The sequence below is a fragment of the Onychostruthus taczanowskii genome, unplaced genomic scaffold (assembly GCF_017590055.1).
Source record: "Onychostruthus taczanowskii isolate IOZ18803 unplaced genomic scaffold, ASM1759005v1 scaffold42, whole genome shotgun sequence".
Lineage (NCBI taxonomy): Eukaryota > Metazoa > Chordata > Aves > Passeriformes > Passeridae > Onychostruthus > Onychostruthus taczanowskii.
The window spans coordinates 534,576-586,550 of record NW_024501682.1 but is presented as its reverse complement, the minus strand read 5'-3'; the positions used below and the strand labels follow the sequence as shown (position 1 = coordinate 586,550).

The 51,975-nt window shown below is 41.6% G+C and overlaps 2 protein-coding genes across 4 annotated transcripts; one reads left to right on the top strand and one right to left on the bottom strand.

Moving 5' to 3' along the window:
• Positions 1–5,203: 5,203 nt before the first annotated feature.
• Positions 5,204–30,313, bottom strand: INTS7 (integrator complex subunit 7). Of its 3 annotated transcripts, XM_041413609.1 has the most exons (20): positions 30,212–30,313; positions 29,935–30,064; positions 28,926–29,072; positions 26,350–26,487; positions 25,832–25,878; positions 25,133–25,332; positions 23,909–24,031; positions 21,211–21,328; positions 20,124–20,258; positions 19,452–19,549; positions 18,545–18,784; positions 17,718–17,855; positions 16,781–16,987; positions 13,044–13,238; positions 12,180–12,283; positions 11,731–11,799; positions 10,513–10,645; positions 9,238–9,336; positions 8,256–8,441; positions 5,204–7,371 (listed from the first exon to the last, which is right to left on the bottom strand). In XM_041413609.1, exons 1-20 carry the CDS (start codon positions 30,300–30,302, stop codon positions 7,084–7,086), a joined length of 2,886 nt encoding a protein of 961 aa, XP_041269543.1. In that variant the 5' UTR covers positions 30,303–30,313; the 3' UTR covers positions 5,204–7,083. The 3 variants fall into 3 exon arrangements, 2 of the variants coding, with proteins under 2 accessions (XP_041269543.1, XP_041269544.1); XM_041413610.1 differs by lacking the exon at positions 20,124–20,258 and having other exon boundaries at positions 30,212–30,309; XR_005953340.1 differs by lacking the exon at positions 5,204–7,371 and having other exon boundaries at positions 8,305–8,441; positions 10,535–10,645; positions 30,212–30,309.
• Positions 30,314–30,525: 212 nt separating this feature from the next.
• Positions 30,526–50,756, top strand: DTL (denticleless E3 ubiquitin protein ligase homolog). Its single transcript, XM_041413611.1, has 15 exons — positions 30,526–30,568; positions 30,731–30,856; positions 31,670–31,768; positions 32,099–32,160; positions 32,261–32,381; positions 32,838–32,903; positions 34,060–34,172; positions 34,846–34,919; positions 35,838–35,941; positions 36,855–36,959; positions 38,853–38,965; positions 42,514–42,603; positions 44,360–44,498; positions 48,306–49,165; positions 50,648–50,756. The coding sequence occupies exons 1-15, from the start codon at positions 30,526–30,528 to the stop codon at positions 50,705–50,707; spliced, it is 2,175 nt and encodes a 724-aa protein (XP_041269545.1). The 3' UTR covers positions 50,708–50,756.
• The last annotated feature ends 1,219 nt before the right edge of the window (positions 50,757–51,975 follow it).

Genomic DNA, 51,975 nt, shown 5'->3' with positions numbered 1-51,975 from the left:
TAATGGGGGTTGTGTTCTCCTTTTTCCTATACAAAAAGAAAAATATCCCTCCACAAAACTGAACAATATTTTCTATGACCATAGTGAATTCCTAAAACTCTGAACAGCAAAACAAAGCTGGGGGTTTGAATCGGGGGTTTGAATCAGGGGTTTGAGGGCTGTTGCTATATGGTTTTGTTTTAAATAGGAAAACCAACACAATTGGGTGCTTTTTTTAGGGTCAGGCTGAAATACAACTAAACATACAGCCTTCAAGCTGGTCTTCTGGTTCATCTCTATTGCCCCACTCCCCCAAAAATGAAAATCAGCGTATATTTTTCTTCTTGAACTAATTTACACACACTAACAGAAATACAAATCTCTCCAGTGGATCTGTAATGTGGCTAGTACTACCCAGATGCAGTCAGGATTAATACTCAGAAATTCCTACCCAACTCACAAAGACTTGGTCCACACTAAAACTTAAACCCTTACAACAAGGAAAATCAAGGAAATCTCCTGCATCTCTCTCACATGGCACAGACTGCTGTCAGGAAAACCTTTTCCTCTGCAAGGGTGAAAATGCACATCAATTCACTACAGGTGACAGACAGATTAAGGAAATAAACTATTAGACTTTGTACATTGGAGGGAGGATCAGCTCACTGCTTACATACATAAGCTTCACTGATGAGTAGCAATAATTAGCCTAATTAATTACAACTGCTTTTGCTCCTCCCCTGTGGAATGAGGGAAAGACCTTCTGAAGAGGTGAGACATCTTTTGTCAGTTACTACAACTCCTGAAGTTTCCTCTGTGTTGAAGCGGGTGACCGGCTCTGAGAGGTCTCCATCCACTTCACCCAACGATCTGGTCTGGACACTGTCATTTGCACAAACCAATTTCTGCAAACACATACCTATGAAACTAGTACCAGTGGATAAGGGATAAAAGCCTAGCTTTAGCCAGAATTTGTAAGTGTTCATGTAGGAATATCACTGGTATGAACTGCAATCAGACCTCTGCACGCCTTGGAACTTGGTGAAACAAGAAGTCAGAAGCTGCCATCGCTCACCACTGTGAGCTGCTGCCCACTTGTGCTGCTGGCAAATCAGGACATAGTCAAGCACGCCTCACCTGCTGCAGAGCAGAGACTGACACTCACACAGGCTGGCCCCAGCCACTGCTCCAAAGGGCATTCCTTCATTCCTGGCCTTCTGTGCCTCACTCACTCTGGGCGGTGACTCAGAGCAGGGTGAAGGCCGGGCAGCTGGCTGGGAAGTCTGCAGCGCTCTCTGCCCTCTCCAGCTGCCCATGCAGAAAAGCCACAGTTCAGATGCACATGAACACACAGTTCCCTCCAGACTCCTGCTAAATACAGAAATACACTGCAGGTGCACAGCCAGCCAGTCCAGCAGTACTTCCAGGTACACCACACTCTTCCCTGGCACCTTTCTGGTACAGACTGCATTGACCAAGTCAGACAAGACAAACCAGCAGAAAAAACATTCAAGCTAACTGGAACTGTTTTAAGTGGATAAACTCATCATCTGATCCAAAGAGCAAAGCTGGAGTCAGGAATAAGCACAGTAGAGTGCTTTTCAGCACTGCCATACACCTAGACGGTGTCAAGTGAAGCATGAAGCTGTACCCTGAGGATTCACCCACCGCATTTGGCAGAGTCCATCCATGCACATCACACTCAGTTTATATTTATCCTAGTCTCTTTCAGCTCAACTGCTACTCCTTGGGTTTTATCCATAGTTAGCTGTGTGTTAAGCACGGACAGCTCTTAATTTCACATTAACTGCATTCCTAAATTTAGAGCTTCTGGGAAGCAAGGAAGGCCTCTATAAAATGGATTGCCAGCAAGCCACATACTTAAAATGCTGAGCAAAGGTATTTTAAATCAGCCAACCCACACAAGTCTCTTATTTTATCCTATCCTCCTTGGAGCTTTGTAGTCACCATTGATACCCCTAAAAAACACCTTCCAAACAACTGCTTTTAGTAATTAAAGTTTAAAAAGACTTCTGGAAAACTCCACAATCATATCTGAGGGAATGTGAAAATAAGACTCCTTATCTATAGGGGAAAAGGACGATTTTTAAGACAGTGAAGTAGCTATGGGCAAAGATTTTTATCAACTGTAAAATAAAACAGTTTCAGTATCTCCTTGACTGCTCTAGGGGGTCACTGGTAAAAAAAAAAAAACAAAAAACATAAGCTTTTTACTACAGTTAGGTGTCCAGTGACTAGAAAATGTTTAAGGCATTGTTATAGGCTCTTTCTAACCTCAGAAAGCTTTCCTCTCAAAATTCACTGAACACTGCTCTTACCTTATTGAAGATCCTTGGATCAGAAGGATGAGGCTAAGTGCAAATTTCATTAACATACAACCAAGCTGTCCATAATTTTGACAGCATCACTTAGAGGTGCCCAAGCAAGAGATAAAGACCATATCCTAAAAGCAAGTAAGACCACCAAAGAAATGCTTCCTATTTCTCAGCCAACAATCAGCAACTTTCTGAAGCGTAGACCTGGGATGACTGCTCACTGAAATGCAGCAATCTGTGACTTCAGGAGTGAGTTTGAGCAGCTGCTGTTTGGCAGAGAGATGCTCCTTGGAGTACAAACAACTCAGGAACTATCAGGGGTCACTAAGATAGATAAACTTGTTTCCTGGTGACACAAAACAGCACCTGGCTTAAAGATTCACAGGGGGAGGCAAGGGTAACTGCAACACTGCATAACATGCCTTGCAAGAAAAGCATGCAACTCTCGGTTTTCCTTTGATGTCAAGAAGTGTTTTTGTCTCAGTCAGTCTCTCTGCTCTGGAGGTGGAAATGGCAAGGTTCTGGGTAAGTTTGCTTTTGCTTAGCATCTCAGGTTGTGTCCTTGGAGGCACCTATGTGTGTGAAGCAAGGGCAGTGAAGCATAGTGCTGGACACAGAACTGCAGCAGTCAAGCAGAGAGAACTACCAGTTCTTGGGTTTTACTCAACTCAGAACTGCTTTGAGAGCTGGCAGGGCTCCTAAGTTACCCCCCTCTACCCTCAATTTTTTCCCCCTGCTGTCTTGGTTTGCACAGTGCAGACACCCGAGTACACCTGCACTGCCACAAAAGGAACAGATTGTTCAGAGAAGATGCTGTCAGGAGCTAAAAGGACACGTGTGTAAATAAGCTGACCAAGGACACAGCAAGCACTTTAGGCAAACAGAAAGACAACAAACCAGAAAAGAAATGAAGTTAATCTGAAGGCAAGATGCCTCCATACTGTGCTGTATGAGATCTCTCTTTCTCTATATGCATACACACACACACACACACTGAATATCACTCAAGAGATATTTTAGGAATGCAAGAAAATGCCTTAAAATCCTATGAATTCTTTCAGTAGGTTAGCGGGTTTTTTTAACTAAAGTTGTGGTATCACTAAATAAAATAATTCTTAAATGTTTATGCATATATTTAAAGAACCTTTGAACTTGCTTCTAGACCTGTGCAATTCCTGTGCAGTTTCATAAGATTTAAGTTGAAATACATCCCCTATCAAATACATAAACTTCAGCTATATTAAGGCATATCAGTCCTTGGGTAAAATGAGGGCATATCCAAGGAAACAAAAATAGGAAAGAAGTCTAATATTCCATGAATACCCATGATGAGTGCAACTTCAGGAATCACTTCTGAAATACACTTAAATGACCTTAGCAGGAGATTACACTCCAAATTCCAGGGGAAGGCAGAATCTGACAGTGGACATTCCTTCCCTGCTCTGCATTCAGTTCCATATTGCCTGGAGCAAGGGATCAGCCAGGAATCCAGAAATGACACTTTCTGGACACATGCCTGAGCACATGTTCACAGGAATGAGAGTGGCAAGTACTTCTGAGAGTAACTGGCTACACCATCCGTGGAGAAGTCAGGTCAAATTATAGAGCCTAAGCACCAAACACTATTGTCTTAATGCTGCACTGCGCATATTATCAGCACCTCCAGTCATCTTCATTCCATCATCTCCTCCTGCTCAGCCCAACAATTTATCCAAGCTAGAGGAAGGCATATCTCAATGATTAGGAACAGATCATGACGCAGCTGTCTGCATAAGCCCTTCTGTTGTTTGAATTCTTAGCAGCTGTCTCAGGACCGATGTCTAGCCACTGAATATTTTCTTTCTTCTGCCAGTAAGTGAAACAGATCTGAATTGTCTTCCATTATCAGTGTGCAGCTATGCATATTAATCAAGTTACTGCTTTGTTTACTGAGAAACACTGAGGAGATTTAAGTTGGGTCCATGTCTTAGAAGTGCCTTCCAAATTCTTTGTTGCACATCTTCAAGTACAGGCACCAGAAACTGAATGCAGGACTCAAATAAGAATAACCTCCTTGCTTCCACTAATAGTCAAGGATCACATTCACTGCTGAAAGCTCCAACAGCAGCTTTCTGTATACTGCTGTAACTTTAACACTCTTCCTCACTTCTCTTTAGGTATTTTGAGACACTGTGTGCCATAAAATCCATGGTTTCTGTTTGACAGGTGTATTTCCCAGCTTATTAGGAATAAAAAATACACCATGTTAGAAAACAAACAAAACACACACACACACAAAAATAAACTCACTACAAATCCACCAAAACATAAAACACTGTGCTTACATAAAAGGAGAATTTACTAATAGGTCCAGGGCCTTTCCTGATCACCACACACATATAATTAACCTGCAAATGAATGAGCATGAGAAACTCTTCAGAGTTTGTTAGAAATACAGGTATTTGTACAGCAAGCCACCTTCCTATATAAGGTAATTTCCAATAAAGTAGCAATTGCAATTTTCCTCCCCCTGCAATTTCCCATACCTAGCATCCAGATTCTCAGGGTTCAAGAATTATTTTCTGGGTTTTAAAACTGCTGTAAGTTCTTGGAGTTCTAGAGGCCTCTCAGATAAGGTGAGCAGACATGTTTAAAGAAGGAACACTTTTTTCAGCTGTAGTAGGGTTAATCTCACCAGCTCACAGACAGTTAAGCCTCAGGCCAGAGCAGGGCTCTCTCACTCTGAACATCACATGACTTATGAGAAAAGTTTGCTCCCCAGCATGGAAATGTCTTGTAATTTCTGAGTTGTTTTGGAAAGGCACCATCAAAGGTTTCCACCAACACACTGGTCAATAAGAGCAAGAAACACACATTCATTATGCAGGATAAAAAAACCTCTTTGATCTCTAAGTCTCTCTATTTATTTTTTTTTTTACATTAAAATACATAGACTTTTGTGGTAAAGACACTGATCTATGGCTTTAATGAAAAAACCCAACCGACCACAAAGAGTTCAGATTTCAATCTGACAGAAAGCCTAGACAGCAGCAGGTCAATCACCTCTTTCTGGACCATTTAATGAGCTGTAGCTACAGGTACATATATGCATGCTGTATACACACAGACACACACCAAACTATGGGCATGGAACCACAAAAGTGGGACAGAAACCACCAATTTCCTCAGTCAGCTTCAAAGGTGGTGGCACTTTGTGTCTCTTGCTCAAAAGGAAAAGCATTTACAGAGGATGCTGCTCAACGTTTCAACAATTTTGTGTCTTCAGTTTCAACCTTACCTCCCAGTTACCATTTCTAGTTAGGATTACAGCCTGACCAAGGTATGATATCTAGCATCATCACTTCCAGTTTGTTTGGTTTTTTTTGGATAGTCTCCAGCCAAGAGGAACTACTATGGAAAAACACAGCAAAAAAATTCTTCATCCTGCTATGCAAAAGAAGCCCCAGCTTACAGCAATTCATTATCATATTCTCTGAACTTGAAGCAAGCAAAATCTGTAAACTCTAGTCAGTTCTAGAATGAAATCAGATTGAAGAAATAACAGTATCATGGGATTTTGCTGAGAAAATAACAAGCAAAATTTCTGCTCCAAGAGAGGGATTAACAAGCTGAAGTATGTAAGAAGCGCCAACCCTCCTCCTCCTCCTCACTCAAGTGGATCCTGCTTTCCTACAGAGTGATAAGCAGAGACTATTTATGAAGATCAGGTGAAGGTCATGTTATGTGATCTACTGCCTGTGAGTCTGGATACAGTTCAGCCTTTTATATCACAAAGGAAGTGTGAAAATTATGTATGAAGCAGTGTATATCTAAAATTATTCTGGATCAATTTCTAGAATTGGCAAAATTCTATTCCAAGTCATCTTGTAAAATTAACAATTAAGCTTTGCAAGTTGGTCAAAGAATACGTAAGATTACAAAGTTTTGGTATAAAGGACTCCTTTAAAAAACAGAGCTGTTAACGTGCAAGCTGTCATTCATTTTAATTTCTCTCTTAAAAGAGCAAATAAAAAAACCCTACAAAACAAAAGGTTTCAGAAATACAGATGCATGAAAATTTAAAAACAACATGGTAATAGCTTCCATATAATCTGAGAGACAGTGATTATTCCCACCTGTAAAACTTTGCCTCTTGCAAGACTCCCCAGACAACAATCCCTCAAGCAGTCTCCTCCCTCTGCAGTGATTAGGTATCACAAGTGAACTGCAATGTTTTTCTTCCAGCCGCATGCACTAAGTAGTGCTGAAGAATTTTAATAACATACATACACCAGCCAAATACTGGAACTTGCTAATAAAATGTCAGAAAAAGAATCTCTGGATATTCCTGCCAATTCCTTCACATTAAAAGATACAGAAATGAGTGTAATACCAAGTGTGTGTAACCAGCCAAACAGAAGTGCTTCCCTATGTCCTCTAAGCCTGACATTAGAACCTATGTGCTTCAAAAAACAACAGCATGGAAAGTACCAGTCAACAAGCCTAGTGTCCCCTGCCATTGCAGTTTGTGGACCCTGCTGGAACAGGTTTGTAAACCGAAGTTAGAGATCAGGCAGAAGTTCTCATAGTAAGAGCACAACTCCAAATTTAAATAGCTGCCTCTGCTGAATCAAGTTCAAATTTACTCCAGATAATTTAAGAAGCAACAAACTGGCATCTGAGACTTTTTAGGAGAAGGCTGCAACACAAAATCTTCTAAAAACATTTAAAAAAGAAGTGTCCAAAAAAACTGCAGTACCAGTTGACCTGCTGGAGTCACTGGTGGGAATCAGAAGCGCGAGTACGCGGTTCTCTGCTGCTGCTGCTGCGATGGAGGCTGGCCCTGCTGCTGCTGGAGACGAATCTGCTGGGAGTATGGATCCTCAAGAGACTTCACAAAAATAGTTGTTTTAGGCCCAGTTTTCCAGACAATACCATTTGAATCTATCACAGAGGATTCCACGGTGATGTTGTGGGTGCCAAGGATCACAAAGTTTAGCAGGAACTGAGTGCTGAAGTAGTCGTTGTGCGGTTCCACCCTCTGCTCCATTTCATTGGTCATGTTGTCAAGAGGAATCTGAGAACACAGATGGAAGGTTAAAACACCATAAACCTGCCAAAACTAAGTTTTCAGGTCTCCACTTGAAGAAGAGAGGAGAAAAAAAGGAAAAATCTGTTCGCAATTCTCCTAAACCAATACATGTGCATACTTGACACAGCTTGACAAGCTATCAAGTTATTTTCCACCTGAGGCTCTACTTTTCCACAAAGTAACGCGAGTCAAACATCACACACTTCCTAGTCCTGTTCTTTTACAAGCCATTGACTTTCTCCTATTCTCCCTCAAAAAAACCCAAACAACAAAACAAAAACCTGACCCCAAAACCCACCAAAATGGGCCTGTCACTAAGTATCACATGCTAGCAGAACCTAAACCTCAGGCATGCAACCTTTGATAAAACTGCTGACTTAAATTTAATATGTGTCTCCTCAGATGCTATTTGATTTGGACAGTCTGTCCTCATGATTTCCACAAACAAAATAAAAGAACCTTAAAATGACTATCAAAAATTCTAGAGACTATATGGTAGAGAATAATCTACTCTTGGTTTGTTGTTTTTTTATCCTGTGGAGTTTTATATGATACAAAACTAGGCTGAGTTCTCCTCATCTAGGCAGACTCCTAATGACTTGTTCCGAACATCACAAAGCCTCTTTGTTTGGAAGAAGAGCTGTTACAAAAAGGTATTGACATCTTGCAGACTTAAAAATCCCAGATCCCCTCCACAAGTTATGCTTGGCTCTGGCCAGTGCTTGAATGTCAACTGGCAGGAGTGAAAGGATTACAGAACCACCCCCATTCATCTCATCCTGGGAATTCTGCTACCCAGAGACAAACAAAAGAACAGCAAAACACAGCAAAAAAGCTTAAGACTCCTCCTGGCTCTATTCTATCCACACCTTATAGTCTTGTCCAGATTTGCTCTGCAGCACTGAAGAGACATTCAGACAGACAGACTGGATTTTACGGAAAAGGCCTGGTTTAGATCCATGCTGAACCACTCCTTCCACCTTGAGGGCCAGCTGCTGGTTGTTCTGTACTGCTATAGGCTCTGCTGGGTTCCTTGGGGATGGGGACAGAGCGAGCTGGAACACAAGTAAACAGATCAAAGTGTAATTATAAGACTCCAGAAAGGCAAACAAAATTCAAGGATGAAACAGGACACCTTCTTATAGAAAAATTTCCAAGGACAGGTTGGGTAGGAAAATCAGCAAACGGAAACACAGACATTATCAGAGACTCATTACTACATTATTTAATAAACATCATCAGCAATACCAGATATTATGCTTGTATCAGTTTCATTTACTTCAATTCTTCAAAAGATGTGGAAAAAAAATCTTACACAGAACAGCTGTAGGTATATTAAGCTGAACAAAGAAGCAAAATGCAATAAGAATAAATATTAAAAACTTAAGGCTTTCACTTTTCCCAGAAAAAGGGAGCACTTGAGTAAAACAAAAAAAACCCCATGACCTTAGTCATATATAGTCATTCTTAGTCAGTGAGCTGATATCTAGGACAATTTTCTTCCAAGATAGTGAACACTGCTATTTAAAGGAAAAGGAAAAAAAAAACAAGCACAAGTCTATAAAAGCTGCCCTCCCAGGACTAGCATTATTTAGCTTTGCAGACTCAGAATCAACAAAAATTCCAGCTACATTTTATCTTTAAGGCTTTGCAATCAAAGAACTGAATCTTACTTGCCTAAGTGACAGTTTAGTGCTTCTGAACAACCATACATACATGCTATAACCCAAATGCTATTTGCAGTTATGTATCTTCACTAAAAATCCTTAAGCTCTGTGCCTTCAGTATGGCTTTTCTCATGAAGTAAAGACTTCCTAAAGTAATTTGAGGCCATATTTGAGCAGTACTTACCTTAATACTTGTAGACTGCAGCTTTTGGAAAAAGTACCTCTGAAATGAAAGGGGCACCTTCAACAAGGCAATGACAGCATTGCACAGACAAGCTGTATGCTGCAAGAAACAAGAGCCAAAACAACTAAGAAAAAATATCATTCATGACACAGAAAAAAGACATGTACCTGAGGTACTGAAACAGCAGGAATTTCCATTTTAAGTTCAAAAATATATTAATACAGTCATAGAATTATAGCCACTAGGATTACAATGACTATATTCAGCCTCTCCGTTTATGTTTCTGAAGGAGGTATTCTGCTCTGGAAAAAAACAAGGAGGTCAAGGAAACGAAAAATACAAATCTTTCCAGCCCTAGTGTTAGCGTTGACAGAGCAGGATCTGCTTGAAACACTCCTACACACAAACTCTCAAAAAACAACTCCCCTCCAAGCAAAAAGACTGGCATCTATCACAACTTAATGCAATAATTAATTTTAAGCCTCTTGTCTACTCTTCCTTTCCCTGCTGCACCATGCCTCTGGCTCAGATGAACACAAGCATTGCCACTGGAGTCACCATGCTGCCTTGGTGTGCAGCCAGCCACAACCAAGTTTACAGGGTTTACCTTTGCTGTGGCTTACATGATTTACTCCTCTACTCTACATAAAATTTCTAAGGACTGTTGGATTTAGAAACCAGGCAAATAAATGTCAACCATGCCAAACCACTTTGTTGCCACTAACATGCACTTCAGCTTTATGATGCTCATGAGCAGCAAGAGCCAAAGGCAGCAGCCCTGTAAAGGAGAGCATTATCAGCTCACTGTTTGCACCAGCACACTGTGCTCCCTGATGCCCTGCACTGATAAGAGAAATGCTACACTCACCAAGCACAGTCCTCACCACCAGGGACTAAAGCTAGGCTGCTGTGTGGGAGGAGGATAATTTCTTTGCAGCAAGAACACGAATGAGGAGAATGTGCTCCAGTGTTTGCATGTGAGTGTGGTGAGGGGTGTGACAGAGACCTGACAGAACTTGTAGTGACCTTATCAGCATCTCCTCTTAGGATGGGAATTTTAGAAGTATTATTTTTAATCAGACCAGTAAGGTTACAGATGTTTTAGCAAAACGGTTCTTGAAGTATTTTTAAACAAGTGTCTCTGTAGAGACCATTTGAGTCAGTAATGTTAATTAACTGAGAAGGCTTCCCAGTTTCTTGCCAACCACAGTTATATGGAGTTCTGAGGTTTTGGCCCCTTTCTCTACACAATATACATCTAAAACTGTTACTTGCCAAGTAAGACACAGGAGCATACTTCCTGTTGAGGGATTCCACTTCCTCTAGTACATGATTAAATACAGACATCATTCTTCTTTCATATTCACTTTCAACATGAGCTGTTCCATTTGAGCTATATTCCTGGAAACTAAAAAAAAAAAAAAAAGAAAAAAAAAACACAAAAAAACTTTTCATTATGTCTAACTTACTTTCCTCATCATAACCTGGAAGGCACACTACCAAACAGATGTGACAAGATATTACAACACGAAATCCATCAAGAAATGTCTTTCAAACTGTTTACTCTGTTCTTTAAATTATTTTTCCACTATAACACTTGCCCTTTACATTTAAATCCTTCTTAACTACCATTTATTCACCACTTCTGTCCCCACCCTCTCAGCTGAAGCAGTGACAGGTCTAAAAAACTCAGCATACTTATTTCCCCGGGCTTTTATTTAAGCCTGCAGTGTTTATAACAGTCATGAAAATCTCACAACACAAAGCAAGAATGCAAGTCAGAATTAAAACGAAATCTCCAATTTTATAATCTCCTCCTTTGAATAGAATTCCATCTCATGGACACCCAGCTTCATACAAATTTGACTAATACACCTTCTAAGCAATGCTTAATTCACAATGAGTACTACAGCCAGTTAGGATGTTCACTTTTATTAGCAGCTATAAAATCACTGAGAGATTTTATCCACAGTATTTTCCATTTAATCTCAGCCTGGGATTTTAAAACAGTGATTCAATTCATCAGTACTTCAATTGTAGTACATTGTTTTCTAATGGATTTAAGTTCACTGTTAGGAAAATAGCCAGAGGTGATGGCTTTACATTAAAAATTTGAACTAATTTAGTGCATGTATTTTCACGACTTTGAAGGAAGCTAAGGTGCACTTGCAAGTGCAACCAACAGGTATGGGATCTAACACACAACAACACAAATTAAGTAGCTAAAGGAGAGATTAGAAGTTCAAGCCTATATTTAAGATAACTCCAATATAGTGATCTCAAGAGCAAAATCAATATGAAATGCAGAACCTAAAAGAGAGTCCCCAGTTTGCCAGGTACAGCATAGCAGCAACAGATCCTCAAGCCTGCTCAGAATACACTTAGAAATGTCTACTGAGAAACTTTCTGAACATTCCTTGAATTCCTAGGTTTAAAGCTCCAAGGATTTATTAGTAAGCAGAAAAGGAGTACGCAGTTAACTATCAAACCTACCTTGCAGATTCTGGATCCAAAATCAGAGCTTCTATTGCATGTGAAATCAACAGGCAGCTCTGCTGTTGTCTGATATTAATATTAAGGAGTTAAAACACTTTCAAAGCTGTCACCTAAAGCAAAAAATGCAGTGTATTTGGTGGCACTTTTCCTTGCTTCTGTGAAGTAATCCTATAGTCATTACTCATATAGGGAGCAGAGAAGAACTGTGAAAATACCAAATTATAAGCTGCTCCAATTTCTGTGTCATAACTTGTTTATCAAGTAATTACAAACACAATATGGTGATGTTTATTTTCAAACAGGTTTTAAACAATTGGCAGCTAATTTTTATGTTATTAACTTTCAAAATTACTTTGTGGCAGTCTTCAAAGAAAAGAGGATTCTTCTGCTTCATGCTGTGCACATGAGAAGGAAAGTGGACAAACTCTAGGATTTTTAAAGGATACAGTTCTACATTCCTTAGAGTTGCTGAGTCTGCATCAAAAGATGACTGATAGAGATCTCCATACCGTGTTGCCAAGTTTCTGAATTCCTCCATTGAGTGTTTCATCTGCAGAGACAATGTTACTAGGCAAAAACACAAAGCAAAGCAAAACAAAACCCCATACATCCAGAAAATCACTACACTGTAACATACAACACTGAAGGAATAAGGCGGCACATTGGAGTAAAGTTTATAAAGTTCTTACTTCTTCACTCAGATAATGATTACCAAAGTGACAGACTGTCACTTAAACAGGTACTAAACAGGTGTTTTTTCTGCACCAACAAAATCTCCTTGGGCTAAAAGAATAAAGAAAAAAACTCCATCAACAACCTCCTCCATCCCCTACTGGTAAATCAAACTGCTCTGTCTTTCAATGACCACTCACTGGTTGGATTTAAAAGCAAACCTCCTTGGTATTCCTTATGATACCAAGGCAGTTGCCAACTCTCAGCAAAAGGAGTTGCAGAATCATCCTCAGGTATATATATTCATCCCTCGTGTACTCAGAGTGTCTGAGGTGTTTCAAACCAAGGTGTGAAAAACCTTGTTGCAAGTTTGAGTGTAGCAAGTGCCTTGCTACGTGCATATCCTTGGAAGCTGTGTGCATGACTGAGGAGAAAACACATGTGCAGGTTCAGCTTTGAAACACAGCCTGCTACAGGCAGGTGTTTTCAGAGCTACAGGTAAAAACCAAAGTCCACTATTCAAAAAAATCCACTTCACAACTACTTTTCATTTCATTTGTCAAATATGTTTGCTGAGAAGCAAAATTCAAGCCAGAGTCACAAACATAACGGCACAAGAGTGGAACAGGAGCACATGCCTGGTTGGAGATGCGGCCACATCTCTGGAGATCATTTCCCGACGTCATAGCGATCGTTGTGGCAATAGCTGGGGGTGGACTTGTTTTTAGGCTGTTGCAGGTACAAATAAGTTGAGAAAAAGCTTGCAGAAGGTCAATCCTGAGTTTCACAAACCCACATTGAAAGCTCAGAGGATTAAGTGGCGTACTAGCAGCCTGGAACACAGTAATAGGAATGTTGGCAAACTAGGTCAAAAGGAAAAACGATAAAATTACACTGCAGTGTCACTGAACAGTCTCATCAGAAAACTGAGTCCTCAAGTTCAATTCTGAAAGCTGTTTTTTTAAAAATTACATTTAACAGGTTTGCTCAATTTCAGTCATACTAAATATAAATTACATAGAAGTTACATAATTACTAAGTCATATTCCAAGCATGTCACCCTTGTAACAAATGTGACTTAAGCAGTTAAAAAAAATGTTAGGGCACCTATTTCCTCTTTTTCCAAGGCCAAGCCATCAGGCTTCAAATGATATTAGGCCAGATAGTCTTTACCATAAGAAAAACTACACTGAATTGGATGGCAAACAAGAAACACAGGGACTGAAAAAGTGATTCTCTGCATCAGCCAGAAGAGAAGGAATTGGCTCAAGTTATCCACAGCAAGAGGAAGGGGTGATTCTTTTTGGAACTGTGAAATGGATGGGAACATTATGAAGGCACTGAACCTTGCATTTGATGAAGGCAAGAAACACAGTCTAGTGATGACTAAGACCAGTAAATAACAGAATTCCAGGAGGGTAGACAAGCTGCTATTGTTCAGAAAATACAGTTCTATGAAGCTTTGCTCCCTAATAGCTTATCTGACTTGTAGAAGCATCTGTGACAGCTTAGGATACCCAGGACAGGGGACACTGCAGTACTTGAGGTTTGATACTAGTTAAGCCAAAAATCCACTACCTATTTTTCTTAAACTGTTGGATTTTGAGAAGAACAAGCTGTCTCCAAAAACAAAGCAATGGGACTTGTTCTTAGACTCATGCCGGTCTTCCCCAGCACTTCTTATTCCTCACCAGGTCACTTCTCAAAGAAAGAGGTTATAATCGACCCCAAAACCTTACTAAGAACCATTTCTTTGCTGGCAGAAAACCAGCTAACTGGTTTCTCACAAAGCATCACATCACCTGAGAACTGACCCACTACTGACTAAAGTGGGGAAACATCAGCCCACTGCAACCACTTTAAACTACTGAACTAGACTTCAACTGAAAAAATAAGACTATTTCATAATTAAACCATTTAGCCTCTCTCATCTATCACTTTGCTTTTCCTTCTCCAAGGGCACAAAAAAACCCCATTTGAACTGGAATTGTTCAGTTTATTTTGCAAGGATAGCTTCAGAAAACCCTCTGTGGAAGAGGGCTACACTGCACTGTAATTGCTCTACAGAGACTACATGCTTTTAAAGAGTAAAGTACTCACATCAGAAAGTCCAGACATTTTTAGTAGCACAAATTGGACTTGAATCTTGTAAATGGAAATATAAGCTTGTCTCATTAATACTGCAATTCACCTTATCTGCCACGGGCAATAAGTGAGTTACAATTCTTTCTGAAAGTGACAGAAGTATTTCTTTGGCTCAGCCAAGTTCTTCAAACACCACCACTTGACATATTTGGAATTGGTGCTAACCAATGGCTGTGTAAGTGCTTTGTTCAAGTTTTGTATCTTCTTTAGATTACAGCAGTGGAAAATAAATCCAGGGCTTCCAATGAGACACAGGATCTGTGTCAGAAAGAGCAGGACCCATTCAAAACCTTTGCTAACTCTACAACCAAGCACACAAAGACAGACGGGCACTGTGGTCAATGTCAGGGACTCCCTGACAAGTCCCTGTTCTCCCACAGGGAGAACCTCTTATCCATAAAGCAGAAGGACTTCTTTCCCTCAAGTGCCCTCCCAAGAAAAAACACTTTGCAGTGCAAGACAGAGTTTTATGTTTATCAAGGAGGAATTGAGAAATTTTCCAACAAGGCACTGTCTGAACATTTCATCACTGCTAAACTGGGCTGGCTCAACATCTGCAAGAGATTTACTGACACTGTGTTTTCCAGCTACAAAGTGGAGCAGCTACACAAGGCTCATCACATGCACCACTGGTCTGTGGTACCAGCAGTGCTGAGTCATGCCCTGCACTGAAACAGCAGCAACAGGAGAGCTCAAGTTAGAGGAAAGAAAGCAAAAGCCTTCAGCAGCAAGGCTGTCACGTGCATTTCATGGCATTTTGCTCCCCTTGGAGAGGCTGAGCTCTATAGACAACTAGTGAGTGGCTCTTTTTACAGCTGATACCCTCAAGCATGACTGGGACATTGTCCAGAGTGATGCAACAAGTCAGCAACAGCCAGCACTAAAACACAATTTCCTCCCCTCTAACCTACAAGACCTGTATTTACTCCTCTGGACCACAACCATCCATAAGGAGGGCACCGTGCCCAGAAAAGCACTATGTGCAACAGGAACTGAAGTCAGCAGAAGAGATGAAGACAGGAATCCTTCAACAGAAAAAAAGCCCCAAACTCCATGGAAGGGGTAATTAAATTACTGGATCACAGTATGACCGATTTAAGGATGTTATTTTCCTGCCTGTATTAAATATTGACATCTAATTAGTTGAGGTCCTCCTCTCAATGTCTTCTTGATGTTAGAGAAATCTTAAAAGTGTTGAATTAAAAGCCTGATTAACTCAGCCAACAGTTAAAGACAAACACTTCAGGAATGATGGGTCTTTCAGAGGACAAAAGTAGAAATTTATGCCATTGCAGCTTATTCAGGGACATTTTATTAATAAATAGTAATGTCTGAACTTTATTAAACCCTAATGTCTGAATTGTCATGACCCTAACTGTCCAGTAACTAAAACAACAAAGCAGCTTCACTGAAAAGGCATACAGAAACTGTATGTAAAGATTGCTTCATGAAAACTAAAATAGGAAAGAAAGTATTGTGTGAAGCTGGATCATCTTTGCTGAAGAAGCAACTTTACCATAGGAACTGAAGGGCCCTAATCATTAATGCTTTTTCATCTTTGCTGAAGAAGCAACTTTACCATAGGAACTGAAGGTGCCTAATCATTAATGCTTTTTTTTGTTTACTTTCACAGACATCACACAGCTTCTTGGTATTTCTACCACTTCAGAGAAGGAGAAAGTATTTGCATAAAAGCAGATATCAGTTGGATTTGATGAAACTGAATTGTCTTTCCTCTTCTTACTAGATTGTTTTTAGGATTCCATGAGGTCACATTGTCAAATAGAAGGCAACATGAACTCAGCAGGAGGGAGGAAGACAATTGAATCCTTCTCTATATTTCAAGAAGACAGCAGCCAATTTAGGCCAATTCCCAGCCTCGACTATTACAATAGCTTTTATTCACCCAATGCAAGGAGTGGAAAATTGTAGTATTGTAACTTTAATTAAACAAGATCTGTCACATTTCATTTGACCTGATCAAGGCAGGAAATGAGGGGTGGAGGGAGAAGAAAAAGCAAAGAGATATCTAGCTAATCACACTTGGCTGAGTTACAGGATCTTTTCTCTCAAGATGCAGTGTGTTACTACTGAGATGCCTGCAGAGGAGAACCAAACAGAGACTGGCAGATGCCAGACACATGTAAGAACTTTTCAGAGAGTTAAGAACAGAATGCAAAGAGCCATGCTGCAGCACCCAGAAACATCACCACTAGAGATGTGTGCTGACCGTCAGTGATGCTATTCCTTTGTGGTAGGACTTCAAGGCTTCGGCGATGCCGGAGAGTGCGGAGCTGTAGTTGTCCTCCTGCAGGCCTGCCAGGCACTGCTCTGCATGGGAGAACTCCTTCAGGCTGTTCAGCCAGAAGTAGAAGTGCTCTGAAGCCACTTGGGTCAGCAGGCTCTGGTACAGTTCTCTGGCCATGTCATGGTTGCCCTGTAATGACAAGAATGTCTCTGAAAGGGGATGTGAAAGAAGGCTGGGGATTTCTACAAAATGTACGCAAATAAGAAAACAGGAACATCTCCAGAACTACTCCCAGCTTTGAAACAGAAATAGTGAAACTTTTTCCAATTATCTGATTGCAGCAATGCTATAATAAATAAAAGCACAAGTGCTTTCTTTATAGAAATACCAGCCTGTAAAAAATATAGTATTTATTTACACAAGATAATTCAATAAGATGAGAAAAAAACCCATGGAAATCTACCTCAGCATCTCATACTAGAGTTTCTGTGTAATTCTAACCCCAACTGTGAATTTACTTAAGGGAAAAGGGAAACAGTATATTTTTCTTCCTTTCTTCACATTGAAGAAAGAGAACCATCCATCAGGATGACCTTCACATTCTGAAGAGCAGTCAGACAACAAGGATTAGGTATGTGCTCAAGAAAGTGCCAGGACATGACTTACATCCTTCTCAAATACTTCAAACTGGTAAGTTAAAAATACCATTTTGATGGGATGAATGTCCCAAATATATATATATACATATCTGAATCTGCATTCCAGGGAATTAGGAGGGAAAGTTATTTTTATTTTTTCCTGCCATTCACTTCCTCCTCCCAAGTCCCATGATTTTCCTTATTCCCTTATCAAATTCAAAGAACTCCCTGGCATTCCTTCAATCACAGCAAATCATTTTTCTCCAGGTATGTTCACTTACCATCCTGGAAGCCTGCCTGGCTATCCTGTAGGCTGTCCATCCATTGGAGGCATTCTCAAGCTGCTGTTTGATAACAGTTTTGATTTCTGTGGACAAAGCTTTCTGACTGGAAACAAATATCACTGTGGCAAGAGAAACCTAGCAGAGAGTAGAGGAGTGAGAAAAAGTTATATTTCAGTAACTAAAGAAAAGAATTTTAAAAAGCCATTTCTGTTTTATTTTGGGCTCGAAACTATATAGAAGATTACATATATATTTTTAATTGCAAAACTTCTCAGTTATATATCTTTTAAACAGTTACAGCAATCCAAGTATTTCTCGTAGATAAAAGTAACTTTCATTTAAAAAATCTCTACTCTGCCTTTTAGCTGAAATATTTCAAATGCTCCAAGTAAATGAACAAAAAACTTGTAATTTATATTTTAAAATTCAAATTCCTTTCCAAGTATATGTGATGAAAGCATTTTTCTCTCGTACAATATATGAAGTCATTTGCCTCAGAGCACCCCATATAAATGGAGCTAGCTGCCATATGGCCTTTAAACACTACTTTAGAAGTACCCCAATAATTTCAATAGCCAGGTTTACCTAAGCAGTGCCATCTACTGGAAAATCTAATGGAGTACACTGCACAGTACAGGTCCATCTAGGACATGTTTCTACACTGAACACTGACATAAAGAGTCGGAAGTTAAACGAAAATTTAAACTAGTGGCTACAGAGACTGGCACATCAACCTGGACACATAACAAATGCCTCAGCTGCCTTTAAAATACAATCCATCCCCAACTGTCTATACAGACTTTATCCATCAAGGGAGGCCTTACCAAGAGTTCCTGCTTTTTATCTGTAGCAGATTGTCCAATTAATTTATAGAGGTCCATTAGGTCTCCTAGCATCCCATCCGCCAAGACAGGCAGCTGCATGGCAATGGCTGCCAGGCAATGGCACATGAGGATCCTGGCATTGTCCTGGGCACTGTGCAGCTGTGCCAGCAGGGATTCCACCACGGACTGGCTCAGGTGAGGGCGGCACTTCACCAGCTTCACCATGCACGTCAGCGTGATCTGCAACTCACACAATCCACAGGTACCATCAACACAATGGCCTCAAAACCAAAAAGCTAGGCACACTTACTTAGCTGCAAGCAGGACTGCAGAAACACAGATCTGGGGTTTTCAGAACTATGTACTCTACTAAAGATGAGATTTTTCTAATAGCCCAAGCCTTTGTCCCTGAGCTACCAACACTAAAAAACATCACAAATTCAAGAAATATTAGTAACCCCTCACACCACCAGCCTTTAAGGCAAATAACTAGAAAAATTACTGATAGTTTCTGAAGTGGGAAAATAAGAATAATAATTCATAAAAATATTGTGGTAATGTACATTACATCTCCATCTCCAAAAAGCAAGTTGTCTCCAAGATTCTCTTTGTCCTCCACAGAAACCTCCATCCAATGTTCATGTTTTATTACAGCTGTTCCTCTCAGAGGAATGCTCCCTGCCACCCGCAACAATCCTCTTATCCTAGAGCTGAGAGGAGTTGTACTATGGCTAAGCTCAGTTTCTCTGCTGCTCTGAACTCTGATTATGGGCAAACCAGAAAAATCTTCCTTTCCCTCCAGTCTGTTATGCGCCTACCAGAGAGGATCTGGTGCACACCAGCCTCTCTGTTACACAAGCTCTTATTATAACTAACAGCTGTGAAGTGGAAACAACACTAATGTCACCTTTAAGGTTGCCTGAGCTCCTGGGCTGTCATCTTGACTACAGAGAACAAGAAGAGCTTCTAAGCCAAAAACTGCATCTTGCTCCAAAGGCAGAAGATCTACGAAAAGAAAAAGAGTTAGTTTGTTCTCTGTTCTGTTCTCTGACCATAGTTGGTCTAATGCTTGCACTGCTGTTGTAGTCATGACAATTAAGAATCTTCCTAACACTTTTGTTTTTCCTTACTTTGATGACAAACAATTCTGCCATTCCATATCGTGCATAACTATTCAGCAGCCCCACTGACACTTGCAAAGCATGCATTAATCTTGGGACTAAGGCTTCTAAATGCCCTGTTATTATTTTGCAACAGACTCCGGGCAAAGGGCTTCCAAGGGTTGACCAAAATTCACTAGTCTTACAGCAAAGGTAAAACAAGAATGACTGCCCACAATAGCACGAGGTCTATTGTGGGCAGTCATTTTCTCTAAATGAGACAAAAGACGGACTCTTCCCGACCATTCATAAGGCCATACAGAGTACTCCCTACTAGATTACAATCCCCATTCTCCCTAACCAGCATGAGGGATCAGACAGATTTACAGCCAGGTTCACAGTCAGGACGAGTTAATCCGTGTTAAGTGCATCAGCCTGACTGTTAACAGAGCCACTTCACTACCCTTGCTTTCCCTTACCTTTTTCCTGGCAAGAGGCTGAAATATTGGTCAGAATTCTCACTCCATGAGCAGCAATGCCACGGTTAGTATGGTAACAGCACTCCTGTGCTAGTTTTACCAAATCAAATGACCTGGCAGTTGTAGCTGCTGCTCCTAAATAAAAGCAAGGCAAATGGAACATAAAACTGCGCAGCCCATAAATATACCACAGATCTTTAAGTACATTTCTGCAAACCATTATATTGATTTGGGCGTTTTTCTTATGTTTAAACAATTGGATGAAAATATTTTTCTCTCTTCAGACAAACCCAGAGACTCTCTCATTCTTGAGCACCACACAAGTTAAGACACATGAGAAAGAACATTTGGAGCTAAAGGCTGATGTTTCAGGACTCAGAGAAATATTGGCTGAAGAAATATTATGTCTGATTAAAAAAAAGCTAGTGAGTCTATTAATTATTAAGCCATGCCAGAATGAGTGATGAGGATGCACTATTTTTTTTCCATTTCTGAAGCCCATGTATTTGAGCTCATAACACTCATTAGGGCAGTTTGGCTTTCAAGAAGAAAAAAGAGCATTATGATAATTTTGAGAACAAGATACCTTGAATCACTTTTAAATGTCTACTTTTTCTACAATTTCTCCAGAATATTGTCACAATATTTTGGTGACACCTGGTATTGCTGCAGGTGAAGCCCACAAGGGTGGAAGACTAACATGCCAGTCCACTCTTACACCATGAAACCTCCTTACTACTCAAAAATTATGCAAATCCATGGTTTCAAAGCACCTTAAGCAGAATGCTGGTCAGCCACTTGAGAGGCAATAAGTTTCTTCACAAAATAAAGAAAACTTGAAGACCCAAAGGAAAAAACCTTTTTCATATATCACAGTACCCACAAAACAAAACCAAACCATCATTACTCATGACTGTACAGTGTCCCATTTTAAGCTGACGTACGATGAACACAGTCTGACTCTAAGGGTTATGAAGTTCAAAAATAGTTTTAGAAAATGCTACAAAGTGTTGAGATGAAACTGATCAGCAGCAGAAAACCAAACTATTAAAATGCCAAAGGTAACTAGCTAATCCAGTTTTCTTACCTGGAGCACTGCTGAAGTACTGTTTAATGGCAATGGTCCCTGATAACGTGGAAAGAACAGATAACATGCCCATTTTCAAGCTGTCATAAGGAGTGTTAAGAGCAGATTCACAGAGTGCCTAAAAATCAGCATGAAAAAAATACAGAGATAAGAAGTAGCATGAGCTATCTGTATGAAAAATTTAGTTGCACTTCTCTGGAAAGTTTTAAGAATCATGATTTTTCCCACAGAAAATACTGTACAAAAATCAACAGCCAAGTCCTCAAGCATCTGGTTCAAAGGACTGAGGATGTGGCTTGCAGAAAATTGACAGTGGGTCCTATATACTAGGGAACATAAATTTTAGGTCATTAATTAATTAAAAATCAGTGGCAAAAATATTATCTGGCCTCATTGATCCAAACTATAAAAGATTTTAAGACAGTTTCAGGCATACTGATTATCTTGCATTGTAACAATCTGCAAGGTTCTATATAAATATACATCTCTGAGGAGCAAGGTTTCAAATGTCCTTTCTTTTAGCAGTCCAACAGGAGTAAGGTTCTTGATAAATAAATTAAAGTGTATTTTATGTTTTAACTCATTTGTAGTACAGCTCATGTCTTATTTTTTTGCCTTTTGCTAGATCTTATCACAGGTCTTATCACATTTAAGTTTGAATAACTATTCAAATGCACATTGTTCTCAATTCCTTATGCCAACTTTGCTCACAATTTAGTCATTCAGTGGTTTTGGATGCTTTTTTAGTCAACAGGAGGGACAGTAATATGAGACATAAATAGAAAATATAAGTATATTCTTCTTTAGTGTGTGCCTAAACTGAATGACAAAGAGCCAGTAATGGAATAAAGAAAAACAACACAATTAGTTCCATAGAACATACAAAAAAGCCCACAGTGTTTTTATCAGGTATATGTATTGTGTAAGGGTTAAATTCTAAACATACCTGTGATTTGTACCAATTAGTATTATGCAAATCCACTGAATAGAATGGCATCAACAGACAGAGGAAGTTCTAATGATTGGGGTAGAAAATGAGTCTTGATGTCTCCCAAGACACTGATGCTTTACTCCAGTGCTATCAGATCAGATCAGATGCTCTCAGGGCATATCTCAAACAGTGACTGTGAAGACTGCTAGGAGCACAGGCAGGATGTTAGCAGGATGTACTGCTCTAGGCAGCAACAGCTTCTGAAGCTGATGTCCAGAAATCAGTGAAGCCTCCACAGTGCAAAGACCAAACTTCTCAACTGACCTACACAGGGCAGACTTCAAATTCTGAAGAGACTAACCAATGTTTGTTGGTATAAAGGTACAAGAGGCAGGCCTTGCCATGAGAAAAGGAGGGTCTGGCTCCAGTCCTTTCTGTATAAACATAGTATTTTATTTATATGATCTCCAATTGTTGGGAGAACAACTTCCCAACTCAAAATGGCAACCTGTTATTTCAGAAGTCAGAAAAACTCTTATTTCTGCATGCCATTCAGCTAGCAGTAGCAAGCTTCAGACAATTAGTTTTGTTTTCACGTAGTCACTGGTTGAGTTCTGACATCAGTGGAACTTTTCCCTATGCATTTTAACCATCAGGACATCCACTTTACTTCAAAACACTACATGACAATGAAAGCACATTATCAATGCCTCTCACTTGTACTGAGATTACTATTGAAATATGGGATAAAGTAGCATTTTCTCCACAAAAAATCCATAAATCCATAATTCCTAAAAATTCCTATAAGGAAATAAATTTCTGGAGTTAACCCATTATGAAGAATAAATCAGTTCACTACAGCAAAAAGCTCTGCACACTCCAAACCATCATCTCCAAGAACTGGGGACAAAGCAGAACCTGCTTTATTTCTCACATGATTGTTACCAAAAAACCTGCATAGTTTTTCCTCCCAGCTGCCTTATGTTCCAACAGGACAGGATCCAAGTAGCTTCCAAGAGTAACAAAAGCAAAGAAAAAATGACCCAGGAAAAAGTAGAGCTGTAACCCTCTGCCATTAAGTTCTTGAAATATTTACTTTCCCATTAATCTAAACTGAAGTTATTTTCCGTAGTGACTTCTGCCAGAAAAAGGGGAAGGAGAAAAAATTCATATGTAACTGTGACTGAAAGGCAGCAGCAGTAATATCTACAGCATAACACAAGTTTCCCCAAATAGCACAGGTGCACTATAAACACCTTCTCATTGATACAACAGGAGTCACAAAGCTACCATTGCAAAAACCCCATTAATTCTAAGAAATTAAAATCAAAATTCCATTTGTCCTTTCAAGTACACCTTGCTGGATGACACGTTTTCGCAAATCCCAAAGGCTCCGTTTTGCACCAGAGCATTGGTGTGTACTCATTGTGGTAAGATAAGTGTAAACATTCAGTTTGTAACCCATTCTGTTACCTGAAACGGGTTTGTCAGATGGAAAAGCCATTTCCTCACAGTACAAAAGCCTCCTACATGGCACATGCCTTCTCTCTGTAATAATGCTTCAACTTTAATCCTTGAGTTTCACCTTATCCAACTGAAGACGTTCCATGAGCTGCACATTAATGCTTGGCTAGTCTGCTTGGCAGAGTAACCTAATTTAACGGTATGGAGACGCATGTTACTCCTTTCTTTACCTCCCAAATCATTCCTCTGGAAAGAATTCTAAAGTTTCATAATAAACTTTAGCTTAAAAAAAACCATACAGACCTGAATATTTTCTCTGCTCCATGTATGTGGTGTCTTGTTGGCCAACAACTTCAAATCCTGGATTGCAAGCCTCTTCACAGCCTTCCTGGGGTCATTTTTCAAGTACTGCAACAAAAGTTGAATCTGCAAGAAAATAAATTCATTGTTTAAGAGTGATGCTACTAGAAGTATTTTCTAAGGAAATATTTTCTAAGGAAGTATTTTCAAAAGCACTCAGGAAGAAATGCTGAGCACACAGAGCCAAAACTAATTTGAAAAAGTCTGAACATGCCAGCCAATGTTTTAGTCTCCATCTCCACCCTGGCTACATCAGTTTTATGCAGTATTGGCTGTTGTGCTGCAGTAATACAGCCTAAATCTCCACGTTTACTGCCATTAAAAAAAAAAAAAAGCAGCACATTAAGCGTTCTAATGTTGTTTCAGTGGACTTAGGTTCAGCTCCATCAGAAGCATCATCTGAAATACAGAAGTGAGCAACAGCAGAGAGTTTCAGACAGATCAATGCCATTATCTAACAGGCACAGACAGTACGCTTGTATGGCTGTACAGGGCTGAAAGAAAGCAAATAGATTTTTGTGACTCCTTTACAAAGATTAGCTGGATGAGTCTCATGTGACATTGTGTTCAGACCTGCTCTATAAATCACATCCACAAAGCTCATTATCAGAGCATAAAAAGCATTGTATTTTTCCATCACTGCTTTCCTAGTACTTGGTTTATAGTCCTGAATTTAAGGAAGCGATTGAAATTCCTCAAAATTCTCCAAGAAATACACTTTAAATGCATTAAATATTCACATGTATGAAATAAAGGCAAAAGGCAAACCCACAATCCAAGACAATATACAGAAGTGCAAAGTGAAGCCTGGCTTCCACAGGCAAGTTGAAGTCTTTTCAGAAAAAGTCAGGGTGTTTATTTTCCTGTATGCTGATCTATTCTTGTTGATTTGAATCCCATTGTTGATCTGAATCCCTGATTTAGAAAGACATGTGACTAACTGTAAAAAAGGTGTAGTGTGTTTGATACAGTCACCTGGAAATGGAACCAGAAAAGGCAAAAAATATGAAAGCAGCAGCAGTTTTCAGAGTATTCTTCCTTGACAGCACACAGGAGCAACCAACCCAGCACAGCCATCACTGTTTATTCTAATTAGCAGGCAGAATGTGAGGGCTTTTAAAATGCACTTTGTACTTCAAGAGGAAGGCATGCCTTAGGAAGACTTACCTGCTTGGGAATGTCAACCAAAGAAGAAGCAGCAAGCAGAGTAAAGGTGTGCAGAGTGACAATGACCATCTTGGTGGAGGGGTAGGATGTCACCAGCTGCTGCAGCAGCTGCCGGGAGCTGGAGGCCAGGCTGGCATCGTGGTGCATGTGCTGCAGAATAGGGATCAACTTCAGCTTCAAGTCCACAGGTGTGGCCAAACCTGCAATAAGGAAAGAAACACAGCCAGAGTAAGTCCTTGGGCTGGCTTTTTTTGGCAGTTCTGAGGCACAGAGTATGTCTGGGTTGCTAGCACTGCTGAAAGAAGATTGTCCAAACACCTGCAGTGGCTTCAAATAACTCATGTTGTAGCTAGGTGTGAAATGACAGCACTATCAAGCACCTTCATGGTTGTCTGAGAAAACTGCTCCTTGCTTCCCTGCAGGTAACACATAAATTAACTCATCTGAAGCAACCTGTGAGAGTCTATGCAAGTTTATTCACCACACTATAGATGGGCTTTTATTCTGAACCAAACAGGTGCTTCGAAAACTTAAATTTTAGGAGGGTTTAAGATAACCAGACAGATTATCGGTCAGCTAATTTAAAAACTGGAATCATCTAAGGGCAACATTCTGATATCTAATATATAAATATGAATAATAAAGAATTTTCAGAGAAATTAAAGTTTTTCCTCTTTATCACTCAACATACACATGTACCTTGAATCATCTCGCTGATTTTATTACATATTCCGACAGCAAAATCCCTGTGGAGAAAAGAAAGCAGCAGGTGAAATGAAAAATAAAAAATTAAGTCATTAAAAATAGAAAAAAACCCCAAACAAACTACCAAACACTGTGTTTTAACAATTAAAAGTTACACAAAAGAGTGCCTGCCGAAACCTAAGTCTTTTCAGAACCCCTGCGCACAGGCATGACCAAATGAGAAAATGAAAGCTTTCAAAAATTGACATGCAGCACTACACTTTGCTAATATAATTTCTGTCAAATAATTCATGATTAAAGCTGCTATTCCAGTTCTCAATGTCATATTTGAGCTTTCCATTTTAGAAAAAAAAATCTGCTGAACTTGTATTCAGATCTCTTTAGATCGTTATTGCACATAATTGTTTTGCTGTAAAGGACAGCACAACAGAAAACAGTAAAGTTTATGAATGTCAGTGTTAATGGAGTTTCCATTCTCTGTAACATGAGAAAGTGAAAAAAACAGTTCTTACTTAGATTGTGCAGAAAAGTTGGCAGCAGCAAATATAGCAGCTTCAACTTCCACATTATCATGGGAATCCAAACTCTGGCGAATGCTGTGATGTGCATTCTTCCTTTCTGGAATGATAGATGCCATGCTGCCCAACATCCTACAGAAATAAATCACAGCAAAATCAGGACAAACAGTGATCATGAAGAAATAAAAATGCAAAAAAAAAAAAAGGTTAAAAGGCTATGTTTATATAAATATGTGCTCTTTCATGACTATTACAGAAATAAACAAATACTAAAAGTAAGTACGTAGCTAAATTTAACAGATTTTGTCTGTGGGTTGTATCAGTGGTTTGATAAAAATTTACTTACATTTTGATATCTTTTAGCTTGAAATTGGCACAGTGAGAAACTTACCAAAAATTCTTTTAAAATTAAGAGTTCACTACAGCATGATTTATTTCCAACATCTTTCACTGATGTAAGATAAGGTTATTAGTGAAAACAGTGCAACACTTCTGGTGCAACTGCTAAAAAAGCCTACACTTTGCCAAAAATATTTCAACGATACCTTTCAGGCATATTTAGCATAATCCCATTAAAAGAAGACTAAATGTAGGATTTATACTGATGGTAATTTTAGCTAGAGTTCTGTGCAAATATTTACACAGTTATCTAGCAATAAAATTCCACAAAGTTTTGTTTAAGCAGCTCTTTCTTTCAACATGTTCTTCCTTATTGACACTATTCAAGGAGGAAAAAAAAAATCAACAGAAGATTTTAAACTGAAACTTCTGAACCAACAGCTATTTTAACATTTTATTTGACGTATCCTGTGAATTTAGTAATTTAAGTATTTTTGTATACTGAGAGGATTCCTGGGACTTGTAACAATCTGTGAAGATAACCCTCAATGCCAGTCAACAACTGCAATCTTATATTAGAGGACTGAACAGGAACTACAAAAAATCATGCAGACATATTGTATTTACAGATTTCTGAGACACAAAGGCAAGAAAGCACAATCTCAAATGAAACATCAAGAAAAAAAGAAAGGGATATATGACCTAATCGATCAAAGGCCTGTCAATGCCTCCCATCTCCCACTAGTGAAATCAGTAACAGTTCTAGATGGAGGTACAAAAAGAACATAAAGAGAGAAAGACAAATGCTCTCTTCACATTTGAATTCACCCGCTGGAAGATGCAGTTAAGAGGATCATGTTGGATAGCATTAGAGACAAAGACACCAAACCAACAGGACAGTGACATGAAAGACAGATTAATTTTATTTATTTATTTTCCCACTTGATTCCCAGAAGTTCAAAGCAATCCATAATATAAGAGCATTTCCTTAGAAGTTATTGATCAGAGATCAACTAGCAGTTCCAGCTAGGACAAGGCTAAATGAAAAATAGGTGCAAGCACAACCAGGTTCGTGTAAGTTTTGGCTGCAAGTTAGCAAAAACCATTTTGACACAAAAGGAAGCACTTTCACTTGGTCTAAAAATACCCTAGGCGAAATACATATATTGCCTATAGCTACTGTCTGGTTTATGCATAGAACAGATTCAGTTTTCTTCTCTGGTGTACACAAAATTTCAACACTGCAAATTCTGTCTTGTCTGGGACCATCCATAAAATTCTCATCATAAGTGGTTAATAACCTTGTTCTTGTTATCACTAATCCTTATCATTCATGCCTTTTAAAGACAAATGTCTCTGTTTCTAACTCTGTGAGGAATGTATAAAAAGCCTCCTTTATTTCACTCACAGAATGGCCTGGGTTGGAAAAGACTTTAAAGACCATCTAGTACCTTCCACTTCATCAGGCTGCTGGAAGTCCCATCCAACTTGGCCTTGAACACTTTCATGGATGAGGCATCCATAATTCTCTGGGCAACCACAGAAGTTCCAGTGCTTCACCACACTCACGATAAAGAATTTTTTCCCAATATCTTATCTAAATCTACTTTCTTTCAGTTTGAAGCCATTCCTCCTTGTCCTGTCACTACAGGCTCTCCATTGTTCTTGTAGGCTTCCCTGAGGTACTGGAAGGCCACAATTAGAACACCTTGAAGCCTTCTCTTCTCCAGACTGAACAATCCCAATTCTCTCAGCATTTCCTCACAGGAGAGGTGCCCCATCCCTTTAACCATCTCAGTTGCCTCCTCTGGACTCCCTCCAACAGGTCCATGTCCTTCCTGTGCTGGGGACCCCAGAGCTGGACACAGCACTGCCAGAGGGGTCTCACCAGAGGGGAACAGAGAGGCAGAATCTCCTTCCTTGGCCTGTTGCCCAGGCTCCTTTTGATGTAGCCCAAAACACATTTGGCTTTCTGGGCTGCCAGTGAACATTGCTGGGTCGTGTCCAGCTTTTCATCCACCAGCACCCCCAAGTCCTTTTGGGCAGGGCTGCTCTTGGTCTGTTCATCCCCAGCCTGGACTGATACCAGGCACTGTCCTGGCCCAGATGCAATGCTTGCACTTGGTCTTGTTATTCCAGACAAGCACATTGATAGCTACCTACAGGTTTGAAGTGAATCAGAATCATTCATCAGATTTGAAGTAAATCAGGATCACTCATGCCGTACATACCGGAGTGTAATAGCCCGAGCAACTGGATCATTGCTATGGATTACTGAGAAAACTCTCTTGACAAATTCATCCACATTTAGGATCTTCTCTAAGTGCTTCTCACTCTGCTGAGTAACTTTCAGCACACACAGCCTCAGGAAGTTGTTGCTGTTAGAAAATACACACATGTCTTTGTCAGGCTATTTTGAAACAAAAATCCAAGTACTTTAAATACTAAATTATTTAACTACAGCTTTTGGAAAAAATTAAAACCGGGAGATATCTGTGCATTTCAAACATTTGAGTAGACTGATAGAGTAAAATATTAACATACTATTGCTTTATTTTCTAGTTCACGTAATGTCAAACTAAAGCCCAATTCCAGGGAAATGAACCTGCTAACACCAGTGAGGAGGGGTGTAAGCAAATGCCTGTTTTGTGCACACATACAGATTCAAATCTGCTGGAAAAACACATTCAAGACTAAGACAGAGAAGACTTAATTACCACTGTCAAGTGCTGAGCAAATTTATTTTCCTCCCTGAAGACAAGAGTGAAGATTCCACACCATCAGCATACACCTTTGTAAGCTTTTAAGAAGCAGCTTTGATTCATATACATAAGCATCATATACTCCACTTAGACCGCAATCACTTGGAAAAGCTGTACTTCGAGCTTTATTAGAGATTACATTTGCACATGTGATCATCCATCCATTTACGAGTTACGATTTGGATGTGCTTATTCAAAACAAGCAAAACTTACACCAGTGAACTTAAACCAGTCAGGGAGAGAGTCCTCAGACCAGGACAAATGGAAAGGAACTGTGTCATTACCACTCGCAGCCACTCAAGCCCACTAAAGAAGTGGAACGCAAGTTCCAATCAAGCACAACCGCAATAGACTGGGTACCACAACGGTGCCAAGCAAGCACGACACGCCAGACTCCACTGCAGCGACAGTCCAAGGCACAGTGCGCTCCCAGGATCAGACTCGAATGGGCAGGACCAGACCTCGGGGCAGTACTCACCCCACTCTGAAAACATCGGCCAGCTTTAGGAACGCCGAGTTGATGAGAATGGGGAACGGGTATTTCTGGAAGAGCCTGGGAAAACGAACGACAGCTTCGCACTGCTCCCCGAGCTTGCCAGACCTGAGGCCTAAAGGAGACAGCAGGAATTACCGCAGGTACCTCCAGCCCCGGGTCCTTCCTCCGCCCCCGCCCTGGATAAAGCGGTGCCAAGCGGAGCCCCCACCCCGGCCCCGCTGCCCGGGCCAGCGACAGCTCCGAGCCCCCGCTGGCTCACCTTTGTCCAGCTCCATAAGGGCGGAGTTGGCGTCCAGCTCCTGCTCGCCATAGCCCGCGTCGGCCAGGAAGGACTTGCCGCTGGCCGCCATTGCTGCCGCCGGCCTCGCGCACGCGCTGCCGCCCCGCCCGCTTGGCGCAGCCGCGGGAACCGGCCGCGGGAACGGGAGGCGGGAGCTGCCTCCAGGCCCCGCCCAATAGAGGAGGTGGGCGCCGCGCTGCGCGACCAATGAAGGCGCGCGGCGGATTTGGCGGGCTGGTGGTTTGGCGGGAGCCGGCGCAGTGCGCGCCGAACGCGAACGTGTCTCCGTGGCCATGCTGTGCCGCGCGCTGCTCCGCCGCGCTGTCGCGCCCGCCCGTGAGTGCCGCCGGCCTCGCCGCCACTGCCGCGCCTTTCCGCACGCCCTCCCGTCCCCGTCCGTCCCCGGCCGCCTGCACAGCCGCGGCGGCCGCCTCGCCGCTCGTGGCGCCCGAGCCTCTGGTGTCTGAGGCGCTTAAGGGTCTGTCTGTCCCCTTGTAGGTCGGTCCTCAGCGCTTCCCCTGCATCATCTCTTGGAGAGCTACCAGTGCAGCCAAGAAGATGACCACCTGTCTTACGGGGAAACGGGAACGCCGGTCCCTCCTTTCGGCTGCACTTTTTCTACAGGTAAAGTCGCCTCCCGAAAGACCTTTGGTGGGGCCCAGGGTATGGGCTCTGTTGTCTGCAGTTTCTTGTTTTAAAGTGAGCTTACTCCTGCAGTGTGCTTGCTCCTCACGTGATAAACTTTGGATCGTGGTGAACCTACATACTGGTGGAATACAAAGAAGCAACTGTAAAGCATTTATTTTAGTGTCTCTTTGTTTCATCTGTGTGTGTTTCAAGGTATGTCCTCTTGGTGACAGTGTGAGGCTACACAGGTGAAAAACTGGGCTTTGTTCACAATATATAAAAGCTATAATAGGGTGGAGAACATTAGGTAGAAGTCAGAGGTGAGTGGATGTTACCAGGCAGTTACACACAGCATTTCTCCATGACGGGGGAAAGGAGTAAGCAATGAAGCTCCTGGATCTTTAGGGCAAAACTTCTTCATTCATTGTACTCTCGTTTTGGCATGACCTTTTATATTTCTCTAAGGTGACTTCCTGCTTTTTCAAGTCAAATCATGGAAAATGCTGGAGGCTGGAGATGATAGATATTCTAGATACAGAAAACTATTATAGCTGGTGAAAGAGGGATCATCTCAAAAGTTGCTTCTGGAGCCATTTGATTGCCCATGTATACTCATTCCTGAATGGAGCATCTAGAAAAAAATGCTTGCCAGTATTTCTGTATTTTAACACTTAGGTTGCTATGTAAATACTGTTTATTTTACAGTTTTGTGTTTGCGGCATTCCCTGTTTAAAGCATCTGTGGCTTTCACAAAGAGCATGGGCATGATTTTGTGTTAGCTGCATAACATATGTTTCCATTTCTTTTCAGCCCCAGATTTGGAGCACGTCCTGGCAGTTGCAAATGAAGAAGGGTTTGTTAGACTGTATGATACTGAAGCACAGACCACCAGCAAGCTCATCTTTAAGGGTAAATGTTGTATAGAAAGTGATCTTCATTTGATGTGGCAAATGTGGGATTTGCTGGAATCAATGAGAGCTTTTTGCAAGTCCTTAAAACGTAAATTGTAGGCAGTACTTTATTCCTTCCACAAACTTTGCAGAGTCTTCTTTACAAAGCAGCAGCCTGAATGCACTCTTTTAAATCAGCAGTAGTAGATGCATTATTCTGTATTGTCTTTCTTGCCTAAGGCAAACTGTTGACAAGCTTTCTGATTTCAGTGTCTGATGTCATTTAGTCTTCTGCAAAATACCATCCTGTGATGCACAGAACTAATCTTCATTTTTGTTTTCCTGTTAGAATGGCAGGCTCACTCAAATGCTGTATTTGACCTTGCCTGGGTGCCAGGGGAACACAGGATTGTAAGCAGTCTTTTGCCATCTGACTTTTTTTTTTTTTTTTTTAATGCTTTGGCAACTGTGTACAGAAAATGACTTAAGCTTTTTATTTTTTCCTCTGAAGGTCACCGCTTCAGGAGATCAGACAGCCAAGGTGTGGGATGTGAGAGCTGGCGAGCTTCTTGGTGTATGCAAAGGTCACCAGTGTAGCCTCAAGTCAGTTGCCTTTTCTAGATTTGAGAAAGGTAAATGTTGATATTACCTGTTGTCTGTTTTTCCCTTCTTCTTTACCCCGGCAAAGTACTTTAAGGGCTAAAAAAGGGCTTTGGAAGGTGACAGGTACCAATAGCACAGGCCTGAGCAGTGACCCAGCCAGGAAAGCAAAACTGTCTAGTTGGAACTTGATGGGGTCCTGACGCTAAAATCTGCACATTTCTGGTCTTGGGCAAAGATAAGATAGGATATCTGCTTCCATACCCAAGTTTGTGAATATGCTTTCCATAAGCTGGTTTCTCTAGTGGGAATAAGAAAAGGATAGTAAGAGTAAGGAAACAAGTCAAAAAGCATGGCAAAACAATGGCCTGAATTTTGTATTTCCAGGTGTTGGGACAGAAGAGCCAGAAGTATATAGATGGCATTGTACTGCATTCAGTTAATTGAATAAATGCTTTTGGAAGCTAATAACACTTTTTTTCTCTCAGCTGTTTTCTGTACTGGAGGGAGAGATGGAAACATCCTGGTTTGGGATACCAGGTGCAACAAGAAAGGTAAATAAACTTTCAGATATGTATCAAAAAAGCTTGGTATCTCATGTAAAAGGACTGCTCAGATGGGCTTGTTGGGCTGATGCTTTTGATTACAATGTAGGCAGCAGAGGATTCTCAGATAACTGTAGTGCTTTAGGTACTGCAAGAGGATGGAATAGGTATCTCTGCTATCTATGTGTAATATATTTCTCCACTTTGCAGCAGTCCCAGATGTGCAGCATTAAACCACAGGCTGGTTTGATAATTCCCTGTGTGTAGGTCAGGAGGTGAGGCGGTATGAATGAGAATGCATTCTGCTAGAGCAGTGCAAAAGCAGATGAGATAGGAGAGATTGCTTAGGTCACAGACATCCAGAGGGGTGAGGGAAAGCTGGAAAGGCTCCTGCCAGAGTAGGAAGGAAGGCAGAAAGTGTAGAAAAAAAGAGCTTGTGAGTGCTGGTAGCAGCTGAAGATATTGTGAGAGCACCTACTATAAATATGTGAGCTCATTCTACCCTTCTGCTTCCTGGAGCTTTTCCTTCTCCAGGCCCTTCCCCTTATACCATTTCCCAGTTCTCTGCTCTGCCACAGCAGTTTCTTTACCTGAACAATGTCTTGCTCTTCCATCTGTATCAGGTTCCCTGGTTTTTCAAACAGGCAAGTGAAGGAAAAGTTGACTGACTCCACATGATTGAAGTGGAAGGTGTAGAGGAAAAAAAGTACAAAAGTTGCCTTACTCCATCCAGTAAGACAATATGTTTTATAAGGTAACAAGAAAAAAAGCCAAACTGGAAATTATAAAATAGAGTAGAAAATTATAAAATAGAGTAGAGTAGAAGTCTTCCAGTGAGCACAGTTCTGCTTGTGATGAGGTGGGTTGAACACTCCAGACCAGGATGCAAGTGAAAAACAGACCAAAGGGTAACAATTTCCAAAGGCAGCCTGCCTAGATCCGTTTTGGTTTCATTGTCCATGCTACACTGACCTCTAGTTTTTTGCACTGTGTTCTTCTCACTGGTTTTGTATGGAAGTAATTTTTGTTTTCAGAATACAATAATGATTTTAAAGGTTAACCTAAGCCACCTTTTAAGTCTAAGCCCAAGCTGATGCCTGTTTTATTAAAGCGATAGCAAAATTGCAGGTAAACTGCTAATTGAGATGTCTTTGATTTCTTTCAGATGGCTTTTACAGGCAGGTGAATCAAATCAGTGGAGCACACAACATGGCTAACAGGCAGACTCCTTCCAAACCAAAGAAGAGGCAGAACCTGAGAGGACTTGCTCCCTTGGTGGTGAGTATCTGGGCAACAAACAAAATGTCTCTTCTGGGGACAGTGAATTCACAGAATTCTTCCTAAGTAAATATGGTGAGAAATATGTGGCTTGTATGTGGTAAATGCTTCCATTTATCTTTGCACAGGTAGGGTTTTTTGTCATGGTCATTTGCAATGGCTAATTTTAGACATTGTTTAGTTGCCTAACAACCCACGTGCCATGAAAGCCAACTTTGGGCAAATGCTAGGTGAAAATACATCTTCTTTTCTCCCGCCACCCTCCCCCAGGGAGGAGCGGAGTGGCCAGCATTCCCTTTTGGAGGGGAGAGATATGGAGTTGTGCATTTTTTCCTGTCCTTTTTTTCTCCTTTAATTTGACCAGGCACATTACTGCCTTACTGGAGTAAGACCTGATCATTTTTAAGCTATGAAACTTTTGGATGAAGGCAGCTCTCTTATCTGTGAGCTGAAAGATGTAATCTCAAACTGCTGCCCAAACACTTATCTCTCAGTGGCTATTTCACTGGTAGGAGTGTACAAAGCATTGCTGTGTCCTAAATGACATCTGCTGTTTCTATGTTCTGCTGCCTGGCTAGAAGGAGGTTTTCCTGGCATTCACATGGCCTTGAACTAAGCAGCAAGATCTTGCTGACCTTAAAAGAAAATAAAGTTCTTTTTTCTTCTTTTTAAGGATTTCCAGCAGAGTGTAACTGTGGTGCTGCTTCAGGATGAGCATACTCTTATCTCTGCAGGAGCTGTTGATGGGTAAGGAGGGAGGATGCCTGCTTTCCTGTCTATTCTGTGTGCTCAGTGGCATAAAAAGATTGGGAGATTTTTCTCTCTATGATGGCTCAGTGGCCAACAAGGCCTAGAGCTACTGCTAGGTGGAATCAACAGCTATGCTGCCAGCTTGCATTGGCTTTACTTCCTTACTGGAGATTGCAGTACTGGACAAACTGTGGTATGTGGTAAATGCTCATTTTAGTCTTAGCTATGGGGCAGAATTAGAGCAATTCTTCCCTCTCTCACTCTATTCTCATGAACCTATGAGACCACACATAGACTATTGTTAGAGAGCCTTTATGGATGTGAGTGGGTTGTCAGGGCCTGGACATGCGTAGGCATGCTTGAGAAAATGTTTCTTTGAGTTACAAAAGATGCATTCTCTTAGGTGCCAGATCCCTTGTAGCATCTTGGAGCTTGAGCAAACTGTCTTATGATCAGCATGGAAATGATCCTCTTGGACTCGATTCTTTAGCAGGTTCCATGTGGTCAGAGCCTTTCTGAGGCAGATAAGATTGACTGTCCTACCTGTGGTTCATGACAGAGACTTGCTCGCAAAGAGCAAGTAAAAAAATTGGAAGACTTAATTTTTAAAACTACAAACTAAAACTACTTGTCAGAAGTAAAAGTGCACCCATGTGTTTCCTTTTACTAGTTGGCTTCTAGGCTCTTGTTCTGTCTCGAGTTGGTTACAGAAGGCAGTGCTGCCTCCTCGCCCATGGCCAGCAGAGCAATTGTTTAGCTTTCAGTACGGCTCTGCTCTGCTCCTGCTCAGCTGTTGTCTCCTTAGCACTGGATACTCCTCAGTCAAGAGCAATTGATTTCTGTGCTCTTTAAAGGCTTTATCAGCATGGAAAGGGAAATTAGGAAGCTGAAGACACTTGTGCTTTTCTATTCCAGTGTGATCAAAGTGTGGGACTTGCGCAGGAACTACGCTGCTTTCCGTCAGGACCCGCTGCCCGTCAGATCCTTCTGCTACCCTGGAACCAGCACTCGCAAGCTTGGTAAGCACTGGACATGGATTTGTTACAGTGCAGAGTGAATTTAAGAAGTACTATCAGTGACATTTCTTATCTTTATAGCCAATTGTTAATCAGACTGGCAAACTCTGCGGGGTATTTTGATTGCCAATATCAAATTTTCAAGTTGAAGAGTGAACATGCCTGACTTTTATATCACTGCACTAATGATAAAAATGTGCAGAAGCTTCAGCAGTGCATTTTCATAAACAGAGTGGAGGAACAGTAGAGCTCTTGATGAGGAATTTAACTAGTCAATTTGATACATGAGTAAAATTCAGATTGAATTTTCTTTGCATTGTATCTTGCAAAGACAACAGAATGGACTGGGTTTTTATATTATCACCTCTTGTAACTGTTGTCAAAAATGATAGCACACTTGTTCATGTTTCTTCTTTGTACCTTTAATGTCTTACAATGCCATGATGCAATGCAGTAATTCCTGATTTGTCTGATCAATGTGGTAATGGTCAGTGTCACTCCCAAGAAGGTAGTTGTGAAATAATTTGCCTGCAGGGAAAGATTTTTATTGAGCCTGAATCACTAGCAAATCAGAGAATGGCATGTTCTACCAAGGCATGAGGGTTTCTCTTTATTTTTCGTCTCTGCTTCTACAATTTGTTGTTCCTGTTATCTTTGAAACTGTCAAATAAATCACTTGCCTGTTCTGAAGGTGCAATTCCTTTCTAAATACCACCCTGAATTGTCATGAGAAAATGTAGATGTTATTCTAGAAACATTTCTTCTTCAGCAAACACTCTGTCAAACATAGAAACTTTACCATGACAATCTCATACATTTTACAGATCCTTTCCAAATTTCCTTCTCTGGACATTTTTTTGAGAATGTCTCTTTTCCAATTTTTTCTCTTCTGAAGAACTTCTCTCTTTCTCTGTAGGATATTCTAGCCTGGTTTTGGATTCCACTGGTGCTAATCTGTTTGCTAACTGCACTGATGACAATATCTACATGTTCAATATGACAAGTTTAAGGACCACTCCAGGTAAGCATGATATCTGTGGAAATAGCTGCAAAAAGTATGGATGTTACAGAGTATAGAAAGGCACTCCCTCTGACAGAGAGACAGGGACCAGGTTCAACACGAAGGAAACCTATTCCATGCTCCTATCTCTAAAGCTATGCAGAACAGATCCACATTTTGTGTTAAGCCATCCACATTAAATTAATAGCAGATACTGGTTCACCCAGACAGACACTGATGGTAGTTTGCATATTAGCTCTAGTTATCCAGTGAGGAATGGCTGCTCTCCAGCCTGAAGCAAGTTTGAATCCTCTGCTTACTGGCAGTCACTGTTTTGTCAGACTTTTAGATGTGAATCCACTGAAAGTGATCACCTGATAATTTCAGATACTTTAAGGTGTCTTTTCAGTTTAACTTATACCACGGTTTCTGGAAGAAAGGATCCCCTGCATACTGAGGTGCTTCATCCTTTCAGATTCCTTCAGCTCTGCAGCTGTGACCTTTACATGCACAAGATGGCCCTGAGCCTTTGGTGCACGAAGCTGCTTTGCCACAGGCCGGTGGCAAAACTTGTTAGATGCATTCCAGCCAGACACGTAATTTATTTTCCATTGCCTTCTCTCAGTCTCTCAGTTAACTGAAATTAAATGAACAATGTATCCTTCTGTCTGCTCTTCAGGAAGGCTGTCTGGTGGGTGGGAATGCTTCCAGAGCGCAGAAGTGTTGCGAGTAGTAAATATTAATAGCTTGGTTGTTGAGGTTAACCCCGGGTGCCGCTGGCTGCTCTGTGGGGGTGGGCTGCCTGGCCTGTCCCTCACAGGAGCAGCTCTGGCCAGCGCAGCCCACAGCTCCTCAAGGAGCTCTTGCCTCGTGTGTGCAGCCAGGGCGAGCAGCCCCGTGCTCCAGCTGGATGGAGCTCCTGTGCTGCGGCTCCTCGGAGCTCTCCCGCAGAGGGCAGCGCCTGCCCGCCCTTGGGCCGCCCTCACTGCGGCTGCAGCTGCTCTCACCCAGCACTGAGGCAGATCCAGTTGGTCAGGAAATCCTCTGTAACAGCACTTGCTGCCTGGTTTAGGAAGGGATTTGCTGTCTGATGGTCACTGCACTGGGAGGGCTGTGGGCAAAAAGAATCAAAGGGTATTTTGGGGTCTTGCAACTCTTTAAAGGCCACCGAAGGTGGCCACATGTCCTCTTTGTCTGTGGGGTGTTTCCTCTGTGAGAGCCTCTACTAAACAGGGCTGAAGTGCCAGCCCAGCCTGGGGCTACCCTGGGAAACTTGTGCTCTGTGCCTCATGAGAGGACAGGACATGGTGCAGCCAAGCACTCCAGATCACACTCAGCTCTCGTGCGAGCGGAAGGCCATTGTGGTAGGGGAATGTCGGCCATTTGGGGTGATGGTTTCAAGGCTTTAGCAAATACTACTAAGGCTTTAAATACAGAGAACGTGACTGACAAAATACAAGTTTTATTGATGAAATAAAGCTGCTGGCAGTGAGAGGAAGGAGCAGCCAGTGCCTTTGTTGCCACCTGTGTGGAAGAAGGCTCTTGCTGCGGGACTGCCCTTGTTGATGGAGTGGGACCGGTGATGGCGGCTGAGGGAGGAAGAGGCAGGGAACCTGAATCAGAGGAGTGGGGCAGCCCAGGTGAGGGCTGAGCCTGCTTGTGATGTGGGTCAGGGTAGAGCTTTAATGAAACTGCCATTGGTTTGTTTGGGAAGCCTGAAGGGCTCCAGATGAATAATAAAAACTTCCTGCTGCCAGAGCCTCAGAGCAAGGGAGCAGTGCAATCACTTTCTCCAAAGGATATGTGGCTAGGCAGGAAAAGCCTGTAAGATCAGCCTTCCTTGCACAACTGACTCCAGAGCTATGCATTTAGTGGGGATTTTACTTATTTTTGTATTTTATTTTCTCTTCACAGTGGCAGTTTTCAGTGGACACCGGAATTCAACCTTTTACATCAAATCCAGCACCAGCCCAGATGACCAGTTCCTGCTCAGTGGCTCGAGTGACTGCAACGTGTACATCTGGAAGGTGAGGCAATGGGGGAGCTGCTTTTGCTTTTCATGTTCACATCGAACACTCCTTGCTTCCCAATCCTACCCAAAGCAGCATGGGGCTAGCTCCTGGCATGTTGTGCCTGGAGTGTGTATGTTGCTGTCAAGGCTTCGTGTAATTGCTTAATGTAAAACAGAGCTAACCTCCTGCCATCAGTACGTCTCTCATCACTGCTGCTTATTGCAAATTGCTGTGCTTAATCTGGTTTTAATGGACATTAAAATCCTCTTTCAGTCCTGTTGATTCAGGCAGCTATGACAAGTAGACAGACATGTCTTGGTTCATAGTTAGCAGTGGAGCACTCCTCTTTCAGTCCTGTTGATTCAGGCAGCTATGACAAGTAGACATGTCTCGGTTCATAGTTAGCAGTGGAGCAGGTTAGCAGAAACCTGAAAGTTTAATTGTTTTAAAGGGCACTCTTTCCCTCCACCTCTCCCTTTTCCAGCTCCTGCTTCAGACATAGCTTTATCTCATGCTTAATTTACAGTAGTTAAAGCCTTTGTATTACAGCAAGGGCTCAGCCAGAGCCTTCAGCAAAATTCCAAAGCACTGTCTGACAGCTCAGGGTCTTTGTCACTTAACATCTTGCCATGACGTGTAGGAAATGCAAATGTCACCAAGATAGTAGCAGGCACCTCAGAATAAGGCATGCCTTAAGTTCTGTTCTTCATGTTCCTCATATGGGAACAGAGTGCCCTTAGTGAAGCAGAATAGACAGAAACCACAGGTGAATGCCTCTTAAAGTTTTGGGATAACTTTCAGGGAATGTTGATATGTCCATCCATTTCACAATGAGTTTGAAAGGAAAATACAAACCTCTCAGAGGAGAGGGTCAGCCTGCTGAGGTTGTGGTTTGAGCACGTAGCCTCTTTATTTTGGAGAACACTTGGAAGCAGCTGGGTTGCTCACTCAGTGGAGGCAGGAGTGTGGTAGCAGGATTACTGTGCCAAATGGTGTAATTTTAACCTTCCTTGTGTTCTGTGCAAATTCAGCAAAAATGCCTGTGTGAACTTCAGTTGCGCGTTCTGCATTCATGTGTTTTGATACTTTCTTGGAACTAGGCTGGGACTCAGTTGGGAGCATTCAAGGATGTCATTATACCTCAAAATTTAAGCATTTGAGCACATTTATTCATGTACAGAGGCTTCTGTTGTTATCACATATGAGTGACAGATCGTATTGCATATTTATAAAATGAATTATCAATTTTTTTTATTTTAATACCATAGTCATATTAGAAAGTGGGACTTCCAGTGCATTTGTCTCTTTCAAGATCTGTCGTATTCAGAGGCTTCTTAATTTAAATGTTGACAGATTTGACTCTGAAACGTATGTATCTTTTCATGGCATGAGGATTTACTATGCTGTGAAGAAAACCATGGTTATATTATGCATGAGTAGTTAACAGATAATGTTATAATGACCTTAATGAAGAGCTCTTTCTGTATCTGGAGAGGAATAAAATGCAGAGGAAGACCTCTTCTACTTAGACGATTTCTTTGAGAAACTTATACAGCAGTGCTATGTTTGTGTTTGGATGAGAAGCACTGTAGATAGAAGTTATTGCTGACAAGGATGATGTTTCAGTCTGTTTTCATATATATGTCACTTCCAGGCAATGAACACTTCTTTTATTGTGTTTGGTTTGGTTTTTCTTTTAATTAAAAGTTCATCAATTAATGAACTCTCACTCTTGAACAACCATACGGTTATATAAGCTGAAGAGCAAAGAGGTTTTTCTTCACAAAGATGGTGCCTATCTGAAGTACCTTCCTGGTAATAAAACAATGCCATTTGTAGATTTGTGCTTCCATTGTTCTTTCAATCCTTTGATGTAGATCATTCTCAGGAAACCATATCAAGTTTTGCTTTGGTGTGTCCCAGCCCTGGAACGGAGGGGATTCTGTATCATATGGTGCACAAAACCATAGACACCATTTTAGGCTGCATCTTGAAAATGGATGTAACAGCTGTTTCCAGTGAGGAGAGTAACTAGAAAAGGTCTCATTTCCTAGGTTTCTCTTTTTAACCTTGCCACAATAGGCCTCACTTCCCCAACAATATCCTGTCAATTCAGGCACAAAAAGCTGCCTGTGCTGTGGCTAATCCTGACTTAACATGCAGACTGCCTGACAGTCTTCTGCCAAACACAGTGGACACAGCCATAATTCTGTACTCTTCTTCACTTCACAGGAATATAAATTTGGTATAGTTCCTTTAATTTACACTGCTATAGTGTAAAATCACCGTGTCCTAGAAAGAGTAATTCCCTTCTTCTGCTTTCCTTCCAGCAATCAGTGGTTACTGGACCACTGTTTTGGCTGCTATGAATGTATAATAGCAAGGCTGCTATTAACTGTAAGTGAAGGTGTTCTCTGCACAAAGATCTCCTGTTTATTCCCTAAATAAGGATTTAATTTGCATGTTTTGGCAGTGAAAGGAATGCTCTGACCAAGGCATTTAGTGGATATTTATTCAAGTGATTGCCTCTATCATGCCAGGGGGAAAAAAGGGTCCTGTTAAGATGAACATGTTTGTATCAAAACAACTAAAGTTCTGAAGCTGCAGTTTTGCAGGCTGTTGTGGATGATCTACAAAAGAAAAATGTAAATCTGTAGCCTTCTCCAAAGTCTTGCATCTTCCTTTGAAACCTATATGTAATGTCTACTCCTTTTCCCAGACAGTATAAGATCTGTTTATTCCCTTACCTAAACCTTATCTAAATCCCCTTGATAAATCTCCCTTATAATGTCACATCAATGATGGTGACTCACAGCTCCAGAAAGGATTGCCTGCTGAAAGCAAGCAAAACTTGGATAGAATCGAAGTGTGTGTGTGTGTTTTCTCCTTTGTGCCACTTCAGCTCTGTCTGTCACTTACAGGAGCAGGAGTCAAAGATAAGTAGCAATACTGTAGAACAGGAGAAAGATTTTTATGAAGAGTGTGAGAGAAATTGAGATCAGTTGAATGAATGTGAGTGATTGAGAGAGCTTTCCTATGGACTCTTAAGAGGGTCTCTGCTGCAGCTGGCTGGTTGGAGCAGGAACAGGCACTTGGCAGTTTCACAAATGCTGGTTCTGAAGCCATTGGAGGGTCATCTATGAGATTTTGTTGGCAATGTGTTCATTTTTTTAATAAACCATTGACCTGTGATTGGGACATTGGTAAAATTGCAGCAGAATATATTTGCCTAACCTGATTCAAAATATGAACCTCCCAGCATCTCACCTGGAACAGGTAGAGGTACTTAAAATGCTTGTCTCATGGTCTGGGCTGTCAGCTCTGGAGGCAGAATTCCTGTGTGTAGCAGGACTTGAACAAGTGTTAACATGAACTGCTGCTGAGGAGTTCCTCAGCTGTTGCCTTATGATGACAGGCTGAGATAATTTGATTTATGCATTTCAGACAGGAAAGATGGGAAGTATCCACATGCTTCACGGGTGGGACATGGGGTTTTTCTTGGAGATGTACATTAGGCTGTGTGCCTTCTGACTGTTTGCTTGTTTTTCTGTGAAATTTTTAAGGTTTCTGAGCCCAGCCTTCCTCCATGGATACTCCTTGGTCACTCTCAGGAAGTTACCTCCATTGCATGGTGTCCTTCAGACTTCACTAAGGTTTGTCTTCTGCAAAATGGTTTTTTAGTGGGAAACAATAGATGTGATTTGACAACAGCATTTGTTTTTTTGGGAGGAAAATTTTAGTCAATCAGTTCTAAAATGTTCATTTAGGAGACAGTAATCCAACCATGTCATATTAGCACAATGTATCAGATATTTTCAGATAATTTTGGCTAATTGAGAAATCCTAAGAAATTGAAAATGAGAAAAGACCTCTCCTGATGAGAGTTTGATACTACCTGTAAGAGACAAGACTATGAAATAATTTAATCAGGGCTTTCATAAGCCAAAGGCTTGGTTTTTTGTTCCATATTCACATCTTCCTTTCCCTCTGACCACTGATACATCTGCTAGTCTGGTACAGAGTGGCAAGAAGTTTTGAATGCCCTTTAAAAACATATGGACTCTTTTCATTGTGACCTCTCTTCAAAATCAGAGCTGCTTGTATGACAAAAAGAGCCTCCAGTGAAATTGGGTCAGTAGTTATGCACCAGGTGTCACTGAAAGGAAAACAACAGAAGCAGGAAGTTAGTTCAAATGTTTGGCCTAGCTCAAAACTAGAAATAACCCTGAAAAATCCCAAGCAGTGTCTTAATGATAGCCAGAGTTTCTTCCACCCCACAATGCTGAAGAAGTCAGCTTCTTTCCCCAGCTTCCATTGCAGCACCAGAGCTTCAGAAAAGCATTACAGTGTAGGAAGGTGGGAGTCTTGCAGGGAAACATCAGGAATTGTTCTCGTTGTGTAAGATGCACAATATGATAACTGGCATTTCAGATGAAATCTGTGATCTAGAGGTACCCAGCATCCTGATCGTGATGTGTTGGAAATGCAGACCAATTCAGCCTTTCACATTGTTACTGACACAGTGAAGAAATAGTCAGCCATTGTTCAGATGCCAAAGCATGAGGAAAAGTGAAAAATATGGAGCTAAGACAGGTCAGGAAGCTGCTTCATGTGATTTGAGGAGCAAGATTGCTTTTGGTAGGGACAACATTGGTGTGACAAAAGTCAGAGTAGACACTTGCCCCATACTGATCGCTATGAACTTTCACCACAGCATTTCCTTTTTCTTTCTACGGATTGATTCCTTGCTAAGTCGCCAGCTAATCTGCCTAAAGACAGCCATAAAGTGTGGGTTAGATGGGTGCTGCTCCTTTGGCCAGGATTCCAGAGATCTTTTTGGGGCACATGATGCTGCAGTAGGGCTCTAGAGCTGTGTTCCTGGCAGAGTTGGGTTCTCTGCCAGATTGTGCTGACATTTGACTCTGAAGAGATAGCACAGCTCATGCAGCAGCCATCCAATGTCACCTTCTTGGTGTACTGCAAAATGTTTGTCCCCAAGCAGAAGACGTCCTCAGCAAAAGAGGCAGATTAAGATGCGGGTGCACAAAGTATCGTGGCTGCTTTTGTCTAACGAGGGTTTGAAATCCCAAAATGTGCCGTGCCCTGAGCAGAGCAGTGTTTCTTACATAGCCATGCAAAGCAAATGGTTGGTGGTGGCTGAGATTTCTGTATCAGAAAGATATGAGTGCAGCAGCCTTGCCTGCTTTAAAACAAATACTGCTGCCTGGTGGAGTAATGAAACAGAGTTGGGTTTGTTTTCATTGTTTAATGGTCAGTCTTGTACCCCTTCAGCCAAGCTTGACCATCATTCATACTGATGTTGTGTGTTGGAGGGAGCTGCTCTGGTTCACTCAGCCAGTGATCCATAGGATGTGCCCTGGTTACTCTAACACACAAATTTATACTTAGATTGCCACATGCTCTGATGACAACACTGTGAGGATTTGGCGTTTACAATGTTGTCCTGAGGAAGGGAAATCAGGATCAAGGAAAGCCAACTTGGTGGGCTGGGTCACTCAGAAGAAACCAAAACAACAACATGCAACAGGTAAGTCCCCTGAGCTGAGATATCTTGATCTGCAACATGGCTGCTGAATTTTGTCTGTTGGTTCTCTGTACCAACAAAAGCCTTTGACTTGTCTTATTAGCCTTCTGAGGTTTTTCTTATATTAGGATAGCCAGACAAGAACTTCTACTTGTGAATACTTCTGCCATCAACAGGACAAGCTGGCTGAAGTAGCTTACAAGCATGGCAAAGTCTGTATGGCCAGACTGCAAACCAGATATTCATTGACACAGCTTGTTGGGCAGCCAGATCTTCAGTGGGTTTCAGCAGAGTTTGATAATTGAACAGCCTAAGGAGATGTCACTGTAGCAACAACTCACTTTTTTTTTATTTCTCTATCAAATACTAACTGAGAGCAGTAAGATCATATGCTTTTTCTAGTTTGGTAGTTTACCCAGCAAAGGGCTGACAGCACATGGAGAGCCTTGGAACACTGACCTGTTTGTTTCTGCCTATAGTTGAACTGTGCACAGAGTAATTTTTCAGGTGCAGTTATCAGTATTGTCTCTCTTTCTTCAGCTTCAGTCAGTGGTACTGACCGCATACAGCCAAATGAAATGCTGTGTAGTGAAGGTACTTTAAAAAAACCATGTAGACAATCATGATGATTGTAATGCCCCAGAATTAATCTGTTAAGTCTAGTGAACAAATGCAGTACCTTTGTACAAAGCCTGGGCACTCAGACAAGTTGTGCAGCATGTTCTGAGCTAGCAAGCAGATGTGTAGAGAAGGAAGTCACTAAGCAGGTAGTACCTTAGAGCAGAAGAAAGGAACTCTGATCATAATATTACCTGTGATTTGTCTGTTACCTGCATTTTGTTGCAGTAGACAGGTGAAAGGAGGAGAACTGCCATCTCCCCAAAGTGAAGTAAGATGAGCTTCTCTGTAGAGTAGCTCTGAAACTAAGAATACAATAGCTTCCCAGCAGCTGCTGCTGTGACTTCCTGCATTTCACCTATCTTTTCGAGCCACCCTCCAAATGCATTTCTTCTTGGCTAGCACAAATAAAGGCTGAAGGTCTCCAAATCCCACTAATGGGATAACATTACCTCTAACCTTTGGCCATGAGTAACAAGTCTAGCAGGAAGTTTGCAGGACAATGGGAGGGAGAGTGCCAGGACCACTACATAGCTGGTAATTGTTTTGTGTGTGCAAAATTGTTTTGTGTGTGCAAATTGTTTTTTGAGCCCTCAGAGAGTGCTCAAAAATACCTTTGTGTTTTAGTGCCAGAAAAACAGAAATAAGCATAAGTTTAGACCAAAACCATGAGATCTAAAGTATCTTATACATGAAAATTTTATAAGTCAGGTTTGGCAATAATACCAGAAAAAAATACTTATTTCTCCTTGCTCTTGCTGCATTAAAGTAACACAGGAGGGAAGAGGAAGTACACAAGACACTGCAAACACAAGAGCAGGCTTCCTGCTGACCTTGGCTCTTGAACACAAAACACGTGCTGTTAGAATATAGGAGTTATCTGCAGAGATTAATTCAGAGCTGGCAAGCAGAGGACTATTTCAGACCTGCTGGGATGAATCTAGGTAGTTCCCCACGCATTTCTGACGAACAAATTAGGAGATTGAGGTTGTGTATTGATTGTTGACCTATATCATCAAGTGTAACAACCAGAGTTTCCTATTTGGCAATTACTTCTGTGGTTTCCTTAGGTTGTACTATTTTCTCTGTGGTTTTGTGCAACCAAATTTCTGGAGCAGGCCTGTGCACAGAAAATTTGTGAATCTTAAATCTGGAAATTGATAATACCACTCTAGAAGATTTGTGGCAGAGAAGGTCGGAAACATCCAAAATAACCTGCTTTGGTGTGATGCAGGTTGTCTGCAGGTATTTACAGTATTATACCATGTGCAGTGGCAGCATAAATGGAAACAGCTTCAAACTGGCTTGGTAGGAACCTGAATCATGCATGCAGTCTTAGAAAAAAAAAAAGCCTGATCTTCTTAATCTCAAATTTGTGTTTGCTTCTTGGATGACACTCATCCTATTCCCAGGATAACTCTTCTTCCATTATCCAGTGTGTCCACAGCATAACTTCCAGACCAGTTTGGGATTCAAAGTGCTCATACCCAGCTAGTCATGCAATATTTCTGCTAAATGAATTTGTCATAGTCATTATGGATCAAGAGGTGCTGAGCTTGCTGTTTTCTTCCCCTCTAGGAGCTTAGATTTTTGAGAGCAACTAATTTCCCAGCTGAGTTATTATTGTCTTGTAAATGCTCATTAAACCAAAGATTAGGAGAAGAAATCTTGGCAGTTATATTTGCATAGCCCAGATTGAAGCAAGTTGTTATGAAGTAGCATATCTTACCAGGAAAGGAGCCTTTAACTCTATTTTTTGTGTTGAATTTATTTGTAGTGGGAATCTTTAATATGGGATCCTATTCAATTTTGTTCTGATGCAGCACTTGTATTTTGGATGCAGTACTTGTATTCTGATGCAGTACTTGTATTTGGGTACTTGTTAGATAATACAGTGAAAGGATCAGAAGAGTTTTAGTATAGTATGTAACCAGGCCTGTAGGTGCTCACTCAACATGTTATTTGTGAGACAGCCTAGCATTATAAAGGAACTGCCAGGTTGCTCACACTAGACTTCTCATTGTTCTAATGGAGTGCTTTATAGTGCAGTGCTAGTGCTCAGAGAGGGGAGTTTTGATTAAACTCCTCGTATACACAAAAATTGTAGTGCTCTTGTGCCCAACAGTGGAAGTGCACAGAGTAACTTCAGGCACTACCCCATTTAATCGCATCACCACGGATTAGGTGAATGAGAAAGCAGGAATCTTACAAAGTTAATAATGTGTTCCCTGTGGGAGGGGGCTGGAGATAAAAACATCTGAAAAAATTAAAATAACACTCTCTAATATTGCTGCAGACTGAGATCCTTGCTATGTGTGATTCCCACTGTTGTTAGTGTGGTCCTTATGTCCCTGCCTATGACTGGTGTTTTCTGAGTGTTCAAAATTTTTCTTTTACAAGCAGGGGCATTTATATCTTGGCTAGTGAGCTCAAAAGCCACTTTGAAATACCTGTCGGGGAATCATTTGTTGAGAGATTTTATTTCCTTTGGAATTAAGTCCTTGTTCAGTAGGTGAAGAATTTCTCAAGCTTCCCTGGGTGTGGTAAATAACTACTGTCTCAATTCTAATACAACACTGCAGAAAGTCCTCCAGCAAAAAGACAAGAAAATGAAAGTATGTCCTTCACTTAAAAAAGTATTTAAAATCTGCAGCCAGTAACACCTGACTAGGAGCTTTATTCAGGTGCTAGGGCATTGCAATGTAAGGCTTCCTTAGTACTGTAATAAGCCGTGGGACCTGCTTACAGTACCTATGTCCATCAGCTCGGTTATGGAGCTGCTAAAGATGCAGGGCAGGTGGGAACCAGCCTTTTTGCCAGGCAGTTGTCTGGAAAAGCAAAATGTAAACCTCCAGCAAGGCTAGATACACTTGGAACATTCAAAATTGGTTTTGTCTGTTCATTTTGGCTGTAGCTCGTGTAAGAGCACTCACTGCTGAAGGGATAGATGTCAGACATTACACAAATGTACTGCATTATGCATTATCAGTGTAATACAGGATTTTATACCGGACTTATACCAGTTTAACCAAAATTAGAGGGATGCATACAGCTTCTTAGTTCAAAAGGGTATATCTGAATCACAGGGTCAGCACTGATTCATCTCCTGGTTGCAAGGGGTGTTTTTGAAAAGACTCTCCTTAATCTGCTGTTCTGTGTTCCTCATCAGACTACTTATTTCTCCCCTCCCAGGGCCACCAGCCAGCCCACAAAGCACTCTTGCCAAGGCCCTGGCAGCAGGCAGTGTGCGCATTTCCTCACCACAGCCTGCTGCCTGTTCTCCCATTCACTCCGGAGACCTTCCGCTACCCACCAACACGGCGACTGCCGCTCTCAAAACTCCAACCACCACAGCCTCCACCCCAGCCAAGCCACCTGGAACCAGTCCCTGTGCGTCCCCCAAGCTGATCCCTTCCTCCAAAATGTCCATCAAATACTGGGTTACAAAGACTCTGTGCTCTTCTCCTCCAGAAGTGGAGAAAAAGGCTCCTTCTCCTAGAAAAGCCCTGGCAGAAGTCTCTCAAGTCACCCAGGATCTCCTGGAAGCTGCTTGCCCTCCTCAAGTCCCACACTCACAATTTGGAACTCGTGCCAGGAGAAGGCTTGACTGCAGCAAGGAGGCTGATGCAGGGCAGAAGTGTCTGCAGGGCTGTGTGACTGAGCTGGACAATGCAGATAAGAAACCCAGTCTGAATTTGTGTAACTTGGTTCCAGACCAAAAAGCTTCTGATGAAGATTCTCTCAGCCGGGCTGACTTGTATAACGACCATGAAGGCTCCAGCCACAGCCCAAAAGAGCCTTCCCTTTCTGGAAGCCATACTAATCCATCAGGCATTCAAACTTCCGCCCGTCTTTGCAGATCTCCACGTGGGCAAGACACTGAGGTAGTAGATAAAGAGAACAGTTCTCCTGAAAACAAAAACTGGTTGTCTGCTCTGGGAGCGAAGCTACAGATTGGCAGAGCTGGCAGCCAGAGCACATCAAACAACCCCCTGTCATCCTGCAGTCCTGGTGCCAAAAGACAGGCCACTTCACCGAAAACTGTAAGTAGGGCAGCCAACAACTGAAGTAAGTTCTCCCTAGCTGCCCCTCTCCCTTTGTTTGTTCCCTCCTGTTCAGACACAAAGAATTATCTGATCCCTTTGACTATGGACAAAAGAGATGATTTCTGGCCTAATAAGCTGGATACATTAATGCTGTTATCTGCTAATCCTCTCCACACAGAAACAGAATTTTTATGATGTGTCCTTCATTTTCAAGGGACTTAAGGCACACAGGAGCTCAGAGATCCTTGCAGCTCCCAGCTGGATGTTTGGAGGATGTAGCCATCTTAAGAACAGCTCTGCTCTGAGAGGCACAATAATGCCAACAGCTTTCCTGGCAGATCTCCTGTTTATGTGTTCACCATTACATCTGCCTGTTTATGTTACTGGAAAGCCACTTAAAAATTGGAAGAAAGAGCTAAATTCTCTTCCAGCTCAGGTAGCAAAAGAATTTGTTGCCCATGTTAAAACTGTGGGGCATTAAATAATGCCTTCAGTTCCTTCAATGGAAAACTAGAAGAAAACAAGAAGTGTGCGAGAGTGAGAGGGTAGGATTTGACCTACATCATCCTACTTTTGGTGTACAGGAAGGCTGAGACAGAGCTCATCCTAGGATCTGAAATTAAAGTTAAGCTTGCAAAGCAGCTAAAAGCATTGGTATGAGGGCTTTACTAGAATATTACAATTACATTTTTTAAAACAAACCCAACTTGACTTATACCTGCAACTGGACTCCAAGTCCTCCAGTGTCTTTGACTGAGTCTCATTTCAGTAAATGTTAGGTAAATTTTCAGTCATCCAATTTTAGTTGTACTCTTGAATATCTGATGCTAAAAGTTGTTGCCATCACTGAGGCTTATCTCATTTCTTACCTGATTTCATCCCTTACAGCACTTCCACCAGATACAACCTGGGCAAATCACTGGTCCTGAAGTTATTCATAGCAGCTGGACCCTTCATGTTGTAGTTGTACCAAGAAAGCTTGGTGATAGGAAACCTACAACTACTTGTGACTACTTCTGCTTTATGCTGTATGTGTTTAAACACAAGACAGAGAGATTTTCCCTGGAGAGAGATTACTATAGAACAATTACCTTTCCTGCCCAGCATGCTCTGGTTCAGATTTTGGGATGCTCCTGTCTTGTTCTCATAGCCTGAGGAGATGCCAAGAATTCCCAACAGCATTCATTGCATTTGCTGAATCTTGGAAATCTGTGGCTCTCTTACCTGCTGTAGGGAAGCTGAAACTGCAGCTGGAGTGCATTTTTCATGGCAGTGGGACAACCCTAGGATTTAGACAGCATTGTAGATAGTGAGCCTCTTACCTGTGAGACAGATGGTAGTAAAGAACCTTTCATTTACTCTCTTAGTTGGGAAGCCAAGCGAACTGGGGCAATGATGGAGGGGAAACTTGAGATTCCTGCAGCATATGAGCTGTTAACCTAAAAATGTTTCATGCTAGTTTTGCCTTTATTTCTTGCTAGGCTGCAGCTACTTGTTTCCGTGAGGAAGATCTGCACATACTTCCACAGAAAGACACAGAATGACTGAAACAGCGTGTGGCGCTTACACTTGAAGGATGTTGACACCAACGTATCAAGACCAGACTTAACAATGCCAACAACAATGCACCAGGATTACACAATTTGTTGTCAGACCTTCATAGACTTGAGGGTTTACTCTTCCCATTGTTAAAGTTGTTACCAGTTGAAGTGAGTTGAGCCAGACCTTCATAGACTTGAGGTTTTGGTCTTCCCATTGTTAAAGTTGTTACCAGTTGAAGTGAGTTGAGTCAGACATTCATAGACTAGAGGTTTTGGTCTTCCCATTGTTTAAGCTGTTATCAGCTGAAGTGAGTTGAGTGTGTAAAATCTACACAATACTTACTTGTGGTCTCTTCCGGACTTAGGGTATGTGGTTTTTCATGAACAAAGTATTTTTTACATGGCAACTGTTCTAGTCCAAGGACAGACACAGCTCTGCTGTGTATTGTTGACAGGCACATATAACTTGTCAGTTTGTTACTGAATCTGTTCAAACTGTTACTAAAGCTGTTCAAACTACCACTGCTCCTGCTGGTTCTCATTTTTCCCTCTGATTTATGTACGGCCCAGTGTCATGGATTGACCCTGGCACAGTGCCAGTGCCCCCATGAAAGGTGTATTTCCAAAATGGTTACTGTGAGATGGTTACCCGGAAACAGAACAAAGCAGGCTTCAACTTGGGAATGGAGGGGAAAAAACAACACTTTATTAATCTACAACATAGACACAAAAGGGAAAAAATTAAAAAACCACACACAACAATCCACAATGGAACACCTCCAAAACACTCTTCCTCCCCCCCACCCCTCTAACACTCAAATCCCCTCTAACACTATTCTCCGTCCAATACCATCCTCCACACAAGCTCCCCCCAGTTCATCAGGAGAGAGGAGCCTCCCTCTTGCACCATGGGCCTCCCCAGGAAACACAGTGGAACCTCCTGTGCTTCCATGTCACACACGGCAGCCGCTCGAAGAGAATCTGCCATGGTGACCATCTTCCTTCCATGTCCAGTGCTCTCACCACTGTCCATGGATCCGAACTGCTTCTTAGGTCCGTTTAAGAATGCCTTGCCCAGTTCCAAGAAGTGGCTGCCTCTCCCCATTGGGACACCTGTCCCCCCCCCATATTCACTCCCCTGGGGCCTGGGGCTCAGGAACAGAGATCCTTCGCTGAAGGCAGAGGGCTCCACCACACCCTCCCCCTCCTCTCTGTTCCCTCTACTTCTCCTCACGGCTTTGTCACTCCTGGCTTCTGGCCATCTGCCTCCCCCAA

What these genes read in the sequence shown, in the direction of transcription:
- INTS7 (XM_041413609.1), bottom strand. Translation starts at nt 30,302, where the DNA reads ATGGCGGCCAGCGGCAAGTCCTTCCTGGCCGACGCGGGCTATGGCGAG. An exon ending in AATCAGCGAGATGATTCAAG is followed by an intron (nt 25,333 to 25,831) that starts GTACATGTGTAT and finishes TCCTTATTGCAG; the next exon opens with GTTTGGCCACACCTGTGGAC. An exon ending in ATGCTCCTGTGTCTTACTTG is followed by an intron (nt 9,337 to 10,512) that starts GCAAGTAACAGT and finishes TGTTTCTTGCAG; the next exon opens with CATACAGCTTGTCTGTGCAA.
- DTL (XM_041413611.1), top strand. Translation starts at nt 30,526, where the DNA reads ATGCTGTGCCGCGCGCTGCTCCGCCGCGCTGTCGCGCCCGCCC. An exon ending in CAGCAAGCTCATCTTTAAGG is followed by an intron (nt 31,769 to 32,098) that starts GTAAATGTTGTA and finishes TTTTCCTGTTAG; the next exon opens with AATGGCAGGCTCACTCAAAT. An exon ending in TCTGCAGGAGCTGTTGATGG is followed by an intron (nt 34,920 to 35,837) that starts GTAAGGAGGGAG and finishes TTTCTATTCCAG; the next exon opens with TGTGATCAAAGTGTGGGACT.